The sequence below is a fragment of the Dufourea novaeangliae genome, unplaced genomic scaffold (genome assembly GCF_001272555.1).
Source record: "Dufourea novaeangliae isolate 0120121106 unplaced genomic scaffold, ASM127255v1 scaffold21, whole genome shotgun sequence".
NCBI classification, from domain to species: Eukaryota; Metazoa; Arthropoda; class Insecta; order Hymenoptera; family Halictidae; genus Dufourea; species Dufourea novaeangliae.
The window spans coordinates 6,315,376-6,367,351 of NW_015373910.1; the positions used below are offsets into that span (position 1 = coordinate 6,315,376).

At 41.5% G+C, this 51,976-nt stretch overlaps 3 protein-coding genes across 3 annotated transcripts; 2 read left to right on the forward strand and 1 right to left on the reverse strand.

Annotated features, from left to right (window-relative positions):
• Positions 1-6,496: 6,496 nt before the first annotated feature.
• Positions 6,497-8,605, forward strand: LOC107193944. Its single transcript, XM_015583484.1, has 2 exons — positions 6,497-6,656; positions 8,340-8,605. Exons 1-2 carry the CDS (start codon positions 6,497-6,499, stop codon positions 8,603-8,605), a joined length of 426 nt encoding a protein of 141 aa, XP_015438970.1.
• A 24,497-nt stretch (positions 8,606-33,102) lies between these two features.
• On the forward strand, positions 33,103-38,989 carry LOC107193945 (proclotting enzyme). Its single transcript, XM_015583485.1, has 9 exons — positions 33,103-33,580; positions 34,328-34,372; positions 35,587-35,838; positions 37,300-37,385; positions 37,470-37,555; positions 37,848-37,985; positions 38,054-38,190; positions 38,274-38,431; positions 38,831-38,989. Exons 1-9 carry the CDS (start codon positions 33,103-33,105, stop codon positions 38,987-38,989), a joined length of 1,539 nt encoding a protein of 512 aa, XP_015438971.1.
• A 2,730-nt stretch (positions 38,990-41,719) lies between these two features.
• On the reverse strand, positions 41,720-46,777 carry LOC107193946 (probable cation-transporting ATPase 13A3). Its single transcript, XM_015583486.1, has 11 exons — positions 46,654-46,777; positions 46,351-46,435; positions 46,049-46,276; positions 45,840-45,973; positions 45,620-45,776; positions 45,327-45,531; positions 44,916-45,254; positions 43,882-44,833; positions 43,282-43,801; positions 43,029-43,210; positions 41,720-42,969 (listed from the first exon to the last, which is right to left on the reverse strand). The coding sequence occupies exons 1-11, from the start codon at positions 46,775-46,777 to the stop codon at positions 41,720-41,722; spliced, it is 4,176 nt and encodes a 1,391-aa protein (XP_015438972.1).
• Between the last annotated feature and the right edge of the window lie 5,199 nt (positions 46,778-51,976).

The following is a 51,976-nucleotide window of genomic DNA, read 5'->3' on the forward strand; positions in this document are numbered from 1 at the left end:
AAGTTTAACTTACAGTAACTTAACGCAGTGGTAGACGCACGCTTTGAAGATGTAGACGTTGATCGATGTCTTCTTTCGATGGAATAACTGTTTGGAAAAATATTTTTCATTATACAATACACATAGAATACATAATATGCACAGTAAATAAATCACAGTAAATGAATCAAAGTACATAAGAAGATAAATATCGAAGCCAATGGTTCTCGAACATCTGTAACATACATGGGATTAGTAACAAGAGAGGAGACACAACAATATGCACAGTAAATAGATTAATAACATGCACAGTAAATAAATCACAGTACATAAGAAGGTAAATATCGAAGCCAATGGTTCTCGAACATCTGTAACATACAAGGGATTAGTAACAAGAGAGGGGACACAACAATATGCACAGTAAATATATTGATGGTTGTCGAATGCCTGCAACAAACAAATGGGTTAGTAACAAGAGAAAGGACGAGTACGAGACACGCGAACGCGACCACCCTTCGCGACGGCTCACGACAAAGTGAGGAAGCTAACGCCGTTATGTATTGGGCGTACGCAGGTTTGTTCGTGTCGAATTGTTTTTGCCGACTTGAACGACCTTCCTCCTTGAACGACCCAAACACCAGATGGTATGGCCAGGTACGGCCTTGGTACACGGCGTACACGGCTAGGTCAATAAACTGTGTTACGCAACGTCACTAGCGCGTTGGACCGACGGAGAGCACCGATACGCGGCACGATCTACCGTACTCTCTCGCTCGCACACCTCCCTTCATAGACCCCCGAAATTCCTTGGCCGCGTCACGCCGACGGAGAGCACCGATACCGCTGCTCGCTCTACCGCTCCCGCTCTCTCCCGTTCGCCCTCTCCGACCATCTTCGGCATCGTTCGGTACGCGTCGACACCGACGGAGAGCAGTGATACCGCGGCAAAGAGTAGGGATATTCCTACTTGCAGTGGAAAACAAATTCCCTCCGACTAGTGATACCAAGGTAATAACTAATGATACCTAAGTAAGAACTATTGATATTAAAGGAAGAAAGCTTTGAAGATCGTACGGAAGATTTGCAAGTTACCGAGAAGGAAATTACTTGCCACAGATAGATTGCACTGTTTTATAAGCCTGAAGAATATTTAAGCCGATTTTTACTGAATTTATACAAATGCCATTAAAAATCTATTGTAAAAATGTATATATAAGTATTATACAAGGCAATTGTTGTTAAACTTCTTACGATTTTTTCCATAAAATACAGTAAAATCGTACATATGCATTATTCATTCACCCCAGTAATTAATCCACTCCTATTACTAACTACAATTTATAAAAAATAAAACATAATTTCTGCAAATCGAATTTTTTAACATTATTGCTTCAAGTTTGAGGACTTTGTTCGCAGATGGCGCCACGGGCTAAAAACCGGCCTAGTTAAATGTTTTTATAAAGTTGTTAGTACCATGTATAATTTATTATCGATTTATTAATCACATTTGTATGAAATGAGGCAAATACAAGTCGCGTGTTCGATAATTTCAATCTTTATAATTCTTTTATAATTTTATCCTCAATCCTTTAACGATTTCATGTTTAATCGTAGATAGAACATGGGCAATTATTAATAACTGCATTATTATCATTAATGGATTATTACATATAATATTTATATTATAATTTAAACGTTTTCCAAACGTCATTGTCATTGAATCTACGTTATTCTGTCTTCTACACAATAATTATTTTAGAACTGAACGCCCTAAGGCATTCCTCTTCCAAAATATATTTAATATCATAACTCACCCTCGAAACACCTCTCGTTAACACACCACAGAATATATTTCTGATTGTCAAATTGTATAACTTCCAGGAAATTCGAACTCTTCCTTGGCTTTTAAACAGGGCTTTCCGAAAAATTTATTTTTCCACGCCAAAGATGAAGAATTCCACAGAATTTCGAGAAATGAAAAGCGAGGTGGGTATTTCTGAAACTTGCAGCAAGCTTCGAGTGTCGTAAAACGGTAATATTTTGCGCGCGTTTACCGGCTCGAAGAAAGATCCGCGGTGTTTTTCGCATGGATATCGCGAACTTCCTTCGTGTCCCATAAAGAACCGCGGTCTCGAGGGGGTTGCTTTTCACCACCACTGCAAAAAGGGTTGGCCGAAAAATACAATTATTATTCTCCATAACCCTTTTCCCACACAAAATATTTCATGAAAAAAAAAAGTAATTATTCTTCAGCCTAAAACAACAGTTTCGTTGTTTAAATTCATTTAATACACCGCGATCACAGTGATTTTTCACCAGAAAGCAATCACTCCCCCCTAGATTCGCGATAAGAGGTCAGACTTGAACGTTCTACGAAGGGGAACGAGAGCGGACGGGTAGAAAGGAATGGAGCAAATAACTTTTCCTTTTTAACCGCGAGTTCTGCCAGGCCGTAGAATCAACATGATTAATTAGAGAGACTCGTTTCACCCTTTTTTAGCAGGGAGCGCGCAACAAGTGTCGCGGCGAGTTTCATCGGCCTGTTTTTCCCATCGGATGAAAATGCACTCTGATCCGCCGCGAAATTCCATTCCAGCAAACACGAGAGATGGAAGATACGACCGGTGTCCGAGAAGGTTCGAGTGGGCGCGGTTTAATCGGTCTGGACTCTTACCGGAAACTTGGCCGAACTACTGTCTCCTCGATGGAACGATCTAATTCGTCAAGCCAGCTTTGTTGTTCACTCTTTGGTTAGTACTGGTGACCAAATACTTTTCTTCTTTCTACCATCTGTTCTTTCTTTGAATGGAAAGTGCGTAAAAGTATTAGCAGATTTTATAGTGTTGCATACTGATAAAGGATGAACAATATAAATATAGTGATATCGAAGTATTGTACTTGAAAGTTTGAAGTTTGAAGTTTTCAGGGGACAATTGGAGAATTTACTGAATTATTTTGGAAAATTGAATGCCAGGGTACGTGCCTTTAATCTTTTGGTGATATCGAGATACCGTGATTAGAATCTATTCCTTTATAATGAAACTTCTGGGTTATTTGTGAGAGGAAACTGGGGGAAGCTGTTATTCTAGATTTCAGATGAAAGATATGTACAAGAAAAGATTGATAAATTTTATAAAGTAATTTAAAAAGGCAGAATTATAGACGGAAACTTCTTTTTCCTCGTGAGAAGTTTATTGTGTTAATAATAAACTGGGAAATATGTCAAACCTGATAGAAATTTTGTCTTCTATTGCATTTCACATAATTCTTTATGCTATAAATGCATAAAATCCCCAGTTTAATAACAACTAATAATACTAGTTCAGTAATTAAAATAAAGTTATTGAAAGAAAATGGAAGAGAAAGAGAGTAAAAGTGGGGAAAGGGTGTAAAGTATGTAAATAAAATTGTGTAACGACCGAGATCGAGTGAAATGTAATAAGATGCTGTTCGACATGATTCTGAATTGGATTGTAATTTGTTCAAAGCAGTCGTGATGATGTGTTTTCTCTTCGACCAGGTCGCAAGTGGACGTCTCACCCCTTTAAAGGTGCGAACCAGCTGCGATAAAGGTTTCTGGACCATTGAGATCACGTTGAGTACAGTCAGCAAATAAAAAGCACACGTTCTGCGGAAGATTTTCCTCCTTTCGCCGTTTGTTTTTTATGTCGTGGTCTTTTACGAGCAACGCACTCGGCGAATTCCCGATCGGGACCGTTCGAGACCCATTAAAAATCGAACGTCATGAAAATGAATCCTGTGTAAATTTCATTTCGTTATTTACCCTTTAAATGTATTACACTTGTAGCACATTATTCGCGATTTCTCTAACAAATTGTGTCATATTTCTTTTATTACATTTAATACATTTAATATATCACTGATAAGAATTGCACAGTTGTCTTCAGTTTCACGTAATATTTGCACGATTTTTATATGTATAATAAACTTTTGAGTATCCTATCCTCCGAATACTCTTGTTATTCATTGTATCTAGAACGTTTCTCCCATAAAATGGACAATTCCCGGAAAATAGGGCACGACGATGTAAGGGAAAAATAAAAAATGATAATGTACACGGTTAATATCGCTTCACAGTGTCGAAAGTAGTATTGTTCCGGGTTCACACGTTCGTTCCTCCGTGTAGTAAATCGTTTTTCAGGCAGCTTAACTCTACATCGTGATTAAACGTTGCCATGCAAGTTGCAATAATTGCGGGCTCTCGTGAAAAATTCAACGACGAGTTGTATTTTCCACCTTGACGTGGGTTCAAGAGAACGCGTTGCTTTCTCTTACTTTAACGCAGACCTGATCCGTCGGAGGGATACTTCTGCGAAGAGATCTCGAGAACCAGTCACGAAGAAATTAAAATACCTCACAATAAACTGTACCAACAAGGAACGCGATCGAGAGTTCGTACAATCTTCTTCTTAAGGGTGTTGACGACGAAATTCTTTTAATTCTACAACTTGTTAATTAAAACACGATCCTCTCTGAAACTTTTGTAACCAAATAAGAAACTGAATACATACACTTGACATGCACAATGGTTTCCACAAACTTTCATTAATATCCTACTAGGTCTCTGTAAAAATAATTTCTTTATAACTGTAGGGTGAATGTTCCAGTAAATGAACACGTATCGGTGAATGAAAATTATATATAAAAAGGAATAAATTAAGTTATTAGATTAAGCAAATGATTAAATATTTATTTTTTTGTCAATTCCTTGTTTCATATTCAAACAGTTTTCGCACCACTGGTAGAAATCAATATGTGTCTTTTTAAATTATTTACTTACATTTTTACAATGTTTCAAATTGAAATCTATACATCATAAAATCTTAAAAAATCTAATTTTCATGTACCAAATATTTACTAATATTATTATCATTTAAAATTCGTCTTTAATCGTTACAAAATCTCATAAATCTTTCTTCATTGGTGCTTTTAGTCTACTTATTTTCCAAGTTTATAATTATAATCACAGACAGAAATTACCAGCCACATGAAAACGCGACGTGTAACCAAGAGAGGGATAACTGACGTGATGTTTAGAAGTGCATCCATCCCCTCCGAATAAATCCAAGATCGATCGATCGGAAACGACGTCAGGGGCCGTACTGGGGCATCCAGGCCGCAGTTGTCCGTCGAACACCATTGCTTAATTTCGTCGGGGGCGGCGTAAGAGACAGAAAGAAAATCATCCAGAGTCAACGAGGAGAGGGCACGACGAGCTGTTGCGCGATTGGTCACCGTTAGGGGTGTCTGAATACCTCGTGGGTGGTTGGGAGCGACTATATAAAGCGTTTCGCGGATCATGGTACATCGCAGTTGCTCTTACGTGTTGCTTCACCGTCGGTTCCGGGACATTTTTCGTCGTTTTTTTTTGTCAACCGCTTTCCCTCGTGCAAACTTTTGCCCTAGAAATATCAACCCTTCGTCTCTGGTGGAATCTACGAGAATCGTACTTGCACTTCTGGTTTCCATTTCTAAAATACAAATTCTCGGTAGAAATTACGACGTCAGAGGGTGGAAAATGCTTCGACTAGTTCGTCGAAGTTTCATGTGACCGTGAAAGTACGAAAATGACGGGATAATTTAACGTGACACAGGTAAAGGGTGGAGGAACTTGGAAGATGTTTGAAAGAAATCGAAATCGCGCGTGATTCAATGAACGATTGGATGTTTCATTTCGTTGCAGTCAGACCGAGAGGAAACGAGACACAGGGGAGACGTAGATTACAATCGGGGAGGATCATTTAAACGCGAGAGAATTGATAATAATCGGTTTGTCGGTGGAAAGGAACTTGCTCGGAACACTAGGCGAGTTTTGCCCATACTTCAGGATCGAGACAGTTTGATTTTCATTTTGGTGGTAAATATGGAAAAAGAATTGATAAGTGTTATTGTAGAATCGACACGATGTGAATATGTAGGCTGTTTACTGTACAATATGGTCTTAGAAGTGAATATTTAGGGGAGCTTCTGAAGTAATGAATTCACTTTTTCAGTACAGCTTATAAAATAGATATCCTTCAAAGACACACGAATATAACATCGATAAATTTCTGTCAGAATTAAAATTCACACTGTTCGCAAGTTAATTCGACTAGATTGGATAATGACTAATTGTAACCGGAAATTGTACAGATTCAAGGACATATCCAAAAATGATGTTAGTAGTGAAGATTTTTTAATAAATTCATTCCGTCCCTTTATTTTCGACCATTGAAATAAGAATATGCAAAACAGACGACTGTACTTCCCTTTCTTAGTTTCTATTACTCTAAATCAGAGGAATGGACCTACAAGAACGTGAAATATTTTTTAAGAATACTGACATTATAAATCCGGCGTATTTATCAAAATTCAGAGATGAATCCTAAAATAATGCAACATTTAATACGATCTTCTTGCCGCAATTTTTATGCAGATTGTATATGATTTTTGGGGTTGCAAAAATGATAGACAGGCGGAGATGAAGTATCTGAGCGTTGTTTCTGCTGGCAGGAGGATGCTCCCACGAAGCAAAAGGGTTCAGTCGGTGCCGTGCCTCGGAAGCGTTGAGTTCGTGACGTGTTTGTGGATCGCGTGTGCCGTTTTAACCCTGCTCGCCTCCGCGGAGGGTTTCCACATCCGCACCCGTTACGGGAAACGGCATGAGCCACGTGGCGGTAAGTCACGAGACCTCCCCAATTTACGACTCTTCTGCTCCTCTTGATTACCGGTAATTAACGAATCTTGAACTGCTTTCTTTTTTTTCTTCCTAATTAAACTGGTGCATCATAAACCATCAGCTCCCCCTCCCCCGTTGCGTGTGCTTTCGCAATTCTGTCGATTGACGGTGCCATTTCGTAATAATAAATAATGATAAATATCCCGATACCATTCGTGTTTCCAGTAACAATTATTCTTTTCGTTCTCCAACATCTTGTCGTATATGTTCTTTCCACGTACTGCTAAGTAATTTATAGACCGCGGATTTTATGCACGCATAGCCTGTACAGCTCTGTGGAATGCAATAAAAGACAAAACTTTCATTAGATCCAAGGATTTTTTTTTTAATTTTATTCTAAAGCGAATAAGATACTTTAAAGAAGAAATAAATTCCCAGATTTGCTCTAGTTTTTGTGAATTACTTTAGGAAATGTCATTCACAGTTGGGCAAAATGTGATCCAATTACAAAATCCAAATCACATTTACGATATAATTGCAAGATAATTACTCTTTCAATTACATTGTAATTAACTGTACTAAATTTACAATAAAAATTACAATGTAATTATAATTTTAATTGTCCCGCAATTAGATTGAAATTGCAATTTAGATTTTATAATTAGATTACATTTTGCCCAACTCTGGTGTCATTTTGCATAAAAATCCGCAGTCTAGTAATTTAATACGGTTCCAGCATTATTATGCTGTAATACGAATATTAATGTATATTTAGGATCTTCTGGTTCAGTGAAACGTGCGTAGGATGTCGGTGACGAAGTACAGAATCACATAATCCACCATTCTTCGCCGGATTCCAGTGTCTAGTAATTTACTTTCGACCCTTTGCGCGACTCGTTCTCTAATCAGAAACACTGCGGTCGTTTCGCGGACCAGGAGAGCCACATGTCCTCTCCAATTAGACAGTTTCCGGTTCTTGGTTATACGATCTTTCCCGCGAACAGGATCCAAATGGAACGAATGCGATCGGTCCTTTTTGCTAAACTCGGTCGTCCATTGTCAACGCTCTATAATTGATCTCTCGCGTTTCTTTGCCCCTTTAACGTTTCCAATTAAAGAAAATTTCCCTCGATCGAACAGCCTTCTTCGTTCTTGCGTGCGTTGAAAATTGGTAATTGACGTTGCTTCACCGATGGCGCCCTTTGAGCTACGATTTTATCAGGTTAATTGGTTGCATGTTCTCGAGGATCGTTGCTAAAGGGCTCGTTTGAACATTTTGCAAATCGAGCCTGCTATGTTAATTGACAGGTTGCTAGTTCTTTGAATTCTAAATACAGTGGATTCCGGTTATTTGGGATATATCGGGACTAGCATCCTTCGGATCGATTAAACTGTTGTCCCAATTATGCGAAGCATCATAGTACATTTGGTTAGACTTTGTTCTTCGATCTATGTCACAAATAAATAACTACTTCGATTAACTTAAGTAAACCCACATAAGCGGAATCCACTGTACTAGAATTCCAAATACAGTAAATCCTCTGTAAATGTTCTAAAGTTTCTTCGAAGACTCTGTTTTTTGACAGGAATGTCAGAACTAACTTTCGAAATTGGACATTGGAGTTTACTATATTATAGTGTACTACTGAAGATATTTAGATGATTTTATTTTGATTCATAGGTTCCCTCATCTGGTCCAGGTACGGACGCAGCGACGATTCGCAAAAAATCAGCAATTCGTTGCCGAAACTGGTGGTGGTGCCAAGGATGGATCGATTCTTTTTGGGTAGTCGGTACGGGAAACGATCCTCCTCGGAGTACCGAACCGTGCCGTCTGTGAATCGATTCAGCGCTGTCTTGGATTTCATGGATCACGTCAACCATGCCGAGCCTGATCGGGAGAACGACAACGCGAGCAATGGGAGTGATCCTGAGTTTCTGTCGTAAGACTATCATTTCACCAGTAAGTACTCGGTAATTAATGGTACCAAGTCGTTATTAACTAGTTAAACGAGGACCTATTAACTATTTTCCTTCTCTTGTTATTCTTTAATATACTTGCGATATGATGTAAAATTGTGCAATTGTAATTACAGGATAATTTTTCTGCAATAATTAAATTCGTTTACACTAAGTTAAAATAGGCGAATAATTATTATTCTTTATTGATCTTCCATAATTAAAGGACAATCCAAATAAAAGGAAGGAATTACTCAATTCTTTTTCACTCATTTAAAGGTTGGTTAAGAACTAATTTCAACTAATCAATTTCTATCGATAAATAGAAAATATTGGAGAAGATTAAAAACAGTTTTCGGTTTCGCTTAAGATCCGACGCCTGTTCCGGCGTTGAAGTCACTCCTATTCTAGAAAATGTAATTCTAGACGGACAGCGTTTATTGAATTATTAGTTCTTTAATCACACTTGGAACACTTCAAGGAGTGTAACAAATTATCCCTGTAATTTACTGCACTTAATCAAGAATTTTATGGTCATTTAACATTCTGCTTAATTCTATCCTGTTTCAAATATCAATGAAATTTCCGTAATTATTCGATAACTCTAGAAAAGGGTAGCTTCTTGCCACCCCTTCACAAAAGTTACAGCCACAAAAAGACAATCCCTCGAGAGACAACGTTTTCCCGAGCAGTGTGCCGGTTCCGAAGTTTCTTTGTCTTTCTTTTGCAGACATCTACGAGGACTTGTTAACTATTTTCCAACGAAACGAACCGAGAGGAGGTGAGTGATCGGGGCTGGTTCCATCGATCCGACGGGTTCGTTTCGATTCTTCGTAACAATTGATCGTTTCTAATAGAGTCGAAATTATAACGGTATTAACAAACGAAATCGATTGATCGCGTGGAGGAGGAACATAAGCTTAATTTGTCGTATTTTAAAATATTACGATCTACTTTTTTAGCATTTTACCTGATTCTCTCACTCCTGTCAATTACCTTTTTTCATCTCCAAAACAATGAACCGCTTTTTTCACAATTTTCAACCTTTTATATTTGAACAAAAACTGTTCTTTCTGCTTTGGCGTATTGTTTCGTCTATTACATTTAATGGAAGTTATCTGAAAAGGTATTAAGGGACGCGTAGTATTGGCGTAACCGCCAGTTTCCCATTTTCGTGTTCAGTGTCTGTTATTTTGTTTGAAATATAGGAAATGTTTCCGTAGCAATTTACTTTGAATGACACTTTCGAGGACGGGTAGATAGTCTCGTGAGAATAATTTTCTTCTTTTTCATGCTCCTCGAACACAGAGTAGTTATTTTTTCAGAAGTTTCGCTGCCTTGCCAGTAGAACAGGTCAGTATTAGGTCGGCCCACCGGGAAATTCTTCTTCCCCCCAACTTCCTACTTTACCCGAGCTGTCGCCCTATCTTGTTCCCATCATTTACCTCCATTTCTTTAATATTCAACACAATTTAACAATTTTGTCACAATGTTTCCCTTGAATATTTCAGTCCAATAAAATGTTTCATTACACTTTCGAACTTTCTTGCATTTTACGTTCCTTCCTCTATCATTTACTATTCGTTCACAATTACCCAACAATCGAGTTCAACTTTTACCAAAATCCTTTCAACGGAAATACCGATTAATTCCTTGATAATTTCCCTTTTTTGCTCGTGCACTAGAATTTCCATTCATTTTCCATCCCATTTCTTCGTTACGTGTCCATTTTTCTTTAACAACCCACGGCCAAAAGAGCGCAACAAGTTACCACGCGATCGAACATCCAGGCCGTTCAGTTTCGTTTATTTCATTCGACCATTAGTATTTTTTAGTTTGGAAACAACGCAGCGTTCTTTTTCTTTTTTACGTTTTTTCGTTCGCCCCGAAATTGCCGGAACTATAACAATAAACGTTTAATTTCTCGGCGAAACGGTCGTACTCGAACGATTCTGGAACGGCACACGGTCTGTTCGCGACAATTAAACGGCACGGGAAACGCGGGTACACGATCGTTTATGACTTCGAGATCGCGGAATTTCGGTTGAAAAAATTCACGTGATCGTTCCTCCTCTTCGTCACGATCGTCCTTTTGCTATTGTTCCTCAAGTCAACCAGCGTTATCAACTATCTTCGAGTCGAGTAATATGTCCACGTGAATGTATGCTAAATAAACGATGAATTTATTCCTTAAAACGACTCCCTTCTTTTACCCTCGTTCACGATTAAATGTATAATCAATAGACTGCGGATTTTATGCATTTATAGGATTATAGGGATTTTCTGTCTGCTTTGATTATTGAATTCTTATTACGGATTGTTTAACTATTCTACGTAAATAAATAATATAGTATCAAAGGAATGGTCGCGAATATGTTTCCAAAACAAGAGTTGGTTATATCTAGTTTAACAAAAAAAAAAACCGATACCAATAATCATCTATACTTGGTAATTACAGGTATTTAAAATGATATTTTGCCTTTCAACATATTAAAGTTTGAAGAAAATCGGAGATACCCACCGAATTGTACATTATTACCCTCATTTCATGTACAATCTAATACAATAATATCGGAATTTTTTCAACGAATCAGCAGCCTGTGTTCTCGTAAGGAAGATCCAAAGGAAAAGCGAGTCGGTTTCAAACGTGGTTTTACGGGACGATTTAAATTCGCGTTGTGATATCGATTACGAGGCGTGCAGCTGCGTCGTGTGTCGAATGCCGATAGGCCAATTAGAAACATCGAACGCGTTCCATTCACTTTCGCCGATGAAAACGAAGGAGAGCCAAGCCGGCCAGACGGCTTTCCGTCGAAAGCAACGAAAGTAAGATGACGAACGTGGAGCGACGAGGAGAAGGAGGGCTTCTCCTTTCCACCTTCTCTCTTTGCAGAATGAAGATGCAGTCTAGTGTTGGAACGGGGTTCCACCAGGGTAATCGAACGGGCATACCGAACCGGTGCAATTAATCGACAGCGGGCCACTGGATTTATCCGAGGGACAATACCGTGATATCGATTAGAAAGTTGGAGAACACGTCGACGGACGCTGTCGCGCTTAAAGTGGCTCCTGCAAGTTTTTAATAATTATAAATTTAGTTGAAAATTTAACAGAAGATTCTTGAAACCTTCAACTTTCGATTGCTACCAAAAAATCGCAAGGTCAATTTCCAAATGTCTTATTATACTTGGAGAAATCATGGATTTAAGGGTAAAGGAAATTATATTAGATGGATGAGTAAATTGTTGGTTTGCTGTGTGATTGATTGCAGATTTTATGCATACTCAGATGTCTAGAATTCTGTATAGTAAAAAGTTAAATGAAGTTGAGTGAGATTTTTGTTTTATTTAGAACCTAAAAGAAGCTTTAAGAGAGTACAGACACTTTTAAGTGATTCCTGTGTCTGTAAATTAATCCAGAATTGTCGATATTTGCATAAATATTCGCAGTCCAGTTATAAGAAGAAGAAAATTGTATAGTCATTTTTAAGATATTATAACAATAGTGACATTAGATAATCGTTATTTTCAATATGCAAAAAACCATCGTTAGAGTAATTATAAAAATACAGTTTTCAAGCTCGACGAACTTCTGTTAGATAATACGTTAGAGATTGTCATAGTCACCTGGAATGTATATTCGACGCAAAACTAGAATCGAACTGTTTAATCAACGATTTCGTCAACTTTCGCTGGCGAGCGTTATGTTTAGTCATGTGTTTCGCATGTTCCTTCGATAGCCTCTTCTCTCCAGACTCTTATATCATAATTCGTGGAAATTTCACTCTAACATACGGATTATATAACTCCCTGGAATCTTCCGGTCACGTTGAGATTCGACTACGAACGCCCCCCTACTTTGTAACATAATTTCTCTTAGAATAAATTACTTCGAACATTTCACGATCGTACAATACGTAACTCGAGTTTACATCGTACAGTGGATCAAGTAAACAATCGTTCCAAGTATGAATTTCAAAATTCCATTAAAGAACGTACCATATAATATATACCATAACGCGCCAGGACAATAATCGTATAGGGAGAAATGCTTCAAACATTTCCTATTATTTTTGACATTTTTCACGCCCCCTCTCCAGTGGTAGACATAACGTCTGGACAATAATCGTGTAGACCAAACCAGACGATAATCGAGAGGAGTCAGTAATTTAATTCCGAGCTCGATCTTAAAATGATCGTGATAAAGATAAATTAGAAGCAAAGAGGCTGCGGTTCGCGGTTCGTGCGGCAAGGTCTTCAAAAGATCGCTTAATCCTATTTGGGACCTACTTTTGAATCGGCCCAGAGGAGAAAGTAAGAGCGGAGTGACGGCGGTCGCGTGCTTGAGAAAGTAAAGTCTCGTTCACACGTAAGAGGGACCGAGCGTTTTTACAGACACTCACACATTACGCCCGGAATAGGTTCGCGATTACCACATTTTAATTTTCTTCGGGATTTCTGGGTCAAGGAAGGAGCCCATTATGTGTGTTTTTTTCTTCTTCTTTCAGCCTCGAAAGCGGACTAAGAGCACAACGATCCGTCGGAGGACTTCCCGTGTTCAGAATGATATTAACACGAGAGATGCTCGAAATGTAATTAGTTCGAACGGTTAATTATCACGGGACCGTGGGTCTATGTGATAAATTGCCAGGCCATTGTATGCTGAATTGTTCTGTAAAACAGGAGAAAAACAAATAGAAATGTGTTGGAAGAAATTTTTTCTTTATTCAATTTTCCCATCCTGGAATTAGTTTAGACGAAGGAAGGACCTGAAAAATGAATACTTTAACCCGGTTACAGGCTATCGAATCACTTTTTGGTAATCGACGTTAATTAAGGCTCGCCGTCCAGCAATTCATTCCGCGTGCGTTGATGCAAATCGATAATAATAATAGTATTACTGTAACAACACACTCGTCCATCCGTGACATCATCTCCGGGATGGCACGTGATGTCGCGATTTGTTTTCACTTTTTCCCGTGATGTCACCCCAAACGTGACGATCGTAATTCCTTGATACACTTTCCCTCTCGGATTCCTGATCTTCGTCTACTGATTTTGCGTGTATCACCGCCTCATCGTCTATTTTACATTAATAATAATCAAAGAAGAAAGAAACACGTATAATCTACGAACACCTGGTTAAGACTCGGGTGAAAGTAAGAAAATTTTATTATAACCTCTCTGTAAGATGTCCAATTAATATACTAAATGATCGTTTTAAATGAATTATATTGCATTTGAAGGGACTCATCAAGTGCATGCAATTTGGTTTTCTGATATCTGATATTTTCTGAGATATCAAGGTAACCTTGAGTTTTTTCAACCACCTATAAAAAGGTCTAGAGGAAAAAATTCATTGACCTTGAACAAACTCAAGGTTACCTTGATATCTCAGAAAATATAAGATACAAAAATATCGAATTGCATCCACATTCCAATCTTTTGTTTCTGATTGTTTTTTGATTATTTTAGATAATAGTTCTTCTTATTGACTGTACGTTGATAAATCTATCATTACGCTGAATTCTGAATCTCAAACTGATCCACTAATTTATCACGATTCAAATAATTCTTCTCGTAATAAAACGTGCAATGGACCTGACTAAAAATTAATTCTGATCTTTTATCACCGTTTCCGTATGTTCGTATGAATTTATCACCGATGTAAATTTCACATAGTACCGTTCGTTTTGCTCGAGGAAAATGTTCGACGATAAAATTCGGATAAACCGTAACCGAGTTGCAGTTGATGGGGTCCGATTCGAGGGCTTCAGGTACGAACTGGATGATAAATCGACGTATATACCGAACTTTAACGGTAGCATCGGTTAACGAACCGCAATTACGCGGAAGATTGTATTTTCATTCGGCCCGTTCCTCGTGTTACCGCGGATTATAAACGCGTGAATGTTTCATTACCATTCGCCGCGCATGAATATGCAAATATCCACGATTTTATGGAACTCGTACGGGCGTCGCTTATTATGCCGAATTGTCCAGGTTCGACCGAGAGAAATGAATTCTGGGGACCTTTCGCTTGATCGTTCCCCTGGATTTCAAAACGTTCCAGAAAATCGAGGAAAAAGAACTGAAAAAAGGAAAAGGAAAATCGAGAGATTGCTTTCCTCCTGGAGGAACATTAAAATCGTGACCCTAATTAAGAGAATAGTCAATGGAATGTAGATTAATGTAATTACTACATAATTAGATAGATAATCAGCAGGTAATTAGCGATGCGTTGGTCAGGATAATTATACATCGAATTTTCAGTAGGAAGATGGAAATGCAGTGTGCATTTTGGTGAGTTTTGCTGATGCACCAGGACCTGTGTTGTTATTAAATAAATTCATCGATTTATTAGAGTTATATTAGAGAATTTTGGAAGTCACTTTTATATTTATCATTGAATTTTCGTTGGATCATCAGCTTTGGCGACAACACGATGCATTATTCGGCGTTCTTATAGAGACTCGAAAATTATTTCCTGATAGATCATTTGTGAAAAGGTATTTTTATGAAAATTAAATAATTGTGACATTTGTATGTCAATCAAATTTCAGATGTACTCTGGAGCTGTTTGCATGGAATTTTCATTGAATAAGATCACGATTTCGTAATATAGATGGATCAAATTAATATAAGAAGACTTCCAAAATTGTTGTTAGTGAATTTTTCAAGGGTAATTTGGATTGTAACGTACCTGGCGAAAATTTTTCGTACATACATGGCGAGCACGTTTTATACAACGCGAAAGAAACACATTGGACTTTCCAGTCCACGGAGAAAGTTATGCTCTAACGACTCTAGGCGGGTTGCCGCAGACTCGTCTGGATAAATAAAAGGTGCACCGATGATCCAGCGATCTTGCCTATCTACGATCCGGCTACGACCCAGTTCTTTTTTCGCGTGCCGAGCGTTCAATCGAGATGTTTCATTACACATTTATGTCGAACACTCTCGATCTTAAATTACTGGATTATGCGAAATCTTATCAGTAGTTTCGATCCGTTAATATGGAAATCGGCGGAGGTATACTGTATTTTAAGAATAATAGAAACTCCCGTGTACGTTAAATGGAAATTGCTTCGAATATTCCTGAAATCGCCGAAACGAATGTCCTCCTTTGGTTTCTCTAGAAGATTTACAACAATCTGGTCACAGTAATGAACAATTGTACGAAGAATTAATTCTAGAATTTAGAAAATGCATTTGTGATAAACTTTCTACCGTAAGATATATTACATACCTTTTATATTCATGTGCTTCGAGTGATCCTGAAATGGAAGATTATTACCTTATATTTGCGTTTTTAATGAAATTATTATTACGCGAGACTTATGCATTCGAGTAGTGATATTTTGAAATTTCTGTTATGTATCGAATTATTATCCATTATGTTAATTAACTAGCACGAATTTGCTACACAGTATCGGATTCTACAGAAATTTCTAAAAATTGAACTTTCCATCGTTTTTAGTTAACCCCCAAAATCGTGCATTTTTACAAAAACTCATGCTTTTCCCAAAACGGAGAATAACAGATCGATTCGGTTTTGTGTTTGGGACGTGAAACTTCACGAGTATCTCCCACTGTATATTACAAATAATAATTCGTGTTAAACAGTATTATTAAATGTTGTCGAGCTGTCACGATGATATATAATCGTCATCGCGTAACGATACGTTCCCAATAGAAAAACAAATATCTTCTTACACGATACCGAGAACTGTTAACCGTGAAAATCCCACATCATTTATTCTCCCACTGTGGTTGCGTCACAGAACGTCTACAATTACGTACGAAACGAATCCGCGAATCGATCGGATCAAACGACACGCGCGAAAATTCCCGCGGAATGAAAAGAATTATACATAACGATCCAGAAGACCCGCGTAATTGCTTTCGCCGGACGAACGACGCCCGGCGTGAACGTACGATTTATGCAAATTCGATTCTAGAATGAAAACGAAAGTCGAGTCCGCGGGACGCTCGACGCATAATTAGTCGTGTTCGAATTAGTCGTTCTTTTTCTTACCGGTTCTCTCTCTTTCTCCTCTTTCTTCCGTTCGTTCGAATCGATACAACCGATTACCATGCTTCACCTCGAATTTCCTTGGAAATATTCGCCCTTGTAACAGAGCATTGACATGAAAATAGGCAGAGGATTTGTTAAAATATTCTTCCTAGGGGAATAGAGATCATGATTTTTTAAAATTAAATCGTCGAATACGGGAGCTTTCTAGAGAAATGTTGCAAGACTAAATAGAACATATTTAGATAGAAATGAATAGAAGTATGATTCTACAAGGTGTCACATTTAAGTGTAAGCTCCGAATATCTTTTTCAATTGTGAAAACGCATAAAATATTTTATATGTAATTTCCAACGATTACAAATGACAGAATAACGTAATTTGTCAAGTTGACATAAGGATGAGAGTTAAAATGAAGCTAAGTGAACAAAAAATTTAATAACTAGACTGCGGATATTTATGGAAATTCACGATTTCAGATACTAGTATCTAAAAATTGGAATGGAACAGAATTTTGAATTTTATATTAGAGGCTTTCCTACGTTGATGGTACCAAACTTCATTAAAATCTTCATTTTATTATATTGTTGAAGTTGTGGGACAGTATAAATGCATAAACATCCGTAGCCTAGTAATAACAGATGAACGTCATCTGAAATAGGAACAGGTTCTGTGCCATAATATTCGATGGAAATGTAGTATCCACATAAAAACGTCTAAATCGTCGGACTTTCTATCTACTAAAACCGAACCGTTCAATGGCATAATACCACACCACAAACCAAGGAAAACGGTACCGGTATAACTGGGTTCCCCGGCGTGAAAACTCCATTCATTTCCTCGTCTCTGGCATAAGAGCCGTGACCTTAACCTGGGAACACACCTGAAAATCCTAAATAGAAATCTCTCCAGTCGTTTCGTTCCCACAGAATCCTTCGATTCTCGGCCACGAGACAATGGCGTAAAAATGCACGCGTCGCGAAATAAATTTCACGCTTTTAATCACCAGAATCCAACGATGTCGAAACGAGAGCCACCAAGGTGCTCCGGAATAATAGTGTTCCGTGAGAAACGCGACCGAGTTAATTTTTTCTTCTCTGGTGTCGCCTTGTAGACAACTACGCGACGCCTAGACACCTGGGAAAAAAAAATTCATGTTTTAGTGTACTATTTAAACTTTTTACTGGAATTGGGGATTGTAGGTGTTTGGAAATTTCGTTCGAAATCTGTAGTTAGAGTTGTGTTGTAAATAACGATTGCTGTATGCAGATATGGGCAAATTCATTATTTAGACAAAGAGTTTCGAATAATGATTGAATGACAAAAAGAAGGAACATCACCATTTTTTGGTGACTAAACGTGAGCATTCCAATTTTTGCAGTAGAATAATACATCTTCTGAAATGAATAGACACTTGGCAAAGATTTATTTTATTTCATTAACTCTTTAAGGGTTGTACTAAAGGTTCTACTTTAAGGTTCTACTTTTCACTATGCCTTATTCGGAGAAAGTTGTGCCCAAGTTTACAAAGCACTTATTATTCGCACGATTTGCTGGAGGGTCGCGTGCGAACATTATCTGCAATTCATATCATCGATGAACAGTTTTGCTATTCGCAACGTCGAACACCGTTAGATAGGGCAAACGCACCAATGAATGAACACTTAAGAAATTTTCTAACTATTATAGTCAAATTTTAAATGATAATATTATAATATTAATAAATATCTGGCACATGAAAATTAGATTTTTTAATACTCTAAAAATTCTAATATTTAAATTGAAAATAAAAAATTCAGATTTCACCAACGAATGAGGATCAAGTAAATGAAACGAGGAATTGAAATAAATGAATATTTAATCATTTGCTTGTTTTAATAATTTAACTTACTTGTTTTTATGGATAATGTTTTGGTTCGTGTTCATATATCGAATTATTCGCCCCATCTGACGTCTGCTGGTTTTCAGTTCAGAATCTGCACAACGAAATGATTAAAAATTAGGCTCGTGAGTTCGTCGATTACACCAGGTTGGTTCGAGGAGAAAGAAACCGATGGCGGCGGATAAGGCACGGGAAGAAGTATTGTCGTAGGCGCAGCTCAGAATTTTATCTAGACGTCGCTTTCGCCCGAGAACGATTTCGGCCGCGACGCGTCACCTAAATTCACGTGGCTTCCTTCCCCCGTGGGGAACGCTCTTACTTTCTTCCTCGATACCACGCACCTTTTGTAACTCGTTGTCACGCAAACGTGTCCGCCATCACGCGCCTGTTCGACACTTCTCGATGATTAACGTTCTAACACCTTGTGCGCTCTCCCCACCGACGACGATAAATAAAACAGGTGACCTGTTTTTCGTGGAGGACCGCTGGGGACCAATTAGGAAGTGCCACGGTAAGTTGGGGGAGGGGGAAATGAAATTTACGAGGGATTAACTGACCCGTTCATGGGTCAATGTGATTAACTCCAGTTTGTGAATTTTCTCAAATTTATGTGCTAAAATATTTCATTGGTGCTTACCTTCTTTTCTTTTTTAAATAAATTTCCTTGATCATTTTAGCAAATCAACGGCCTAATTTCGTTCAATTATATCGGGGTGAGGTAAATGCGTGAATAGTTGGTCGATGGATATTTATGATGTTTATGAGTGTTTATGATAGTTATGATGTTAAATTCATTTTTTGAACGCCAAACCATTGGTTCGTCTGGACAATAATCGTGTAGTACTTATAGTGCGTAGTGAGTCTGTAAATTCTTGAATTTGTAAGTAGGTATACAAACAATAAACGCTGAATTCTGTACATTTTCTGTATTCGAACAAGCTCAAAAATGATAAATACGTAAAAAGAATTAATCATTCAACGTCGCAATTACCACCTGCTTGTCGATTAATGAGAATCGGTGGGAACAAAAAGATATATTCTCTGAAACATTTCTACGTCGCGACTCGCGCGAAATGCGATCGCAGCGAAACACTAAAGGAGATCAATTAGAGCGCGATTATCGTGCAACAAGAATTCCGTGAATTCTGTCGCAATGAATTCCCCCCTGAGGTTCCAGCCCGTTTTAATCCCGGTCCTTGAGCGGGCGTGTATCACCGAAACGGATGTGAACGTTCCGACGGCGTTACGTGTGAGAAAACATTTGCACAAGGATATTACGCGAGCGCGAGTGTGACACAGACGCGCCGCGATCGGTTGAGAAAATCGATTGCTGAATGAACACGCACGGAATTGTGAAATTCATTCTACATCAACCGATCGATTGTCATTTTTTTCCCCTCTTGGGAAAGAATCTTTGTCATTGGTCTACGTTGTGATCTTCGAACCGATTCTCTGAATCATTCGCGTCGGTTCTATTAACAGTGGAAGTAGCAAAGCAGTCAAAATAATTAGTATACTCTTATAACGATGATTAAAATGTTACAACAATGAATTCTCTCTGATTTTTTTACGATCTTTACGAAGAAATTAATTAATTCATAAATATGTAGGTTTTTGATCCAATAGCATAGATAGACTGCGAATGTTTAGGTAAATACTGAGTTTTATGAAATGATTTATAGAAACCGACGTCGAAAGAATTCATATTTGTTTCATTAAGGATTCTATCAGGCTCTGAAAAATATGAAAACTTCATCACAATTTATTAACCTGTTGCCGTATTTTGACGAGTCTGAATCGTGATCAGAATTTTGAGCCAAACATGAATATCACGAGTCAGACTTGTGGTTACAATTTCGGGACATATATTAGCCACTAGGTCTCTGCAGAAGGGAACCCAAACAGAGAACTCTTTTCGCACATTACTTCGGCTAGGATTTTAATACGAAATTATTGAAAAGGATTAGTGGATTACTCACAAGTGTACGTAACACTTATGCTTGTCACCTATGAATTATGTGGACCTTGTCCTATTATTCATGGTCGTCCGAGTACAGAAGGCACTAAGAAAGTTGCAACAACATCAAGACTTCTTTTCGAAAGACCACGCTGATCTACAAAATCGAACAGGAGAAAATAAGAAGTACAAAATTCACAGTGAAATTATTGCTCCGTATTTCGAACTTTCACAGAAGTGGATCTCCGAAAACGAAGCCTCGTCGTGGAGAGAGATTTTTTGACGGCGGGAAGACTGCCAAAAACGTTCCCCCCCTCGGATCCCTCTGTGCCTGGGCCTCGCGATTTGTCATGCACTTTCACCGACCGCTTAAATAATAATCCGTGGTGTAACCATATTTTCGTCGAGTATGGACACGGAGCCCGAGCAGCGAGAGTGTTCCAAATAAAACGTTTTCCACGAATACGATTAAGAGGTCATGCTCAGTCAGAAATTTTCAAAAAATCGATTTTTCACTTTCTACATTTTCTTTAAGTACAACATCTCGAGAATAGTCTGTGCAAGTTTCAAGGGAATTGAATTAAAAATGACAGAGTTACAGGCGTTAAAAAATGAAGATTTTATATAAGTGTAAGCTTGACTTGAAACTTTAATCAGAAAATTTACTTCAAATCAGAAAAACTTGTCCTTGAACGATGATTTTTTTTCGTTCCATACTTTTTTTTTAATTGACCAAAACGAGTGGTTTTTAGGTGAAAATCGCACTTTTTCAGGAAAATGTCCGCCATTTTGTTCCTAATTAATATTTCGGAAAACCCCACGTTCAAGGACAAGATTGGTTCTTCCATTACATGAATCTTACTGAATTTTTAATTTCAAATGAACCGTTACGAAGATACAGTGATCAGGACAGACCACTTTTTGTGAAGAGACATCCGGGAGATCGCTCACCATTTATTTACTAATAAATATTTTTAAATAAAAAAATTACCTTATAATCCAGAAACTGCAATCTTTAAAAAACGAACACATATTTTGAAAAAGGTCTTATAGTTTTACAGAAAAAAATTCTCAAAGAACACTCTTTTTCGTTCTCCTGATTGAGCATGACCCCTTAAACGAAGAAGTAACAGATCTAACAAGACTCCTCCCATTAGCTGTTACTAAATACTTGAAAACTAGAATAAAATAAATAAAACATTCCGTTAGTCGGTAAAAGAATGAATTTTCTAGGGTTACACGGCGAATAATTAATAGCTGCTTAAGAGAGATAGAATGCGAACACACACAGACTTTCCAATTACCCACACACACGGCACGATTAGATATCGATTTCTTCTCGATTTCTTTCAACGGCGATCCCTCGTCAAGATTTTCACATTGAACGTGGATGTCGATGATCGAACGCGAATTCATCGCCGGCCGAAAAATCGTAACCCGAACCGTTGGATTTTCTCTTCATGCTCCTGTTCAGAGACACAATGGTCGGCCGTTTATCTGTTTCTTTTTTCTTCTTCGCAGATCTGACGGTCGCTCGCTAATTGTCCTAAATCGCTTCGTAACAACTCGCAGGAACGAGCAAACCGTGTAAAATCACCGTCGAAACGGGGAAGAGCGAGTCTCCGTTCGAGTAACTGCTTCGTGGAAGTGAAGAAGAGAGTGGCTCTCTTTGTTCGGAAGTGGAATCGACGTCGGAACGCTCGGTTCTTGGGGCTCGGTACCGTGGATAAAGTCGACGTTTGATTAGTTAATAATTAAAATTTAATCGATGGGACCTCTTTAAAAAAACGTGTCCTGCGTGGGCATTATCCCGTCGTGAGTTTCGTCAGCGAAACTTTTGTATCGCGTAAGAATTTTATGTGAAGCCCGGGAGGCGAAGAAAGAAGAAGAAAGAAGAACGGAGCGCGCCTCGGTAGATTGGGTCATTTAATGGGTTGTCTCACGCGTCGTTTGCCTACACCGTTGTCAATTTAACGAGAAACTTTCCACCCGCGCGACGAATAATTCAAACTTTCTTTCTGTGTATATTCTGCTTCGGCCGAAGATGTGTCGAAATTCACGGTGAACCTGAAGCAATAATTTCGGTGTTACCTAATTTCAGTCTGCTCCTACACAATTTTCTTTTCTACGCATACAATTATTTCTAGAGTTCTATCAACCTCTGCTCATTTAAATATTCACTCATATTCCATTTTTTTATGTCATATTGCGGATTTGAATAATATAAATTTTAAGTTAGGAAGAGCGAAGAAAATAACGTCGCCATAATCATTGGAATGGATATATAGTCAATAAGCAGTATTATCTAAAATAACGCGTTGCAAAAAACGTTTCAGGTGCATTTCAAGATTTATCAGGTGGAATTTGATTTCCTTGTATCTTATATTTTCTAAGATACCAACGTAACCTTGAATTTTTTCAAGGTCAATGAATTATAAGGGAAAAAAATTCATTGAACTTGAAAAAACTCAAGATCAAAGGATGAGTCCCTTTAAATTCAATATTTAAATACATTAAAAACAGTTTTTGATAAAACCAATAGGTAACAAGTTATTTTAGACAATATTTCTTATTGACTCACCCTATATCTACTCTTATTTCTACCGTTCTATTAACCTCTGCCGATTTATCACTACTCTTACTATCTCATATTGGAGATTTAAACGAAACGAACTATCAAGTAGTAAGAATGAGCAGAAGACCAGTCTCCACAATTATTGCCCTGAATATTTCTTCACTTCTTCCAAAGTTCACTGTCTTAGGTGCGTTTAACGCGTCTGGTGGAGGTTCGACGGTTCCCAAAACGAGTGGGAAGTCTGTTCCTGTCATCGAGCAAAGGTTAAATCGGCTGTGATTCACCGTTCCGAGGATCGGCAAAATGAAGAAAACGTGTCGATCGAAGGACGGTCGTATCCTTCCGTTCGTTCGATCGGTCGATTTTTCCGTTCGAAGAGACAGAGAGAAGAGTCGAGCAGCCGGGGCAGTCAGGCTGGTGGGGGATACACGAGAGAGTTTTACCTACCGAAATGAAACCTACTCGCCGGAGAAAGTGAGAGCCGTGGTAGCGGACGGTGGCCAACGACGAGCAGGCGACCAGGGCTCCTCGAGACGAGAGGATAGACATGGTGCGAGCCCTCCATCGCGTGGATCCACCGAACCCTTCGAACGAATCTTCCGGTTGATCGATCGCATCGATCACGACGAAGAAGACGAAAAAAGAAGAATATCTGGATGAAAGTCAAAGTGACGAAAATCGATTCGTTAGACACTGGAGAATGGTTTGAATCTTGATCAAAAGGTCCAGTGAAAATCGTCTTGATCTACTGGTGGAGATTACGAATTCGATCACCCGAAGACGAGAAAAATAAACAAGGATACTGTGTCGAGACTGGGTGAAGGAACATGAAGAGAACCTTCGGTGATTGTGAAGAAGCATTAGGACATACACGGTACAAGGATCGCGATTTATAGATCGTTAACCGCGTGTGACGTAGAGATTCGTGTGATCGCGACACAGAAACTGGACACCTCGTGCTCGTTGTTGTGTTATGGTGGTGAGGACTGTTCACGGTAGGCTTGGAAGAAAACGAGGAAGAAGAAGAGACGGTGGTGAGGGTGGAAGGATCCACGAAAGGAATTCCTCTTGAAGATCCGAAGGTCCTCGGGAAGTCGCCGAGAAGTTGATTTTATAAAGGATTATTTTGTGTTCGAGAGATCGGTGAGCAGATTTTTTTTATTTTTAGTCTTGAGCCTGGTGTTGGTAATAGGAGAAATGAAGCGAAATTATGAAATTTCTTCAATGATATTCGTGTCATTCTGTAAATAGTCAATGCTGGTAGTTCTAGCGTTAAGATTGTTTAAATAGTAGACTTTAATTGAATATACACCGCATCCATAACTATAGAAACCACCTTAAAATTTTCAATTCTTATGTATTGTCGTTAAAATAAAAACAAACCAAGTATGCCATATTTCAAATCATTATATTCTCTAGAAAAAAAGTGCTTCGTTTTTATTTTAACCACAATACATAAGGATTGAAAATTTTAGGGTGGTTTTATAGTTGTGCCACGCAATGTATAATTAAAATATTTACGGATATTAAAATATGAATCGATGAATAGTTGAAGTATAAAATACGATGTCCCTCGATATTTCACACGAAGGAGATTGTAATGCAATAGTCGGACGACGATCATCGGGAAAAATCGAGTGAAAGTGAGAAGGTCTGGATCAGCTTTTGAAAGAAAGCCTATCCTCTCTCGCCTGTCCACGAGGCAAAACCGTCAGCGAGTCAAGATAGGCAAACGAAACCAGTGATTTTAATGCCCGAGTGGAGTGGTCATTGCGAGTTTCCTTTTACCGGAACTGTCGCTGCGATTCGAGTTTCCACGAATGGGGAAAATTAATGGAGGGAAACATTTTACTAACGCAATTTGAAGGAGTCCCATTACCATTTCAATGACCGCTCTTGCGCTACACATCGCCGGGTAATAAAATCGTCGGATTTCTGCGATTATTGGAAGTAATTCGAGCAAACGCATGCGAGCAGTCGTGGAAATCGAAGGAGAAACGTCGCATTTTTACGTGAAATTAATACAGAAACATACAAAATATTGAGCCAAATTGTGCGTACTGACCCTCAATGATCTAAAATTATATAAATCTAGCTTGAAGAATTTTATTGTAAAAAAACGTAGCTATATTTTATTTCTTATTGTTGCTTTACAATGTTCTCTAATCGCTTATTTAATACTGAGTGGTATAATTAATATTATTTAAAATTTTCCACAAGTAATTTTAATGTTATTTTTAATTTTCTTCGAATTTTTGTAATTTTTTCTAAAACAGAAATCACAGACTTACGTGATCCGTACTGTGTTCAACTAATTTCTTATAATTTTGAAGGTTGGTATGTTTCTGCATAACTTGTCGCGATTCCACATGAAATTACCAGACGGAGATATTAAAAAAGGACAGTTAAAACGAAATATTTTCATTTGATTGGTATTTAAAAAATAAAATAAAAGTAATTCGCAAAGCATTACCCTTGCTATATCCTCAAAATCATCTCTCTTCGAGATCACCTGGCGGCATATGTAAATCGTCCTGTGTCCACGCTCCCCGCAGATGCCACGAAGAAATCGATTTCGCAGGGGGACAAGACGATCCCCCGAGAAAAAGTGAGATTTCACGTCCTCTCCTCGCGAATCGGCCAATGGCTCGTGGCCATCGAAATGCTTCAGCTTTCCGGCCTCGTAGCCAGTGAAAGTACTTCCGTTTCTTTTCCAAAACGAGACACGCGGTGCCCAAGGGGACACGAGCATTAAGGATGCACGCTTCGGTACCGTTCTACCGATTGCCTAAACACACCACTCCCCCCATTTTACGTAACACATCGTCCGATAGAAGTTTCAAGAGAAACGTCGCCACTGGCAACAACCAGACGGCTACAGTAAATCCTCGATTAGTGCTCGACAAGGATAGGTCCCCAGGTGTAAAGGTGACTTTTCAATGAGGTTTATCAGGATGATAGAGCTTGGAATTATGAAGCTAATGATATTTTTTTCAGTCGTATAGGGCCATTAGTTTATGAAATATTTAATGTTCAGTGCTTCGAAACACTCGCATGCGATGATTTACTGTATTCTTCATCTGTGTTGCATCGTCTTACGATTCACTCATCGAGAAGTCTTTCGAGCGTGTCACGCTCCAAACGAAATAGGCTGGAATCTCTTTGGAAATCCCCATCTCATAAGATTCGCCTCGAGATCTAATTAAACGCTTACTTTGTAAACTGGCGTCGAAGCCTCTGTTCCCTCGTACAGTAAGCTTTCCGGCCGACTCTTCGCCCATGTTCATGAATATTCAATCGTACTCGAGCGCGAACGCGTTACTCGATCCGACACACTTTTTCTTTATTTTCATCCCGGCCAGCAGCGGCCTGGGATTACGCTGTTTATGAGCGAATTAATTTCTCCGTGAAAGTAACAATGCCCGTTCCGCGCTCGAGCGCCAACTGACGAATAAGTAGAGTCGGTTGTCTTCTCGCAGAAACGAGAAGAAAAGATCGTTATGGGACACGAGTACCAGAACCAAATAGTAAAACGTTCAAACAGAAGGGATTCGAGAACGAACGGTGAAAAGAAAAAGAAAAATAAAAAATTCGTTACACAATGGAAAGTGTTCGTCATGAAAAGGTATCGGTGAACTAGACCGCGAAGAAGCGTAGAGCTATTTCAAGGCCACGTAGAAAGAGCAGAAGCTGTGACCGTTCGTTCAGATTTCTTCGAACCGGTTTTTCCTTCGAAAGGTTGAAACGTTGCTCGCGCTTGGCTACCGCGGGAACATTAAAAGGGTCCCTCTAGACAGGCCTGTATTTTTTTATCGAAACTACGGAAGAAACAGCGAGACACGTTTCCGGTTTCTCTGGCTGCGCCGCCATTTTGTTTCTCTGCCCGGGACCACTTTCCTTCGAACGACAGGGCCATTAACTCTTACCGATTCTTGTTAAAGTTTAATACCATTATCCCAATATACGAGTGTAAATATTCGCACTAAATTAATAAAAAAAGAAAAATAATTAATACTTTCTCTGCTATTACATGTAGCGTTTATTGTCACCTGATAGAGATTGCTCGGCAATTAGTGGACTTATTATGTCTTGTTAACGCTTATTACTTCTCGAAACAGAGATTAGGTACTGTTTGGAACTTCCATCTAGCAACAATGAGAATTACTAAAATACATTATAAATATAGGTTTGCATTATCTACAAAGTGAAAGGTGCTGTAACCTTTCAAATGAGAATCCATAACGCTACAGTTTCGTTCGAATCTCGAAGTTACAAGAATTGGTTTCTGCATCACGAACTATGTATATCGATCGTTTCACAAATTCTGCGCGTGATCTCGATCGTAGGGGAAGGGGAGAACGGGGCCTGGGGCCTCGTATACGAAAACAAAATTTCACGGAGGCGCTTCTTATTTTGGCTTTTTCTCCGTTTGCCTTTCGGCGAAAGTAAACGGGCGTCCCGTGCGCGTTGCAGAGAAAGTAATGGATCGTGCTCTTAATGTCGGTTCACACGGAATTCGGGATGGCGGACGACCGTGTGGCGCCAATCGGTCGGCGGACGATCGAGGAGCGATCGTGAAAGAAAGAGAAAAGAGAGGGCGCGGAATATACACTGTCGGCGAAAAGTACGGCACCAACCAGTCTTTATACAAATAATGTAGAGATAAATAATAATTCTGATGTAATAATTTAATGATCAAACGAGGATGACGCTCTATTAGCACGCTTGGAGCATCGTTCACAGTTAACTACGTAATCAGGAATATATCTTTAATTAACTATGTAGTTATTACTCCGGTCTGACGTTCGTAATTTGTAGAAAATAGCATTTAAGATAGTCGAGACTCTTTGCAGATTTTATACCACAAATCGTTGCACCGTTTAAGATTAAATCCATTTAGTTTCTAACACGATCCTTGCTCTCTGTAAAGTGCTTTGCTTCCGATGGCGGTTCGGGAACTGACTAACCAAACCTGAATTACTATATTTAACCGTAGGAATGTAGCCGCTACGTCAATGTCTTCTAATATTGAAATCAGATTTTTCAAGTTAATCTCTGTATCATCACGTCTTTTAGAAACTTCAACTTTTAACGACACAAATTTCAAATCTCTACTCTTAACGACTCAAATTTCGAATTTCTACTATTAACGACTGAAATTTGAAATTTTAATATTTAATGATTCAAATTTCAACTTTTAACGATTCAAATTTCAACGACTCGAAATTCAATTTTTAACGATTTAAATTTTAAATTTCAACGATTACGTTTTCGAGGATTCTGTTTCTCGTGTTTTTTACTTAAATTTTTGGTACAAGAACCGTTCCCGCACTTTTGGCCCATGGTGTAGACAGGCGTGCGACGCACGTGGGCTTTCACGAACATCTGGGAAACGAAGGTACAATTTTATGCATGTGGTGGCAGTATATTTCTGCGCAGAGGAGAGAAGAAACTCTGGTACTTTCGAGGATCGACGGTGGTTGCACGATAGAGCCGGTCTCTAGTCGTAGAGGAAGGTGAAAGTTCGTGCGACTCATTCGAGATCCTCTCCTCAGTCGTTCGTTTCATCATTCTTTTTTATTTTTGCGCACGCGCCCGGGTCACTTTTCCTTCGATTGAGTCCAGGAAAGAACAATTTCCTCGACCATTTCTCCGCTTCTCCTTCATTACGCGTATTCCCTTGACCGAGTCACCCGTTTTCTGAACCTCGAACAACAAGTCAAACCATGATCATTCGCCAATTAATAACCTATTACTATTTGTCGAATTCAATATTTATCCAAAGATACTTGTCCTATTTCTAAGGCACCACTCTCCTACTTTTTCAACACAACAAAAAAGATAATCATACACTGTAGAACCTTCTTAAGAAGACGTTGAATTCATTTTGAAACATCATTGATTCCGTAAAAGGTAACACGGGCCGAAACCACCCGAAGAAAAAGGTACGACGGAACAGTAATTAAAATATTATCGACTTCGAGAGACATTAAGGAGATTAAGAAGGCTAAAATCCAGTTAGAAACTGGAATAGATTATCGGACGGGTTTCACTTTTCTTGCTACTTCTTTTTCTCCCTCTCTCTCTGTTTATTTCTACCACGCTACGGTTCTTCCTGCTTGTTTTCAATCGAGAGGATAGAAATTTTGCCACATTTTCTACTTCATATTTTTCTATCAGACGGATCTGAATACAGATCTCCTCCTATTTGCACACAATAGGGAACACCACCGACATTTTCACGATTTCCCATTATGTCGATGGTATCGGGTTTCTCTATCGAGTGTGACCAACAGAGGGAATCGGACAGGCGAACCGAGGGAGAAACAGAGAAGTAAAAAAAATAAGGAACGCCCGTGGGGACCGATCGTAACTTCCGGCGCGCAACGTGAACGTGAACTTCACACTGTCGTGCGTGTGCAGGAGGTGCACTTTCACTTCTGCTCGATCTACACGACAGAGCCAATGACCTACTAACACATCGAACCGTTCAACTTATGCCGTCGCCGATGCTCTTCTGGCAAGGACGTTCGAACGCCCTATAATTTTCGTCCTTTCGAAAATTCACTCCAGAATTTCGTTTCTTTCACCTTGGGAGATTGGTCGAAAGAAACAATTGAGAGATCAATCTTAAACCTTTCGATATTCATGTCGAGTATACTTGTCATGAAAAGATGGCACTTTTTACTCGTCATTAGACCAAAAACTTTGTATTTACTATTTGAAGTAACATTTAGTTAAAATAAGACATATTCATAATTTTAACACATTTAAGAATATTTTAGGACAAAAAAAGAAAATATACGAAAAAAAGTCACTTGGAAAAGAGAAGTATACATTAGTATTTTTTACTACTTTATTAGAATTTATTTCAATTTGAGAGCAAATGTATTTTCTCTTCTTTTGCAGAGTATACTCGTCATAGCTTAAAACTAATTAAGCACACATGTGCACGTTCTCAAAACGAAATAAAACATTTAAAAGGTTAACAAGAAAATAGGTTCCAAGATTATTTATTTCTGAGTTATGGAACATTTTTTGCTGAGGAAACAACTTCTGTGGCGTAAATCTTGAAGAAATTACCTTTAAGTCGACAGATTTCCGGAGTTCCTTACTAAAAATGGAAATTAAGTAGAAAGTGGTGATTTTTGAGGTTCACTTCAGACAGTTTTTTGGTTCCTCAAGAGTATACGTAAGCTTATATTTGTGAATGATATAAGACCTCCAATTTTTGGCGATGATTAATTAGTTTTGGTCCGGCCTTGAATAAGCAAGCCGATTTTTACCTACAAAATTTTTTCACACGACGTAAATCAAGTTAAACACCTTCAATCGCGTTTGCAAAAATGTCTCCCAGCATTCCGAAATCTACTTTCCAAGCGCATCTGAATGGTCAACCTTCTCACCACGAAGTTCTCTCCTACATATTTATGGGGATCCAGCTCGAAACCAATTCAATGAATCGGCAAAAGAAATGCATGACAAGTCTCAGTCGTCAAATCTGCCCAAGGGGTTAACGAAAGGGTTAAATGCATCATATCTATATCCATAAAAGTACATCGAACCGAAATTATCCTATAGCCATTTCTCGGTTCCTCCTCGCCTTGAAATTCCTCGCAGTCAGATCGAGGAACGGCGGAACAATCGGGAGTTCCCTTTCGAGCTGGATTTTTAATCTATTACGAAACTACGGCGGGCAAGGGCCGTTACGTGGTTAAATTGCCCTGAACGTGGTCGAACTAGCGATTAATGCGGCTGGCACGACTGTCGGATTGCCCAATCGTGGCGGACACTCGCAGAGGCATAAAACTCTAACCGAGCGTTTTCACCGCTTCTTAATATCGCTCGGATATAATCGATCGACAAGGATGCTGTGTGTGCCTGAAGTACCATTACTGGATCCCAGTGTATAATCGGATGCGTGTGGCTTGGGGGATTTCCGGGTAGAGCCTCTTTTTACTTTCACCCGTTACGGGGCGACGTGACGCAAACAGCATATTTTCGACCGCCGGCTGGGAAGAAGAACTTGGGGAGAGGGAGGAGGAGGAAAAATATACGGAATCGCCTAAGGGAGGGGAAAATAGAAAATCGTTGGGATTATTGTTTCCGGATTTCACGGTGGGTCATGTGCAATGGACGTGGATAGGTTCCATGTCTGTTCGGATGTCATAACTGGATACGATTTTATGACACTGTGTCCGTGACGACACGTCAGGGGCACACCGGTCTGGATCGGGTGGGGGGTTGACGATCGGAGAGAAAGTGGGAAAACCAGTTTCGGTTGGAAAATATTTTTATCGGACCCCTCGAGGCACTTCTAATGACCGTGGAAAGGCGCATCGATTCTGTTATGTTGAGAGACAGATTTATTACTCAGTCGTTGGAGAAAAATATAAATAGTTTCCAATGACACAAAAATTGTAGGAATAAAGATTCAGCAGTATTATGTTTAGGAATTGTTTCATTTTAGTTTACTTCTAACATGAGAACCTCGGTGGACCGACAATTCTAATTTTTTTTATAACTCCGCACGTTCGAAAAGATGGATGTAAAATTTAAGTACGTTGGATAATAGAAATAAATATTTCAAACCATAACACCTATTGAAATATAATCTTCATTTCAAGTTAAGGGGTGGTTTCACCCTAAAGAGCCGAATAGTACCTAAAAAAAAGTTACCCCATGTTCTACCAAAGTATAAAAAAACCTCGTAATTTCCAGATACAAAGGTTTCCTAGTAACTGAATTTAAGATCGATTACAAGCATCTGCTTTCCCATCGACAGAACGTCGCAGCCTTTTACAAGAAATTCAACAGAAAATAGAAATTGAATTACGAGAATACTCTCCACGATTCCCACTGTTGGTCCTCGAAAGTTTTAAAATCATCAATATCGTAAACAACAAAGCGATCCCATCCAAGGAATCGTCGCGTGTTCCATCACCAGAGAGTACGGTCTCGCAAAAAGGGATTCGTGTCATGAACACGCAGCGGATTTGTCCTGCTGCGTGTTCCCTGACTCGTTAAGCCGGATCACGCGACGACGTTCCGTCCATGGGTTTTCAAGTAAAATTGAATCTAACGACCGATGAAGGATCGAAGGCACGGGAGATCGCCGGTCGATGGCCACGTGAAACTAAGATCACGGTGACTCGCTTAGAAATCGTCGGACAGTCGTTAAAAAAGTGGAAAGGGAATTTAATTAACTCGCGTGACGAGATATAATCGGTAACTATTGCAACGGATCGTGCAATCGGTTCGATTTTCTGACCATTCGTCGCCCTCCTTTTTTTTGCTACCCTTCCCCAATTTCACGGTATCTTGATCATTGTTCACCCCTTTCGTCGCGTTTTATCCGTGAGATTTGTGCTTCGTGTTTGCTCTATTTACTGCGGTTCGAGATAGGCCGTATCGAACGATCAACCGTTTAACAATTTGTTCAGGCTAATTGGAAAAATGTATCGGAGAAATTCAGGGAGATAAGCGGTAGGGTAAACGCAACAATAAATGAATGCTTAAAGAGATTTTGTAACTATTAAAGTCGAATTGTAAATAACGATAATATTAATAAATACATGATATATGGAAATTAGATTCTTCAATATCTGTACCTTTTTACAATGTATAGATTTCAATTTGAAAAGTTGCAAAAATGTATATAATTAAATTAAACTGGAAAAATGCAGATCTCAACAGTGAATTAATGTGAATGGACATTTTTAACCAGTGTATAATCATTTGCTCACTTTAATAAATTAATTTACTTGTTTTTATATATAACGTTCATTCATTGGTACATCTACCCTACTTAAAGTTGCGAAAGGAAGAAAGAGTGATTATCGAGGTACGGGTTTTAAAAAAGAATCAAGGTTTCGCAGTGAATAGTGCCGACTCTGCATTGTGAGGGGAGATAAAGGATGTAGGAGAATTATGTGCAAACGAGTGACCCCTGCAGAATACACTCCACTCTTAGTTAGATACGTGAATAGGACAAAGTACTCACCAAAACCTTCTTATTTCCACATTTCAGCCGAACGATGGGTGCAGCGAGGTCCAGCCAATGGTTGCTGCTGGGAATAGTCTTCATCATCTCCTCGAGTCGTGCCACGAGTCAAACGGAAATCACAGGTACGACGCTAAGCAAACCGGAGACGATCTTCACGCCGATCGAAACACGAAGCAACGATGTGAACCGAACCGATATGTCACTGAGTTCCGCTCGAAGGCGTCGATACGTCCGTTTCCCGAGTGGCCCGTCCGGTTACCTCTTCGAGGGTGGCGGTCCTCCGATAGGAAGGAACACTGGTGTACCTCCGGGTGTGCGTTTTCCATCCTGGAGGCAACAGAAATCGTTATGGCGGAGTCCGATTTCGGAGTACAACAGACCGGTGATGGGTCATCGAACGCCACGGTTGATCTTTCGCGAGAACGACTTTCCATCCCCGGTGGGTGGTAGCGCACCTTCGTTCTTCCAGCAGTCGAATCATCTGCCCGATTTCGAGGACGACGTCAGAGGTAACGTGGAACCAGATCGTAACGCGTACTTCGACCGAATAAAGGCCTGGAACGCGTGACAGTCTGCTTTTGGGGTAACCTTTTCGACGAAGGGTGGGGGAGGGTACAACAGAAATCGGTTCTTTATTTACCTGATTCAGGTATATACAGATCCGAATGACCGATGGAAATTTTCACTGGGTTGTCACGTTCTGAGAATGACCTTGTAATACAGAGTGTCATAAATGATTTTTTGCCATTTTGTTTTTCACTTTATTCTTATTAAATTTTGTAAAACCTTTCGTAAATTTCTTTGTGTTTCCACAACGGACAACTTTGATTTTGATAATAAGTTTTTATCACAATAACACATTATTAACTTCAACAGAGTAAAAGATGTTAAAACAAAATGGTTACGCTTCTTCCATGACACTCTACAGTTGGTAATTTGAGGCCTACGGAATTTTATGCAAAGTTACATTTTTCGAAGTGATTTTTAAAAGCAGATATAAAGATTGGAATTTCTTCCATTTCTTAAGGATTGTATTATGACAAACCTTTTGGTACAGAAGTAATAGTGGTAATTAACAAAAAAAGAAAAAATAAATAAATCAGTTACAAGTACAAATAAGTACATTGAAAACAGACTTTTACAGGCAGAAAATGTAATTTTGCACAGACATCCGCAGTCTACCGATAATATCACCGAATATTTTGTTCAGCTTTACACATGAAACGGAAAAAGTAGGAAAATATTTATTGTTTCAGATCATCGAAAGCAAACTCTCGACGATTACCCTAGGTTAGAATCAGGTACGTTCTCCCTTCAAGCTATCCGTAGATCGGGGGTTCCTATGGCGCACCGATGTTCCCCAGTTCACCCCACCTGTCGAAAGCCCCGGTTTCGCAGCGTTGCGCCTCCGGTCTTTCGCTAATCCAATGAGTGAAACCGATAGCCGGTTGCATCGCGCCTCTGGATTTCGTGTTTCGCAGATAATCGTAAATTAAGCCGGGTCCGCAATATCCTAGCCGGTTGATGTCGCAACGATTGCGACAACCCGGTCTCGTTTCCGTCGACTCGACGATTTCCGTCATCCGCGCGCTGGATACAATCGTTACGACAGCTGCAAACCTTTCCTGTCGCCATTACGATTTCGTCGAGCCTTATCGCGATTGTATTAGGCGACACCTGTGTGTGTGCGTACATACAGGGTGACCGATTTGAAGTGATACACGCAATGATTTCCTAAAGAATTTGTTATAGAAAAGTATGTTCCAAGCTGAGCTTACTTGTGGTCGAGGAGCACATCTTGTAGAGGTCATAAATCTTATCTAGGTGGACGTACCTTCGAGATTTCAAGGGTAACTTTGCTTGTTTTACGTGGAATCATATGTTTTTATTCAGGTGGACGTGTAGGTTTCTCTTGGGCGAGTTCATTGACCTATATATTGGTGTGCTAAGGGTATTCAAGGTCATGTTCAAAATTTACCCTCGTTAAACGTCCCCAAGATTTCGTTAATCTTTATGTCGATACAGGCATTTACCTCCTCCCTAAATGATAGTTGCAATAATATATTAGGTGGATGAAAGAACCATATGATTCCACTTAAAGAACATGACACAACTGAAACATAAACTCTGCTCGAAACATTTTTTTCCTTGAAAAATATTTTAGAAGATACTTGCACCTATCACTTCAAATGAATCACTCTGTTTATATAATCTTGTTTCGTAGTCTATTGCAAAGCGTTCCATTCATCCGTCGCAGTTGCTCAACCTCCGATCCTGTCCCCGCCAATTTTTAAAAGTATTGCTAAAGTATTCTGAAGCTAGGCTTGGAGTAATCAGGCGCCGGTTTCGGGTCTGATCGATCGTACCTCGGGGAAATATTACGACAGGAGAAAATATTGTTCTCCCTGTGGTTCTCCGTATTCTTTCGTGGCCATTGGAAGAAACGGGAACAGACGACGTGTATTAGGTTTAACCGGAGAGACGAAAGAGAAACAGTTTAGCCTGTTTTGTGCAGAGCCGCGTCAACAAAACAGACCGCTGTGGAAGGGCGACGATACGTTGTGCGCTGACGGACGAAGCTGCGAATTTTTTCTAATGTGCTGGATGTCCGCCGGCCTATTGGAGGGCAGTTGCGGGGGCATTATGTTCGCGTGTTGTCAGCGACGTGAACCGAAAGGTAGCTCTGATTATAATCTGGTTGAGGCACCTAGAGATCAGTCTCAGCCGCTTCCGTTGGATACATACACGGAGACCGCCAATGATGATCGTAAGTCCTTCCTACTGAAGCATGACCGTCCGATTCTTGCACTTAGCATGAGCACACCGCCATTGGTCTTTTATCGAAATGCTTCCGGAATGATGTTCCTAACTCTCTTTTAGACTAGAGACTTTAGTCCATTTTTCTTTCTTCTTCTTCCTAACTTTGACTACTGAACCCATCACTTTTTTCAGTGATTCTGATTCAGTTGTTCAAACGGAGCACTTGCACTATCCTGAGCATGTTATAACAATCTTTGAATCCTTACACTTAATCCTACTCTTCATCCATCTTTCTTCCTTATCTTCTTGTATGTTCATCTTTATTCTTTTGTTTCTGTTCTTGAAATTCAACACTTGCACTTTTCCTCAGCATGCCAGAACGTTCTCCACTTTCGAATTGGCCTCCTCGAGCACTTGTACTTTCCTCAGCATGCCGGAGACGAATGTCGTCACTTTCTCTGTTTTACACCTTTCAAAGCATGAAAGTATGTTGCACTGTTCCCTGGTTTTTGTTTTTCGAGTTCCTTATCCCTTGGTTTCTTTCGTGCATCGAGGTTGCATGCGTAGTAAACGTTCCGTATTGCCCGATCACCACGAATCAATTTTCCAGATTTCCTTTCTTCACCGTTAACTCTTACCCCGTTAGCCGATCAATCTTGCATGCTGATCGTGATAACAACGAATCCGTTCTGCACGTCTTCGTCGGTTCCCCCCACATCACGCGAGTTCCCATTCGACGTAGAAAACACCCACTTCCGGTTTCCCTTGCTCGCGAGGTAAAAGTCCCTCTGTCTCCCGGAAGATCGATTTTTGGCCGGTAAGAACCAGGATCGACGCGATCTCTTGTAAATTCATCCACGAACCACCAGAATTTCTTCATTTTGGAATTCGTCGAAATATCGTCTTTCAGATACATCATCGTTTTCCGAACTTCTTTACGTACACTTTACTGAATTACTCCAAGTCTAATTCGGTAATACTATCATACGGTGGGAAACAAATGGTCGTTTGAGATACTTTAACCCTTTGCACTCGAGTGTCTCGTCTGAAGAAAGAAAATATATGGAGAAGTAGAAAATTCCGAGTACAAATGGTTAAAATCCATCTGGGTTTGAATAATTTTTATCAGGCTCTAGGAAATTCAATTACCGTAGACGTAATTTTAATTATAAATGAAACGAACGGCCATTTCTTTCTGACTAACGCAACCACATGTTCTACACAGGACTCGCTGCAATCGAAATCGATAAACTCGTCGAAAGTTTGATTTACTCAGAGATCGAATCGGATAATTTCAATTGCATCGGACAGTCTTTTTAACGATACCAGTATCCACACCGTCCCAGACGCAACGTTTTGTGTGTTGTTTACTCGGTCACTAACTCTTCAAGAAGCGCTCGCGATTAGTGAATGCTGCGGAACGGTGTCCCCAGACTTGACTAGGGAATCTACATCCTTGTAATTGCAGGCTGCGGGATCCCCGCCTCGAAGCAAACCGCTCAGAGAAGAATCGTCGGCGGTGACGAGGCTGGTTTCGGCAGTTTTCCATGGCAGGTCAGACTTTCCGTTCACAGATCGATGCATGTTTCATTTTTAAAGACGGTATCAAACAGAGAGACTGTTCTTCTGTTTTCTCAGGCGTACATACGAATCGGGTCCAGCCGGTGCGGGGGCACGCTCGTCAATCGATTCCATGTCGTCACTGCTGGCCACTGTGTAGCCAAGTAAGTTACACAGACACATGAACAGAACGCATATGACCTTCAAAAAATATTTATTATAAATATTTCTCGTATTTGAATATACGTTAATACATCTAAATGATTAAATTACCTGGAAATAAATTGTATTGGGTCTTCTGGAAAGTTCGTAGCGTTTTTAAGGGTAGTATGTTCAATCCACACCTGAAACATAGTACAGTATATCATCAATGAGTGTTCGTAAACTCCTCTGCATGCTGAGTGTGGTTCCTAATGGTTAATTCTCCCTTCTAAATACGTCCATTTCGTTCACCAGGGCGTCAGCACGTCAGGTTCAAGTTACTCTAGGCGATTACGTGGTCAATTCCGCCACCGAGACACTGCCAGCGTACACGTTCGGCGTCCGGGAGATTCGTGTGCACCCCTACTTCAAGTTCACCCCTCAGGCGGACAGGTACGATTAAATCGATAAGTCTCCAACATTCCCGGCGAACTCCTCGAACAATGATTGTAATCGTCCAGGTTCGACGTGGCCGTTCTACGACTGGATCGACCGGTTCATTACATGCCTCACATCGCGCCGATTTGTTTGCCCGAGAAGAACGAGGACTTCCTCGGTCAATACGGCTGGGCCGCTGGATGGGGCGCGCTGCAAGCCGGTAAATAGACGAGAATTCGTCTGTCGAGAGTTAATCGTTTCGACGGTCTAATCGCGCATTGATTTTTTTCTCGAATAAAACAGGATCGAGGCTGCGACCGAAGACGCTACAAGCCGTCGACGTGCCTGTGATAGACAACCGGGTCTGCGAGAGGTGGCATCGCTCCAACGGGATCAACGTCGTCATTTACGACGAGATGATGTGCGCTGGATACCGCGGCGGCGGAAAGGACTCCTGTCAGGTGATTGTTAAACCCTCGAACCCTTTATCGAATTGAGGGAATTTAGCGGTTGTTAAATTGAACTCACAAGGGAAGTTGGGTACCATGAAAATTCTGATTTGTTTTTATACTTGACAGGTTTGTATGTGGCCCTTAATATAACTTTGTTTTTCTTGATGTTCGGTTCTTCAAGGGGTTGTTTCATCCTAAAGAACCGAATATCAGTAAAATACGAAAAATTGCCCGATGCTATTATTGAGGTCCACTACAAACCTGAGCAGTCTTAAAAAAGTTGAAATTTTTGAAACCCCGAAGTTCCCTCGTCAGAACGTTGAACTATAACCCACTCGTGCAAAATCAAGTTTAACAGTTTATCGAGCGCTTTCGTTAAGCATCCATTTTGTTCGTTATTCTTTCCAGGGCGACAGCGGCGGTCCACTGATGCTAGAGAAAACAGGTCGATGGTACCTGATCGGTATCGTCTCGGCCGGTTACTCGTGCGCCCAGCCAGGTCAGCCAGGTATTTACCATCGCGTGGCCAAAACCGTCGACTGGATCACTTACGTAATCAACTCGTAGCCTGAAGGATCCAGATGAGGCTGTTCTCTGTACCGCTGGGAAACTTTGCATGAAACAAAGTTTTCGCGACACTGTTGACACGGGTCTCTAACAAGCTTCGCGAGTGGCCAGTGGATTTCGAGGATCCAGAGATGATCTTGCTGTTGGATGCACGATGAAAAAGTAACTGAAAATATGGCCATTCTGTACTAAATGGATGTAAATATTGTAAGAAGTGATTCTGTATGTTGTGAAGAGACTTTTTTCTTCGAGAGACAGTGGAGAAACTGTTGATGCCGCGTATCGATCTTTATTATATATATATGTATTTCTTTTGTAATTCAACGAGACGATGCGTGTGAATTGTTGTATTTATCATTGCGTCTGGTGAAGTTACTCCCATTGATCGCCGAGCCATCCGAGTGGAAGAATTCCTGCCCAAGCTGTTCCGATGGTCGCGTCTCGGCTCTCGATCGACCGGTGCGCACTGTATCGACGTGAATATATTGTAAATTAAGTGAGTGTGATATTTGTTTATATTCGCGCTTAATAAATGTTCGATTTTTATCCCGTGGAACCTCTTTCGAATCCTTTTCCCTTGAAATCTTAAAAACAGTTCGCTTATGATGTCCAATGACGGCTCGAAGACGGCTTAGGCCTAAAATAGCCGTAAAATGGACGTCTTCAAGGCGTCATGTTCTATCTAGGAATCCTCTGATCAAACAAAATTTCACATCCTCTTCAATATATTTTCTTGAATCCTGAATGTTTCTGTTTTATGATATGGAGACAAGAGAAGAATCTTGATAAACTGTGAAAAATGATTTAGACACATTGTACATACAAGGAGGGTATACGAATAAAAGAACAGAAGCCGTGTATTACATTAAAAACATACTTTGTTATTCGACAACCGCTATATCTCAACGTAAGCATAGCGTCGCAAGTGGTAGAACAACGAGCTTAAGTATTTATTTCCATTGCGTAAATAAGTACACACCTGTCGCATTGCCCGTACGAACAATAAGTATCTGGCGACAACGAGCGTCGATTCTTTTTTGCAGCGCGTTCGAGCCCGAACGAAACCTACTCTCGATCTCGTGGCTCGATAATGTTTCGATATACGTTGGGATAAACTAGAGCTTAGTCCCAATCATCACACCAAAAAAAAAAAAAAAAGAAAAAAGACACGAACCTAGGCTCCCGTTTTCGCAACGCGTGATCGCTTCCATTGGTGTCCAACCAAGCAACAAGCACCGATTTTTCTCGTGATCGATCGATCAAACTAGCAACTCGCGTGCTGTGCGCTTCGATCGCCATAAATCGCGACAAAGTGCACTTTGGAAAAGGAAAAACAAAAAAGGAAGCTGCTCGTCGCGAAAATGGGAATTTTTACCAACGATTCCCTACAAGTATAGTTCTCTAATTAGAAAATCCATCCGGATCCGCGTCCGTCTATAACAACACAATTCAATCGGACGCGAATCGTGGTTAGTTCACTTTGAATTAAGTATCCCTTCGAAACCGCAGTGATAAAGAAAAACAAAAAAAGAAGAAAAAAAAACACAGATATTTCGTGATATCAGAGGCGCGCGAACAAAGGGAGGAAAAATCTAGTCTACCTATCTATATTATGTATTTCGATCGACCGTTGCGCAAAGTGGGCGTCGTCTTCCGCGTGAAGATTCTCGTCCACCCTTCGGGGCCGCGGAGCCGCGAGTTAAAAATTCATCATCTAAAATAAATAAACTAAACGAGATAATACTTTCTCGAGTGAGTGGTACGCTCGAATACTAGTAAAAGGAGTTAGGAGGTGGACGAAGAAAGACCAGGTCAAAAGGGACCGTTTTCTCTCTGTCCAAGCGCGTGTATGTGTTTTGTGGTGGCGAACGCCCGAGGAATTCATCGTCGGCCCGTCAAGCTGTCGTTGAACGCCATGCGGCAAATTAGTAAATGCACTGTGCGAACGATAAATATCGGAGAGATCGTGCTTGGTGATCTGTCCAACGTTCGATCCTCGGTTTGTCTGAACACTTCCGTTTCGAGTCGTTGAATCTTCTTTAATCATGGCGTTGCTGGCGCGAACTGCTCTCTGTTACACCGATGAGCCATTTCTAAACAGGCCTGGGCATCGTTCGATACGATTCGATAATGATAAATCGTTCGATCGCGAGCAGGCTACAGACAACCAAGTGTCGTTCCACGGTTACTTCGTGAACTAAAATAATTTCACGCATTCCACGTTCAGATTTACAAATGTATAATACAACACTGAACCCCGTGTATATCTATAATTTCAATTAAAATGTTAATTTAAATAAAATAAGTACTCGAGAATAATTCACGTTGTTTCGATGGACAGTAATTATTCAATTAATAAATAGACTATATTCGAAGCAGTGCCTCGAATAATTCAATACGCCCGCAGTCTGTTTGGAAATCGTTCAACGTCTGAACAGACTTTGCTCGTGGATTGTCAATGGGGGACAAGAAATGCATCGATTAGTGGAGATCCATCGTGTGAGTGTCCTAGTCTATAATCTCGGCTCAGTCGAATGGCAAACGGACCGTGATTCTTCATGGCTGACCATCGATCCTCTATCCGTCCTAGAATTCTTTCAATCGCGTCGATTCGTCGATCACCGTCGAATCCCGCGATGATTAAATTCTACGACGGCAGGATGTCCAGTTCGAGAACACTTTGCGTATTGGGGGACAGTCCATCCTCGCTTTTGTGCACCAGAACGTTCTTCAAGTCCCGTAATACGCGTTCTCGGACTCGGAATTGTGTCTTCTCTTCCCGATCAGATCGATCTTCGGCTTGGGCGCCGTGTGATCCTCGAAGCAGGGCACCGTCTGCATCGATACTGTATTCCGACGATCGTTGAACAGCGATCGTGGATTCAGGGTCACCTCTCTGGCCGAGCCGAATTGCTTGAAATTCGCACAGACTGGACTGTTCATGAAGCTGGTGTCCACTGAACGTGGTTCAGGGACTCGTTTCTCGATCTTGATCTCAGTGACGTTCTGTCTGATCAAGATATCCGGCGCGGCTTCTGGTAGTGGTTCCTGCGAGATCGGCGGCCATTTTGGGTCGCGCGCCATGTCACGATCGATAGCGAGGAACTTCCGTCTGGACTTGTCGACGTTGTGCCAGCGATAGCGTAGCTTGTTGAAGACCAGATAGTCGACGAACAGGTATTCCATTAACAGAGATATCACGAAGTTCGCCACTCCGTAGCCGACCAGGATGAACCGGAAGCTGACGCTCTCGGGGAGCACGAGCTCGAACCAATCGACCAACCAATCGAACGGGAAAGTCGCTAGATAGACGGAGAACAGGCTGAGGAAGATGAACGAGGTGAGAAGACCGTAATTCGTGAACAGAGACTTTCTGTAAGGATGTCCCTTCGAGAACGCCACCGCCAGTATGATGTACTGCATCGAGCTGACGATGAACACCGTGTAGTTTTCCGTGCAACCAACGTCGTCTTTGTCCTCGAGTGACTTGGCGGTAGCGTTGAACGGCTCGAACCAGTCCATCTGTCGTAGATGCCAGAGACTTGCGTATTGGAAGATCGCCACGACCATGATCTGAGTGACCAGACTTAGAATCGGCGTGGTGCTGATCAGACTGTTCAACGGGGCAGTTTTCACCAGTGGACCGTCGTAGGCTTGTGTACGTCCGAAGAAGAACGCGAAGATGGATATGATGAAGAGATCGATGTAGAGGAACTCGATGTCCGTCAGGTTGGACTCGATGCTGTATAGAAGCATCACAGAGATGAATTGAGTGAGGGAGTAGCTCGCCATGTACTTGAAGATCCCGAAGGACGTGACCAAAGCTGCACGACCCTCTCGGATCACGGTCAACACGGAAGAGATGTTGGTCTCGCGGCTGGTGAACGGCGAGGCCACCGAGGATTCCGTGTCGGAGAGAGAGATTCCCGTGTGGGCTGCCTTCAGGGCACCGCAATCGTTTGCACCGTCGCCTACCATAGCTGTAAATGATCTTTAATGAGAACTCTATTCAATCGGTATAGACTGATAAGACACTTACCAACATAGTACCCTAACGATTGCAATTCCTGAACAAGTTGTTGCTTCTGGTCCGGGGACATTCTCGCGAAGATTGCGCCTCTAGTGACTAATTTGGGGATCAGTTCTGGGTAGTATTGTTTGACCAACGCCCACGTTTTACCCGTAAGCGCGAAGACGTATTTGTTCTTCGAGTGGTGTAGGCTGAAAGTATGAAAGAATGATTAAACACCTTGTAGAGTGATATGTATACATTCTTTCTAGAAGATACTTACTCATCCGATAAATAATTGACATTGTTCTCGTATTGATTGTTCCCGAACGAGCCACTTTCAACCGTCTCTAAGCTGGCCACACTGTTCAGGTCAGTGATCTCGCTGAAACCACCGTGTCCCATGGGTGATACAGGTGTCGGTTGACTGTTGCTCTTCGTGAAATAGATCTGAGGCTTCATCTGATTCTGCTGGGTCGCTGAAACTGCGATCACCGGTGTACCTGGCTTCACGATGTCGCAGTCTCTGGCGACCGACAGCGCGGTTAGCATATTGTCGCCGGTCACCATCACGGTCTTGATGCTGGCAGTGTTCAGAGCACTGATCACTGGGCTGGTTTCAGGCTTCAGTCTGTTCTCCATGATCACGAACGCGAGGAACGTCAGGTCAGATTCTGCGGCCTCGCGACTCAATCGTTGGACCTTGGCGTAAGGAAGACGGTTCAGGGATTTGTGGGCCAGAGCGATCACGCGGTAGCCCTCTGAGGTGTAATCTTGCAACGTGGCGGCAAAGTCTGGTGGAACTGCAGAAAAAATAGAGAGAATTTTATACCGATACATAGTGGAAATATTTAGCTACCAAAGATTTTCTCAGGTCACTTACTGGACTCTGCCTTCGACAAGCTCAGAATCATCTCCGGGCTCCCCTTGCAGTACAGATCGTAGTGATTGGCGCCCAACGTTCTGGTGATCACGCTCATTCTCTGAAGGCTGGACGTGAACGGAAACTGCCGTACAATTCCGATCTCTACACCCTGATCCCCCAACTCTGTGGTGGAGCCAGCCAGCGCGGTGTCGAGGTTGTTCAAGGAGATATTGTCGATCACGTCGGAAGACATGGAGTTTTGTCGACTGAGCGAGTTCCTCAGATCATTGGCGAGCCTCTTCAGCAACTTGGAGCTCTTCGGTGGCCGGACGATCGTTGGGAACAGCATCGAGAACTTGGACGTGTCGGATACGTCTGGTTCCTCGAGGGACCATCCGGTGGACTCGAACATTTTCAGATCGAGCGGATCACCCACCGGCTGACTGTCTATTATAGTGATTCCGTGACAAGTTACCATGCCGTTCAGGAGATCGTTAAGGGGCAAAGACGTGATATCTTTTATGGGCACTTGGAACTTTCGATCGACAGCGGGCACCACGCCCCACATGTCGAGACCATCCTCCGTCAACGTGCCAGTTTTATCGAAGCAGATGCAGTCGATTGATCCCGACACGTTGATGGTCCTTGGACTGGTGCAATAGATCTTGTTCTTCTCTAATCTACGCTGCGCCACCAGGCGACCAACTGTCATCGCAGCTGGCAGTGCTGGTGGCACAACTACCGTGATCAAATCCAGGGCCTCTAGAACGATGTGATCGCTCTGCACGCCTCTCATCACTTTCGTCACGATTGTGTAAACGACCCCGATACTAGCTATCCCGGCGAGCATGATGACAAACTTGTAAGAGTCTTGCTCGAACTTGAAGTCGACAGGGGGAGGATACATGATGGACCTTACCAGGGCACCCTTGCTGGTGTTGAATCCTGTCCTGACGACCACAGCTAGTACCTGATGGAAGAATAAACGATCAAGAACTTTCATGAAATTTCATAAAGTCTAATAGAACAGTAAAAGCGACTCACTAACTTACCTTTTCTGATCCGTAGTACCTGGTCTGAATAACCTTGGTACCACAGAACAGCGTGTGTCTAGCGTGCTCCTTGGTGTCATAGGTGACATCGGTGGACGAAGGGATTGGTGTTTTCGTGACGGGGACAGATTCCCCAGTCAGCATAGACTCGTTCAGGATACAGTTTCCGGTTAGAAGTACCGCGTCGCATGGCATCAGACATCCATGGGATGGAATGACTAAAATGTCACCTGGGACCAATCGTTCGGCGGGCACGGTTGCTGTTTGCCCCGTTAAACGGTCTTTCATCACGGTGGCCACGTCGGAGGAATGAACGGTGGACATTAGATTTTGTTGATTCTGTAGAAGAAGCCTTGATGGTTAATAAAGATGCAGGGGATTGTGCAAGAAGACGTATAAACTGTTATGTACCCGACGTGTCTGGAATACTGCCATCAGTATACCGACGCTGGACATTGACAAAATGGCCATCGCGTAGTAGTAATAGTTGTCGGCCACCCAGAGACAGAAGCTGAGCAATTGGAAGACGTAGAATGGATTGAGGATTTCGAGGCAGAGGAGTGTTACCATACTCTTCACTGGAATCATAATCTCGTTGTTTCCATAAACGCACCGCCTGCGAAAAATATATCGAGGCGTTGCAATTTATTTAGATTCGAGTTTATTAAGATTCCTTGGTGATATTCAAGTTTATAGGAATATACCTCATATGTTGTTCGTGATAGTTCAGTCCCTGCATCTGATGCAACGTCGAGGTGAGCACATCAACGTCCAAGCCACGGAGCTTCAAGAACTCGGCTCTTTCTGGGTCCCAGACGTAAGTCAGCTTCTTGCAATGGAAGAAGACGATGGATGGAACATCTGTGTGAAAGTCGAATAAACTGATGAAATCTGAAATCGTCTTTTCAATTGTTCGATGCTTACTTTTGAACTGTCCTCCCGTTAGGTGCAGCGACAACGTGGGGTATTCTTCCTTGACCTCTTTGCTGGTTATCATACTGCCATTTTCCACCCAGGCATCGTTATCCATCAGTGACTCTCCGTCGAAGGGCTTCGACCTTTAAACGAATATAAGCAATTTTTACATGAAATAGTTGATGGAATGATGTAAATAAAATTATTGTAGTACTAACATCACATCCTGAGCAGACATATTCTTCAGCTTCTTCACGTAATAGCTCGTGTGCTTTCCTTGGAACTTCTCCACGAGCAAAACGGTGTCCGCTTCCTCGAGTGGACATTTGGAATGAGTGGCTTGTAACATCCATTGCGGTACCCAGTGAAAGACCAGCCTGAGAAGGCCCCCGGTGAGAAAGATCAGCAGCCAGATGACGATGGTTAAAATTCTGCTTCTCTTGTAGCTGGAATAAAACGGAAATCTTTAATCGATTCGATGGTTATACGAACGAGAACCTTGAGGCTAGGAATTACGTACCCATGGATTTCCATTTGGTCCTCCTCACCGGGGTTGACGTAATCGACGCCATTCTTTAGGTGGAGGATGCCGTTTCCTCTGGTACCTGAAACGAAATCAATCATATAAATCCAAAACCAATATAAAATTGAGCCTCCACTAATGGGGACTTATCCTCGTTAATCCTAATTATCTGTCTTAATAAAGATGTTATATTGTACAGAAAAGTGTCCGACAATTTTATTCAAAAGTATTATTCGCAGTGCCAATTAGAAAGCAAAGAAACGAATCGTATCGTCGATCGAACCCATTGCCAGCTCTTACCCTCCAGAAGTTCCGTTTTCTGTTCCCGCTGATGGTCAGCGGTGTTGTTGGTACCGCGTGTCCCGAACACGCTGTACGCGTTTCTGGCGAAGTTCAGGTTCAGTTTGCTCGGCGTGGGCGGCATGACGTCTACAGGTGAAGGGACAGAAGACTCGACTAATCTACTCTCTCTCTTAATTAAGTACAATCGTTCGGATGCAGCTGTGGATCGCTTACTCAGCAGGAGTCACTCAGCGGTTTCTTTATTCCCTTTCGACGTATCCTCTTCCTAATTGATCCAGTTGTCTCACCACTACATCTTACACCACTACCCTTATCAACTACAATTTATTGTCCGTGGGCCTGTACACGGGGGCCCGGGCTAGTTGTCCGAGCGACAACCAAGCTAATCGAAACAACCAGGACAAAGTTCGTCAACTGACTTCGTTAAGAGATCGATGACGGGGGATGATAATCGGAGTGCTCGAGGTAAGAGAGAACGAGCGGGAATCTAGCCGAGACCAGGCTCGACGGTGTTGTCAGCTGGCTGGTGTATGCAGGACGAGGTGGTGGTTAGCTGTTGCAAGCAATAACCCCGTCTGCTACCGATACCGGTTGTCCGCCATCGTTGGGTCCGTCTTCGATGTTCTCGGCGTAGATCCTAGGGGTGCGTTCTCTTGCATCTGGCTGGCATAGAGGATCGAGAACGCAACTGGAGACGATATCCTACGGTGGCACGAATATGTGGTAGCGTGAATCAGGACAGAACAACGGCAGGAGAGCGAGGACGTTGAGCTTCGAGATAGCAGCTGATGCTATCGGCTCGGACCTGCCCCTGTGTTCCTCGTCTCGTGTCAGTCGCCAGGATCGGTGAGCTTTCGCCAGCCAATTCGTGGCGTGATCACCGCTCGTTCACCTTCGCTCATACCGCGTCGTAGGCAGGCCTGTTCCGAATCTCTTCCAGGCGACCCTAGACGATCCAGCCGAGTATCAACCTCGAGATCCCAGCAATCCAACGGGATGATAGCCTTCGTCCTGCCTTTGATCCTGCCGGCCGTTCCAAGCTGGCCTCGTCCTCTTGCCCCACAATCAGCTTCCACCGCCTCTCTTGTATGCTCGTGCCTCCCTTTATCTGCCTTTACGTGCGATCTCAAATACATTACGGGTTATAAGGATATCTTTGGCGCCGTCGGATATCTCGATCGGCTGAGAAACGGGGAAATAATACGACGCACACGCACACAACGGTGTCGTGGGTGGATCCACGGGATCACTTTTTCGTCCCCTCGTTGACAGATATCTGTCTTATCGACTTTGCCACGAGAGATCGAGTCGATAAAATTGGATCTATCGATCGTTCTGTATTACCGATGATATCGATGGGAGTCTATTTTCAGTCGAGTCACCAGCGCAAACTGAACGATCCTCTAGAACGATTATCCAAGATTGGTTAAGTACGGTTTTATCGGTCTTCGAAGGAAGAAAAAAACGTCTTACGAATCCGTTATCAGGATTACGTAGGAAACGAAGGATCGTTAAATGAAACGAAGAACAGCCTCGCACGATCGATGTCGCGGTTTCGTGAAACAAGTTCCGCCTCGCGGTTTCGAGGATCTATATATAGAACCGATTACGTGACGGTTCGTTTTTTTCCTCTTCTTTTTTTCTTCGTAAGTGATCTCACACGTCCCGCACGAGTCTTCGAGTTTTTATTCACGCAAATCAGTTGCTACTATCGAACCCACACACACATAGATTCCCAGTCTCGTGACTGTTCGATGAAAAATTGAACCCTTCACGGTCGTCCTCGCGGCTGACAAACGTATATTGTACACTGTATTATCACCACAGTTTCTGTCCACGGTTTTTAATTCCGTCTCACGTGTCGTATCGTTTCCCTCTTCGTAATATTCAGATGATCCGCTTAAACGATTCACCCTCTTCGGGACTTCTAAGTACAGAGAACACGGTGCAATAGTTTGTTCCTAGCATCTTGTTCATAATGACGGACAGACCCGGTTTAACGTTTTCCCCTCTCTGTCTGGGCCGATCCCAATATCCGTACGTGTCACGCTGTTTTCCCCGGTCAAACTAGGAGAACGTGAAAAATAAAAAAATCCCGCACCATCCCCAGAAGAACCTCACTTCGCACACGACCGTTCCGTTTCACTCATCTGCGGCTCGACCGACACGATCGCCGCAACAGTGTTCACTCTCCAGACCACCACTTCTTCTTTTGCCCGCTGCGACATGCAACGTTCCTTTATAAATGACCACGCTCGAGGAAAAACAATGGCTTTCCTTCTGGCATCACTTCGTCGCTCCTGTGTTCCTCGTATACATATAGAACGTTCCACGAAATTTCGTACGATGATCGACCGCCAACGTGCTCCCACGATGGATCTAAGATGGCGACCGCAGGCCCGACACAGACACCGTTCCTTTTGGAGCACCGAGCGCGCCGAAATTCAGTCGCCGTTTCTATGCCTTGTGATTTTTCGGAGCACAACAATTTCCACACGCAAGTTATCTCTTACACGACCAATGATTCGTTACGACCGGTTTGCACGGTCACCGTGAACCACTGACAAGCCCGCGCGACAGCTGGCAGAAAACCGTTCGCCCCAATTACCAACGAGATTCCAGACGCGAGTGTATTAAGGGAGTCGTTTGGCATTAGCAGAAGACTTGCGCTCTGCCTGCTCCCGTCCCCGGTTGCTCAGGGCCGTATCCTTCGCAGTCGCTATTCCAATCACGAGAACCCGCCACGTGTCGCCCCTCCCTCCCTCGATTTGGCTCCCGCTCCGAAAGGAAAACCCGACACCGGATTCGGTTACGCTCGCTCCGTGTCAACGATTTAAGCAAACGATCCACGCGGAATTCGCTTGCGTTCGTCGTTCCGCACTGTCGCGTCGACACTTTCGCGATTCGCATGCGCCTTTGTTCGCTGACATTTAATCACCTTCGTGTTTCAAACGCCGGTTAAATCGTCTTCGTACGATAAACAGAAAAATAGTTACATAAAACGATAGAATTATTGTACTTTTTTTTTCATTTGGAGTAACTCTGTTGGGAGACTGATAGGAATGCTATTTCCCATCGTGACAAAAGACGATGATAATCTCAGTTACATAAAATGTTATAATTAAGAATCTTCGATTGGAGATTGATAACAGTAGATTAGAAGAGATCGTTTAAGAATACTTTGTCCGAGGTCAATTTTCGCTCCGAAAATATTCGAAACGATTTGCATGGAATTGCATAATTTCTAAGCTCCAAGGGCTCCAAACACCATGGCGCCTGTATCGAAGGTGACGGTCCTGAGATATCCCTACCAACCGGGTTTTGCCTCGACCTACGACGACGTCTCGCCGCCGCCGCTCGTGACTCATTTGTTTCCACCGAATCCCCCCACCCTTTCGTGGCACCGGGTACGGCCCTGTTAATTGCACGGCACCTTGAAACGCATCCTTTGCCCCGGTGTCCTCTGTGTCGAAATTGTCCGCGGGAATACACCTGTTTCGGGCTGGTTGTGTCTAAAAACCGAGGCAGTAAACGTGTAGCGGTTCGTCCTCCCCTCCAGGTCCCCTTTGGCCTAACCGACCTCCTCGTGATATATCGCCGTCTCTTTTCCGTTCACGGCGCATCCCAAGTATTGAACGAACCGCGGTCGATACTCGGTTTCAGCTAACTCCCGGTCCTAACTTGTCAGCCCAGCACGTGCCAACCAGAAGGGTTCACACCTAACCCTCGAACGGGCGGTTGGAGAGGGGGAACACAACCGTGTGCCCTGTTCCGGGTAACTCCGTCCTTTACCCCGGACGCGCAGCCTAACCCACGGGGGTTCACCCTCGCCAGGCGAATTCGAGTTACCTGGGTTCAATAAAATTTGTATTAGGCTGGACACTGGGAATTTTGTGTCATAGGAATTTTTAGGGTCCGATGCGACTAGGTATATGCGATGGAGAAAAACCCCCCACTCCTTAAGGCCCTTACACCCCTTAGGAAGTTCTTCTACCGTATCTTCTTTGTTTTCTTTAAAAAAATTCCCATGTGTCACCAATTTTCCGGTCGCTAAAGGGAAGAGAATTTTATTTCGAGGAAACGTTTCCATTTGATCTGTGAAAATGTGAATTTCTTGAGAAAAATCCTATGTATGTATAAAGTGGACATATGTACAGTTTCTTCAAAAAACGAGGAAACCGCGCGAAGGCCATTTAACAACTGTCTAGCGCCGGCGCGATAACCGTTCCGTATTGTTTGCTCGATTGCATGTCGATTCGTTTTATCATCACGAACCATCGTGACCATTTTCGAGTGGAATTTTTTTCTCTCGCGTCTAGAAGACGCTCTACGAGCCTGTCGTAATTATTGAAGAGGCGATAGCGAAACTTATGTAAGGTGGGACAGCGTGAATTGCGCAAGTGGACACACGCACTCGGTTCCCGGACATCGAAGATGCAACGTCTTAGCGGCGACGGTTGCGTCACAGATGCTTTTCTGCGTATACAGAGAAATCGTCGAGGTTTCCGGTTAATCGGTTGTGTATTTTGGATTCTATTCGCGTGTGTGTACCGATCGGAACGCATTCCACGTGTCACAACACCGCGTCGTTAATAATTGAGGGGCTCATTGGAAAAAAGGCACTTGCCATATCTACGTCGATTTTCAGTTTTTTGTACCATTGACAAATTCTAATTATTCAGCGTTTATTCCATGAACTTCGAGCACCAAAATGAGCAGAAGTATATTAAAATGCGTTGATATCGAAAGCAACAAATTCATAGTGGAGAACTAGTAACAAAATGAGGATAATGGAAAATTGGCACCTGTTACCAAACTATAAATAAATTTACACCACTAGTTGTTTAAAAAGTAAGTATAATTCAGGAATAATTTTCCTGAGAAAATTATTTTCCGTAAAAGTAATTGTCGTACAAATGTATTATTAAGGTTTTATTAAGGCATTTGATAATTTGCCACTAATTGTAAGTACCTCAATTATTAACTTGTTTTCAGTCGAAGTACAGGCCGGTTATCAGGGCACGTAAACAATTGAACGTATCTAAATCGAAGATAAATGTGAAATGGTTCTTGAGTGCTTTTTATCGAGTGTTCGCTGAAATTTTCGTCGAAACTCTTTATTTTATACTCATGTTCCTCCGAAATAGAAACGTTTTAAGCAAATTTTCGTCAAATTCGTAACAGTCGACGGGTTTTATTCGTGGACAGCAGTTATGTAAAATAGACACACCGCTGTTTATGGAGACTCGTAAACATCGACTACTACCGGAGGCCCGATACGTCTTCGCGTTGGCGAATTATAAAAGTTCGTAGTTATCTA

What these genes read in the sequence shown, in the direction of transcription:
- LOC107193944 (XM_015583484.1), top strand. Translation starts at nt 6,497, where the DNA reads ATGCTCCCACGAAGCAAAAGGGTTCAGTCGGTGCCGTGCCTCGGAAGC. An exon ending in ACGGCATGAGCCACGTGGCG is followed by an intron (nt 6,657 to 8,339) that starts GTAAGTCACGAG and finishes TTTGATTCATAG; the next exon opens with GTTCCCTCATCTGGTCCAGG.
- LOC107193945 (XM_015583485.1), top strand. Translation starts at nt 33,103, where the DNA reads ATGGGTGCAGCGAGGTCCAGCCAATGGTTGCTGCTGGGAATAGTCTTC. An exon ending in TTTCGAGGACGACGTCAGAG is followed by an intron (nt 33,581 to 34,327) that starts GTAACGTGGAAC and finishes TTATTGTTTCAG; the next exon opens with ATCATCGAAAGCAAACTCTC. An exon ending in TTACCCTAGGTTAGAATCAG is followed by an intron (nt 34,373 to 35,586) that starts GTACGTTCTCCC and finishes TGTTTTGTGCAG; the next exon opens with AGCCGCGTCAACAAAACAGA.
- LOC107193946 (XM_015583486.1), bottom strand. Translation starts at nt 46,777, where the DNA reads ATGCCGCCCACGCCGAGCAAACTGAACCTGAACTTCGCCAGAAACGCG. An exon ending in CTTGTCGAAGGCAGAGTCCA is followed by an intron (nt 43,802 to 43,881) that starts GTAAGTGACCTG and finishes TTTTTTCTGCAG; the next exon opens with TTCCACCAGACTTTGCCGCC. An exon ending in GTCAATTATTTATCGGATGA is followed by an intron (nt 43,211 to 43,281) that starts GTAAGTATCTTC and finishes TCATACTTTCAG; the next exon opens with CCTACACCACTCGAAGAACA.